General features: G+C 37.0%; 5 pseudogenes; 1 reads left to right on the top strand and 4 right to left on the bottom strand.

Moving 5' to 3' along the window:
• Positions 1–16,153: 16,153 nt before the first annotated feature.
• On the bottom strand, positions 16,154–17,085 carry LOC110576418 (annotated as a pseudogene).
• Positions 17,086–23,745: 6,660 nt separating this feature from the next.
• LOC110576419 lies at positions 23,746–24,690 on the bottom strand (annotated as a pseudogene).
• Positions 24,691–32,865: 8,175 nt separating this feature from the next.
• On the bottom strand, positions 32,866–33,790 carry LOC123326229 (annotated as a pseudogene).
• Positions 33,791–56,981: 23,191 nt separating this feature from the next.
• On the top strand, positions 56,982–57,937 carry LOC110576420 (annotated as a pseudogene).
• Positions 57,938–61,635: 3,698 nt separating this feature from the next.
• On the bottom strand, positions 61,636–62,569 carry LOC123326228 (annotated as a pseudogene).
• Positions 62,570–68,375: the final 5,806 nt, after the last annotated feature.

Raw genomic sequence — 68,375 nt, 5'->3', positions numbered from 1 at the left:
AGTATTTCATTTAAGGTTGCACTACCTCGTTTGTTCCAGGCATTGAGGCAATAAGCATTGGAGAATCTCAAGAGCCTTCTTGCCCCTGTATTCCCAAACTGCCATCCCCTGCTGCAGCCTGAGTGGTGGACAGATACAGAACTGAACTGACAAGATTACACGCACGCACTGTCCTGCATCTATCCTGGGGCCTCATGTCTCAGAGGACTGGAAGAAGACTTATGAACTGATCCTTCTTTCTCTGAGAATTAAAATGGTTTCTAATGACAAGAGGAACTATTCTGCCAGGTATTTGGGGACTGGGGACAATAAAAGTGGGAGGTAAGAGGAAAACACAGAGGGGGACTTGAGAGACAAAAGAGAGGAGGGTGGACACCCAGTGAGGAGGAGGACCAGGAGACTGTTCCAGAAGGGAAAGGTTCTCAGTTCATCACAGGACATAATTCTCACCAAAATACTTCCATTGTTCATGCTCATTCTTTTTTTTTTTTTATTATGTAATCACCATACATTACATCATTAGTTTTTGATGTAGTGTTCCATGATTTATTGTTTGCGTATAACACTCAGTGCTCCATTCAATATGTGCCCTCTTTAATACCTTTCACCAGGCTATCCCATCCCCCTACCCCCGCCAGAACCCTCAGTTTGTTTCTCAGAGTCCATGGTCTCTCATGGTTCGTCTACCCCTCCAATTCCCCCCCATTCATTTTTCCCTTCCTACTATCTTCTTCTTTTTTTTTTTTTTTAACATATAATGTATTATTTGTTTCAGAGGTACAGGTCTGTGATTCAACAGTCTTACACAATTCACAGTGCTCACCATAGCACATACCCTCCCCAATGTCTATCACCCAGCCACCCTATCCCTCCCACCCCCCACCACTCCAGCAACCCTCAGTTTGTTTCCTGAGATTAAGAATTCCTCATATCAGTGAGATCATATGATACATATCTTTCTCTGATTGACTTCTTTCGCTTAGCATAATACCCTCTAGTTCCATCCATGTCATTGCAAATGGCAAGATTTCGTGTTTGTTTTTTTTTTGATGGCTGCATAATATTCCATTGTATATATACATATATACTACATCTTCTCATTCTACAGTATTCAAGCCAGACTCGGTCAGACTTTTCAGATTGGACTTGCCCAAGATACCTTAGACCTTTATGGTATGTGATATCTGTGTCCATGGGCAAGATATGGTACTTACACGGGGTGATAATTTACTTTTCTGACATGACAGAATGGAGATTCCAGAGTGTGATTGAGATTGTATCAGATAACCTTCAAAGTCCCTTAGAATCCCAAGTATCAGTGCTTTTTGATATGACATTAATTGCAACTCAGAAGTCTAAACCCCAGATTATAACTTCTTCTGATTTTTGAGTTTTTAAACTAACTCTTCAAACTCCATCCTCCTCTTTTGAGGAATGGTAGAAGACATCACAAGGCCATGTGAATGAATTTGAAATTAGAGGATCAGAAGCAATAGGAATTAGGCAGTCAAAATGAACCCATGTCACAATAGAAGGAGTTGTGGAATAATAGGCAGAGCACATCCTAGTGAATATGTGGAGTATTGGTGAATATATGTTGTGGCAACTTCAGAATACTAACATGACTGCTCAGATTCCAGGCTCATGGTAGTCCCAAATCTCATTCCTTTTCTTGGAGAAATGTCCCATTTTATCCTGGGATGTATCTTTTTTTTTTTTTCCTTCCCAAACTGGCAATGAATAGAATGAAAAGTGTATAAGTAAAGCCATCAAAATTACCAGAAGAATTTGGGGGGTAGAGAAAAAAACATGAAGCCATTTATACCTATGGCTATACTGAATTTTCACTGGATGAAACAGAGATGAATCTGATATCCTTCCCTTCCTACCACTCAGCCAACCTAGATCACTTTTGTGAGATGCCCACTCAGGGTGTTTCCTCTCTGGAAGGATATTCCAGCTTCTCCTCATATCTTCCTACCTCCCATTACACTTCAAAGAAATATTGTTATTGTCATTGCTGACTATCATCATTATCACTATTTTTTTATGGTCCTTATATGTAAGGCTCTATGCTAAGTATTTTACCCACAGGATCTCCTTTAATCTGAAGCACAATCCTGTCAAATTGTTTTTATCTACAGTTCACAGATGAGGCTACTTTGCTAGAGAGGAAAATAAGACATTTGTCCAATATAAAAAGTGAGGAAGTGTTGGAACCAGAATATTCCCGACGTGGATAGTCTTGTGGAAGCAGAGGCAGAGTCTGAATGAGGAGGATGGTGGATAGTTGTCTCCTAAAACATCAATAGAAAGTCATGGAGAAGATCTGCTTCAGACTGCCCTCCAGCTCAGGTATCCTCTATCTTCCAGTTTTCAATTAAACTTCAAGTTCACCCCTTCTTTGCAGAGGGAGAGAGCCACTATAAAATCAGAGAAATGGTCTGAACTGACTAAACAGTGTGGTAAAAGGAAGGCATTTGGATTAGGGATGAGATATTGGAAAATAATCAACAAAAAGAAGTAATAATATTGGAAAATCTTGGCATTAAAGGTAATGAGTACAAATATAGAAAGGTAGAAGGGAAGGTAAGGGAGAGAAGCCCAAGGCAAGAGAAGCAGGAATTGTTGTTGGTAATAAGCCAGGCAAATTGAAGAAAATGACAGGACAATAGGCACCAGGTCACACAATATGTGAGCAGTATTCAATTGTAATACGAGTAGTCAGAGAGACTGAATTTATCTCTGGCATTTACTTATTTGATTTCTTGATTATGGGTCTTCCATTTCCTAGAAAATTGTGATTATTAATCATTCCAGTCAAAATTGCTAAATTCAGTTTTATCTGTGTGGAGCTAGAGAAGATTGAAGGGGATTTGAAGTTCCCAAAGGACCAAAGTAGACATTACATGATAGGAATAGACCAGTTTATTCTTTTACAATGGGAAGTAATCTGTCTCCTGGATCGTAAATTCTCAAAACAGCATTTTGGTGAGCAGGGATTCTTGGCAAGTGTTGGGCAAGTGGGATGTTGAGAGGTGGCTCATCTTTCTTACTTCAGAGATGTTTTTCTGGACCACAGAAGAAATACTGGAATCTAGTGGGGGGAAATATATTTTCTCATTTCATATGATAATATGCCCTACTTATTGTGAAGGGTTGCGATAATCTGAAAAAGTGTTCAATTAACACTTTTAATTGAAGGGGTAATAGACATCTTGCAATGCAGTCTAGTTTTCCATCTAAGTGATGGTGTGACAGCCCCACATGAATAATGTACCCTTTGCAAATTTTTTTGCAATTTTTTGCAATGAAATCAGGGATCCTAACATAGCTAGTGATGTTGAATATGTTTTCATGTTAGCCATTTGTATGTCTTCTTTGTACTACAGAGTAGTACACTACTCTGCTTGACTTATTTCACTTAGCACGGTTTGGCTTTGCTAACAACCATACAGAAAATATCAGCATATTTGGATAGAAGACATATTACATATCAGCACAGGGGTGGTCAGTATAGCAGTAATGATAAAATAATAACTGGAAATACATATTAATGTTGCAATGTGCTAACCATTTTCCAAACTTATGCTAACCACTTTACATGGATTATCCAATTTAACAGTAACAACTACTATAGTTATGATAAGAAGTAACTATTATTAGTATCCCAATTTTACACAAAAGGCAACTCAGGTACTCAAGGACTTTCCTAAGATCACATTACTAAGAGGTATGTGAAGCCTGTTTTGAAATCAAGGATCCTAATTACAACACCCACAGTTTTAACCATGAAGCTATTCTAACTTACCTTTTAGATGCATGGTTTTTCTAAACCATTGGGAACATAAAAAGGCAGATCTTGAATATCCTCTTAGCATCTCCCACAGTGATATTCTTAGGTGTTAGGTAAAAGTGTCATGTCTAGCTTATAGGGATTCAGAGAATGTGTGTGTGTGTACATATTTACACACACACACACACACACCTGTATTATAATAGATATTTACAACAGCAACTCAAGGAATAACCTCTGGGCCAAGAAGTCTTTTGGGTATTTCACATGCTGAGTGATTGTTTTTGCACCTGACACCCACAGTCAGTATATGGATTAGCTGATTATACCTATCTTTCATACCTGTGAAACTATATTTTCCAATTTTGAATTGCATTTGATAATTTTCCATCTCAAACTAAGTCTCTGAGCAACATTTCTGCATTTTTCTGCCAGTTCAGTGTGTAGCCCTTAAAGAATACCAAAAAAAATAAGGTTTCCTGAGTGACTCTACTGGAACATGGATGTCTTTTATGACAAAGCCCAACTATTGAGGCTATTTTAATACATGTCCCTGCATGACAGCATGTCCTTCAGTGAGATATTTTGAGGTTTTTTTGAAGAAAAAAGCATGACAGTATATTTAAAGAACTCCTATTTCTAAAATGAAGCTTTATAAATTAACATATATTGATTTATAGAGCAGTTTGAGGTTTACAAAAAAAATTAATCAGAAAATACAGAGTCCACATATGATGCCTTCTCACCCACCCAGTCTCCCCTATCATCAACACCTCATATTGCTGTAATACATTTGTCACAGTTCATAAACCAGCATTGACGCATTTTTATTAGCTAAAGTCAATAGTTTACATCAGACTTCTTCCTTTAGGTTGTCCATTGTATGGATTTTGACATGTGTGCAACATTAATGTATCATACATAATAGTTTCACTGCCCTACAAATCCCTGTGTTCCACCTATTTATCCTTTCCTCCCTCTAAGCCCACCTCACAACCACTGATCTTCTGTCTCCGTAGTTTTATTTATTTATTTATTTATTTATTTTTTTAAAAGATTTTATTTATTTATTTGAGAGAGAGAGAATGAGAGAGAACACATGAGAGGGGATAGGGTCGGAGGGCAAAGCAGACTCCCCGCCGAGCAGGGAGCCCGATGTGGGACTTGATCCAGGGACTCCAGGATCATGACCCGAGCTGAAGGCAGTCGCCCAACCAACCGAGCCACCCAGGCGCCCTCCATAGTTTTATTTTTTCCACAATGTCCTACAGTTGGAAACATGCCATAATCGTGCCCTTTTGGATTAGCTTCCTTTCTTCTTTTCTTTTCTCTTCTCTTTTTCTTTCTTTTCTTTTCTTTTCATCATTATAAGTGTACACTTTAATCCCCATAAACTATTTCACACTTCCTCCCACCCACTTCACCACTGGTTCTCCATAATTAAGAGTCCGTTTCTTGGTTTATCTCTTTCTTTTTTTCCCCCCTTTGATCACTTGTTTTCTTTCTTAAATTCCACATATGAGTGAGCTCATAGGGTATTGTGTTTCTCTAACTGAGTTATTTCCCTTAGCATTATACTCTCTAGTTCCATCCATGTCATAGCAAATGGTAAGTTTCATTCTTTTTTATGGCTGAATGAGAATCTTCTTTATGCATTCATCTATTGATGGACACTTGGGCTGCTTCCATAGTTCAGCTACTGTAAATCATGCTGCGATAAACATAAGGGTGCATGCATCTCTTTGAATTAGCATTTTTGTATTTGGGGGGTAAATACCCACTAGTGCAATTCCTGGATCTTAAGGTAGTTCTATTTTTAATTTTTTGAGGAACTTCCACACTGTTTTCCACAGTGGCTCTACCAGTTTGCATTCCCACCAAAGTGCAAGAGGTTTCCTCTTTCTCCACAACCTTGCCAACACTTGATGTTTCTTGTGGTTTTGATTTTAGTCATTATGACAGCTGTGAGGTGATATCTCATTGTAGTTGTGATGTGCATTTCCCTGAAGCATCTTTTCATGTGTCTGTTGGCCATCTGGATGTCTTCTTTGGAGAAATGTTTGTTCATGTGTTCTTCACATTTTTTTTTTTTTGCAATGTTTACTTCTTTCTTTTTTTTTTATGTTAGTCACCATACAGTACTTCATTAGTTTTTGATGTAGTGTTCCACGATTCATTGTTTGCATATAACACCCAGTGCTCATTGCAATACATGCCCTCCTTAATACCCCTCACCAGGCTAACCTATCCCCTCACTCTTCCCTCTGAAACCCTCAGTTTGTTTTCTGGAGTCCATAGTCTCTCATGGTTCATCTCCTCCTCTGATTCCCCCCCATTCATTTTTCCCTTCTTTTTCCTAATGTTCTCTGTGCTATTCCTTATGTTCCACATATAAGTGAAACCATATGATAATTGTCTTTCTCTGCTTGACTTATTTCACTTAGCATAATACCATCCAGTTCCATTCATGCCAATGCAAATGGTGGGTAGTCATCCTTTCTGATGGCTGAGTAATATTCCATTGTATATATGGACCACATCTTCTTTATCCATTTCTCTGTTGAAGGGCATCTCGGCTCCTTCCACAGTTTGGCTATTGTGGACATTGCTGCTATGAACATTGGGGTGCATGTGCCCCTTCTTTTAACTACATCTGTATCTTTGGGGTAAATACCTTGTAGTGCAATTGCTAGGTGGTAAAGTAGCTCTATTTTTAACGTCTTGAGGAACCTTCATACTGTCTTCCAGAGTGGCTGTACCAACTTGCATTCCCACCAACGGTGTAAGAGGGTTCCCCTTTCTCCACATCCTCCCCAAGACTTGTTGTTTCCTATCTTGTTAATTTTTGCCATTCTAACTGGTGTAAGGTGGTATCTCATTGTGGTTTTGATTTGTATTTCCCTGATAGCTAGTGATGTTGAATACGTTTTCATGTTAGCCATTTGTATGTCTTCTTTGGAGAAGTATTTGTTCATGTCTTCTGCCCATTTCTTGACTGGATTATTTGTTTTTTGGGTGTTGAGTTTGAGAAGTTCTTTATAGGTCTTGGTATCAATCCTTTACCTTAAATGTCATTTGCAAACATCTTCTCCCATTCTGTGGATTGCCTCTTAGTTTTGTTGACTATTTCCTTTGCTGTGAAAAAGCTTTTTATCTTGATGAAGTCCCAAAAGTTCATTTTTGTTTTTGTTTCCCTTGCCTTTAGAGACATGTCTTGAAAGAAGTTGTTGTGGCCAACTTTGGAAGGAGCTGAGATGCCCTTCAACAGAGAAATGGCTAAAGAAGATGTGGTCCATATATACAATGCTTATGTTCTCCTCTAGGATTTTGATGGATTCCAGTTTCACAATGAGGTCTTTCATCCATTTTGAGTTTATCTTTGTGTATGGTGTAAGAGAATGGTCTAGTTTCATTCTGCTGCATGTGGTTGTCCAGTTGTCCCGGCACCATTTGTTGAATAGACTGCCCTTTTTCCATTGGATATTCTTTCCTGCTTTGTTGAAGATTAGTTGACTATAAAGTTGAGGGTTCATTTCTGTGGTCTCTATTCTGTTCCATTGATCTGTGCGTCTGTTTGTGTGCCAATACCATACTGTCTTGATGACTACGGCTTTGTAATATAGCTTGAAGTCAGGCATTATTCTGCCCCTAGCTTTGGTTTTCTTTTTCAATTAAAACTCTTCAAAATACAGGGATAGAAGGAACATACCTCAACATCATAAGGGCCATCTATGAAAAGCCCACAGTGATATAATTCTCAGTGGGGAAAAACTGAGAACTTTCCCCCTAAGGTCAGAAATACTACAAGGATGCCCACTCTCACCATTATTGTTCAACACAGTACTAGAAGTCGTAGCCTCAGCAATCAGACAACAAAAAGAAATAAAAGGCATCCAAATTGGTAAAGAAGAAGTCAAACTCTCTCTTTTTGCAGATGACATGATACTTTATGTGGAAAACCCAAAAGACTCCACCCCCAAATTAGTAGAACTCACACAGCAATTCAGCAATGTGGCAGGATACATAAAAAAGGACAGAAATCAGTGGCATTTCTATACGGTAACAATGTAACTGAAGAAAGAGAAATTAAGGAATCAGTTCCATTTACAACAGCTCCAAAAACCATAAGATATCTAGGAATAAACCTAACCAAAGAAGTAAATGATCTATACTCTAGAAACTACAGAACACTTATGAAAGAAATTGAGGAAGACACAAAGAGATGGAAAAACATTCCATGCTCATGGATTGGAAGAATAAACATCATTAAAATGTCTATGTTGCCCAGAGCAATTTACACTTTCAATGCAATCCCTATCAAAACACCATTGACATTTTTCACAGAGCTGGAACAAACAATCCTAAAATTTGTATGGAACCAGAAAAGACCCTGAATTGCCAGGGGAATGTTGAAAAAGAAAACCACTCTTACTTTTCTAATGAAATATCAAGCTTTTAGAAGGAAAATGGCTTTCTTTAGAAATAGCTATTAAGCAACAAGACAGAGTTGAATTCAGTGGAGGCAAGAAAGTGCACAGTCCATGAATTTTGTCATACTAGTGCTGATTTCCTGAATGAACCATATTAGTACAAACAAAGAAAAACATGCGTTCTGCTTGGGTTCAGTAGCTGTATGCTCTTGGGAAATAATTTAACCTCTTTGAGCTTAGGTTTTGTAACTCTACATTATGGATAGTAACAGTAATAATATCTATACCGTAAGAGTTCTGTGAGAAGTGAATGAGATGATTTGTATTGAGGATTTATAACCCAGCCTGGTACATAGAATCTTCTTAGAAATATTGGTTATTAAGAATATTTTTCAGGGACACCTGGGTGGCACAGTGGGTTAAGGGTCTGCCTTCGGCTCAGGTCATGATCTCAGGGTCCTGGGATCGCGTCCCCCATCGAGCTCCTTGTTCAGCGGGGAGGCTGCTTCTTCCTCTGCATGCCACTCCCCCTGCTTGTGCTCTCTCTCTCTCTCTCTGACAAATAAATAAAATCTTTAAAAAAAGACTATTTCTCAGGAGAATGCCACATGCTTCTTTACTATATTAAAGAAAACAAATAGGTCGCCTAAATCTGTATTGCTGGCTACAGAAACAATTAGGTGGGGGTCACACATTTCATAAATAAGATCCCATGAATTCTTCCTATAATGATAGCATGGCATTCCCTACCTACTTCCTTGCATCTAACATCTCCATTGCTCATTTTGTAAATCTGGTGAGTCAGAGAAAATTTGCATTTTTAGAAAGAGTACAGTGAACCAAGACCTCCAAAGAAAGCAGTGTTCCACCGGCCTTGGTCTCATTATACAATCAGGCTTGAACAATAAAAACTTATGATGTACTATATGTTGGCTAACTAAGCATAATGAAAAATAAAAAAAAAAAAAAAAAAAAAAAAAAAAAGAAGAGGAAATAAAATCTGTGGATATGAATGACCTCTTAAAACCTCTCCTTTCCTGGGATTTCAGTTGGGAACAAGAGAAGTACCTGGTTGTCCACCAAAAATAGTAAGTCAGTACTTTGGGATCATAAGCATAAAAGAAATACTCCTAAAATTATGTCTAGGAGCAGGCAGTTATTTCACTGTGTGTGTGTGTGTGTGTGTGTGTACGTATGTTTACCAGCCTGTATCTGAATTCTTTTGAGGTTCCCCCATGAAAATCATGTCTACTTCCCATGAGAACCATGAATGGCTCCCAAAGTCCATAAACTTTACATGGTTATTTTCCTCTGCCACTTTATAAGACATAAATAAGTCTTTCTTTGTACTATTATCTGCAGTATTTTTCTGTCCTAAGTAGGATTTTAATGCATATCACTTAGGAGAAATGTTATGCAATTAACATTAAATTCTGTGGGTAGTACCAAATGAACTATACGGACTAGTTTTTAATTGCACTATTTTACTAATTATAGAATACATGAGCAAGATCTTTTGCTTGTTTTTTTTTTTCACTTGTGAACCTGTTTTTTTTCACTGCATTTGTGTTTATGGTTGAGGAAACAGTTGTTTACCTGACTGCATGGGCACACACATATGACAGAAATAGACGAAGAAAAATGAAAAGAAAGAAAAGGAAAAAAGCCACAGAGAAACATTAGTAATGCTGGGCAAGGTTGATGCTGACCTGACCATATTATATTAACTGAGAAAGACTGCAATACTTCAAATATTTAAATACTGTGGAGATGGGCTGAAAATACTTTCACTTTAAATATAAATAGGAATTGATATAGTTTATAATGGTGACAGTGTTGATGATGATAATCATAGTGACAACATTGATGATATTCAATCAGAAAAAGAAACCCTCTGTAAGAGTTTAAGTGTGCTCCTTTCTGAGTCTATATGATAACACAAGGCAGGAATATGGGTGTTCTTGCAGATGAAGCGAGTTAACTATTGACCCTCAAGAAAGGAGAGAGGAAACATAGGGAATGGATAGTAAATGTTGCACTGATTGATTGGATATGAACTTGTTTGAGTAGAAAAGGTCTAAGAAGACAATTGCCTAAAAGTGGTACCCTTCAAAATGATCCATCCTTACATAAATATGTAATCAGAATGGACATCAGTACACACCTTATGAAAATACATAATATATACAGATGGTCAACAGACCCATGAAAAGATGTTCAACATCACTAATCATTAAGAAAATGCACTGGGTGTTATACACAACTAATGAATCATTGAACACTACATCAAAAAATAATGATGTACTATATGTTGGCTAATTGAATTTAAATAAAAAATTTAAAAATAAGAAAATGCAAATTAAAACCACAATGAGCTATCCCCTTATACCTGTTAGAATACCTGAAATCAAAAGGACAAGAAGCAGTGTTGGCAAGGATGTGGAGAAAAGGAAGCCTCATAACACTGTTGGTAGGAATGTAAATTGGTACAGCCCCTGGGAAATAGTGTGTAGGTTCCTCAAAAAAAAAAAAAAAAAAAATAAACCAATAATTCTACTATCAAGTATTTATCCAAATAAATCAAAAGCACTAATTTTAAAGATATATGCACCCCTATGTTTATTGCAGGATTATTTACAATAGTCAAGATACTGAAGTGACCTAAGTGTCTACTGATAGACAAGTGAATACAGAAGGGATAATATGTGTATACAATGGAATATTACTTTGGCTTAAAAAAGAGTGAAATCGTGCCATTTGAGACAACATGGATGGACCTAGAGGGTATTATGCTAAGTCAAATAAGTCAGACTGAGGAAGATAAATACTATATGATTTCACTCATATATGGAGTCTTTTTTTAAAGATTTATTTATTTGAGAGAGAGAGAGAGAAAGCACAAGCAGAGAGAGCAGCAAGCAGAGGGAGAAGGGGAGAAGCAGGCTCCCCAACGAGCAGGGAGCCCGATGCAGGGCTCAATCCCAGGACTCTGGGATCATGACCTGAGCTGAAGGCAGACACCAAATGGACCACGCCATGCAGGAACCCCTCATATATGGAATCTTAAACAAAACAAAACAGAACAAAAAAACCAAATGGATAAACAAACAAAAAGCAGAATCAGACTATAAATATAGAAAACAAACTAATGGTTGTCAGAGGAGAAGGGCGTAGTGGGACGGGAAAAATGGGGAGCTAGGCAATGAATAAGTCACAGGAATAAAGGGCACAGCATGAGCATAGTCAATACTGTGATAGCATTGTTTGGTGACAGATGGTAGCCAAGCTTGTGGTGAGCACAGCATAATGTACAAACTTGTCCAGTTGCTGTGCTGTACAAGTGGAACTAATGTAACACTCTGTGCCAACTATAAAATTAGAATGTTCGCATAGTTTCAAAGTACCTTGAGGAAAAAAATGGTTAAATTTTCATTGTGAAAGTGATATTGGTACAGTGTAAGGAATATTCTACGCAGACAATGGTTACCCCCTGGAAATACTGAGTGTATATCCTCACACCTTCAAGTGTCTGGAGAAGTGGTTTCCTTTTTAAAATGGATCATATCCTGTTCTGCGTATGGGACTCTGACCACATGACTAGAAGAAATCTCTTTCCCTGACTGATAATTCAGCCTGCTCTCTGTCTCCATAGATACAAGAGCAGCCTCTGGGTTTTCCCTGGGAGGGAGTCAGTGGCTGAAGGCAATGTTCCTTCCTTAGAGAGAGCATATCTCTTGAGAAGTGGAAATACTTTTCCAGATAAGAAACTGCTGCTCCGAATTGTTCATTACTGATTCAGTATTCAGTTCCAATTTCTGTGCCAAATGCTTGTGTGGAAAGATTCTGTGTCATGGGAAATCTGTAGACTGCTGAATACAGCAGATTATGTATGAAGGCAATATTAAATAAAGTTTGAACTTAAAAAAAAAAAGAAATGAAAAGAAAACAAGGAAGATCAACACTTAAGCATCCATCTAGAATAAAAGGTCCTAAGAATTGTGGAGAAGGTAAAGAGAGACAGAGCCAGATTAGAGGCAGTTAGCAAGTCCAGGAAGAGGCACATAGGAACATTTGCCTGTTGGATACCATCTTGATGATCGTGTTGCCTACCACTGAACAGAAGGGAATGGTGATCCCATTGTGCACAGCCTTCAGTTCAAGGATGCCCGTTATCAGAAAGGTAGAAAGTATGGAGTTTGTACTTCTGAGAACAAACATGACTTCAGGGCTCCCTGACTTGCTTGGAGTGACATGCAATGTCTGGAGCAGTTATTTCATTTAATATAGGATTTTATAATCTAGAAGTAAATATCTGGATTGTAAATGACCACTAGTGTTGCTAATACTTTTCCCTTCAACTAGCCCTGCCTGTGTGGATCATAGAAGGTAAATCATTGCCTAGATTATACTTATTTAAAACTAGACTAAAGGAATGTGTGTTTATATTGTTTTCCCCAAAATAACATGGCTCCAGTTATTTGTAAACCTCCATTTTATTAACTTTATTTTAAAATTGGTATTTTAAATATTTTAATAGAATATTTTCAAATAGTTTTAGATTTAGAGAACAATTGAGAATATAGATAATTTTCATATATCCCTCACACACAGTGAAATTTGTTACAATTAATCAACCAGTATTAAAATATTAACTAAAATTTAAAATTACTCATATTTATTTACTTTTTACACAATGTACTTTTTCTCTCACAGGATCTCATCCAGACAACACGTTGTGTTTACTTGCCATGTCTCCTTAGTCTCTTGGCTGTCAGACTTAACCTTGTTTTTGTGGATTTTAGTAATTTTAAAGATTAGTGGTTAAGGATATTGTGAAATGGCTCTCTATTGCAACTTGTCTGATTCTGTCCTCATGATGAGAGTGGGGTTATGGATTATTTTGGAGGAAAGTTATAGATATAAGGTGTCACATTCATCACATCATATAAAGGATATATATCATCGTCATGTTTTCTGACTGTTGATCTTAATCTTGAGCACCTCATTCATGAGTTTTGACAGGTTTCTCCATTGCCACCACTTCACAAACACTGTTCATGGTAAGTTTTCCATTGTTCCTATAAATTTAATGACTACTTTTCAGTACTCAATGTAAGACATTTTCCCCACACAATTCTGATACACTTGTTTCCCTCTTTAAAACATTTTTCCATTTGGATTCATTGACATACTTCCCTAATACTTTTTTTGTGTGTGTGTATATTTTTGTATTGTTTATTTATTTTTTTATTATGTTATGTTAATCACCATACATTACATCATTAGTTTTTGATGTCATGTTCCATGATTCATTGTTTGAGTATAACACCCAGTGCTCCATGCAGAATGTGCCCTCTTTAATACCTATCACCAGGCTAACACATCCCCCTCCCCCTCCCCTACAGAACCCTCAGTTTGTTTTTCAGAGTCCATTGTCTCTCATGGTTCGTCTACCCCTCCGATTTCACACCCCCCTTCATTCTTCCCCTCCTGCTATCTTCTTCTTCTTCTTTTTTTTTTAACATATATTGTATTATTTGTTTCAGAGGTACAGGTCTGTGATTCAACAGTCTTACACAATTCACAGCATTCCCTAGTATTTTTATTGCTTCCTTTACAGGCTATTTTTGGGGCTTCAACTGTACCCTATTTTAATGTTCAGGGTTTTTTAGCATACTTACTTTATTTTCTTTACTTAGTTAAATCATCCACCCTCATGATCTCAAACACCATGTTTATGACCATGATTTGCAAATTCATTATCTAACCCTAATCTTCTTCTTAGCTACCGGATACATATATCAAACCCCAGGCTGGATATCTCTCCTTAAATGTACTTTGGGAAGGGGCACCTGGGTGGCTTCGTCGGTTAAGTCATTTTGGTTCAGGTCATGATCTTGGGGTCATGAGATTAAGCCCTGAGTCAGGCTCTGCACTCAACATGGAGCCTGCTTGAGATTCTCTCTCTCTCTCTCTCCCTCAGCCCCTCCCCCCTCCCCACTAAAAAAAGGTACTTTAGGCAGATCACATAAATAAAAAAGAATATTTCTAAAACAAATCCCATTCACCCACAGCTTCCTTATAATAGGACATGGCTATAGGGCCTCGATAGTTTGTCATTTCAAAAACCTAAACATGATTGGCACCTCCATTTCTCTTATCCCTCACAGTCAATCAATAATCAACATTATGATCCCACCTATTAAATATATCTGCTATGCACTCACTTTTTGCAACTCCCTGAGCAGACCCATGTTCAATCACTACTGTATCCTTTTATTAGGACTCTTTTATCTAGTCTTCTGCTGTCAACTCTTGTCCTCATCTATTTGGTAGCAAGACTGATGTTCTTAGCATAAATATTTTATCATTCTACCATTCTAATTGCAATAAATTAATACTTGCATATTGCCCTAAGGATTAAAACTAAATTAAAATCTCATCTTTTCTAACCATGTGCCTGCCTACTATTCAATTTTTGTACCTGAATTTCATAGTTACTTATTCACCTGTTTTCATACATTATGGTGTATTTGCAGTTTTGTTTTTCTCCTTGTTTTGTCTGAAAATTCTTTTTCTTATATTCCTCAGTTCATTTGTCCTCAGTCTTTAAGCCTCAACTACATATAACTTTCTCAGGGGAGTCATTACTCAAATCCTTTGTGCTAGATTACAGTGCCCTGGCAGGCTGTCAGCACATTCTTTATTTCTGAATGACATTCATCAGAATAGTTAATATAGATGTATGCTTAATAATTTTCGTCTGTGTCACCTGTTATACTGAAGGTAAAGTACACTTTTTCCTCTCCTTGTTTTCTGTACCTTAGTAGTGCCTAGCACTGTGTCTGAAACACTAGGGATACTTACTCAACTCAATAATTTCAATATTCCAGAGATATCTCAAACTCAATGTGTTCAACATAGGTTCTGCTATCTTGTCACATAAACAGTACTCCTTCTTTGTCACTATCTCATTGAACAACATACCATCAACTCAATTTCACAAACCAGAAATTTGAACATCAACTATGAAACCATTCTGGGCACCAAACCATAAGCAATTATTTAGTGTGCTCATAGAGCTTAAATATTATCATATCCTTTATCTTATTTTGGTTCTTACCATCATTGCTCTAAGAGAAGCACCATCAGTCCTCAATTGTGCTTTTGTGGTAGTTTCTAAACTAAACTGTCTTCTTACAGACTTTATAAAGAATTTAAAATACCATGAAGAAATCCTAATGATAGAATGATACAAAATAATGTAAAATGAAAAATTTATACACAATAAGGTCATATCTTCATCACATGGAGAGTCTCTAAGAAATAAATCTTTGGAATACAGGGATTATACATCTTTTTATTCCAAAATTCTTTAATGGACTTACATTAGTCACTAATGGGGAAAAAGAAATACAGGTGGGAGAAGACTCAGCACCATAGTTTCAGATGTTCCTCACCTCACCTGTAGGAATGAAGAAAGTCTAATTTCATTGCATCATGTATTTTGATACAATAATCAATTATTGGATAATCTAAATGATAGGGAGCTTTGCAAAATTTTATGTAGAAGTGTGTCTAAATGGAATGAACATATTGATGAACTGAGGATCACAATTTTAATATGACAATCGTGCTTCAAGAACCATATTAACAAAATTCAGAGACACTTATTGTTGTGTCTATAAGGTCATAATTATTCTATTACAAACTTTCAGAAACCTCCCCTGGAATGCGTATTAGCAAAACTTACTTCTATTTTGTTTCTTGAATTAGAAAGCCTCTTAAGTTCTTTAATACTCAAGTCATCATAAAAGGCCATAAAGTTATAGAAATAATTATTCAAATTTTTCATTGTTGCACATATGGGAAGCAGCATTACTCTTTTGACCTTAAAACATTCCAACGAGAAAATCCAAGGTTTCTACTACATTTTCAGGGAAATCCACTTCTTCATCCTGCTTTGGATCTGCTGGGTCTTTACACTGTAGATGATAGGATTCATCAGGGGTGGGAAGAGAATATAGATATTGCCCATAAGGACATGAACAGAAGGTGAGAGATGCTTTCCAAAGCAGTGCACCATGGTGAGTCCAATGATGGGGATGTAAAAGACCAGGACAGCACAGATGTGGGACACACAGGTCTGAAAGGACTTGAGCCTCTCCTCCCGGGATGCAATTGCCAGCACTGTATGCAAGATGAAAACATAGGAGATGAGAATGAGCACAGAAACCAACAACAAGGTACAAATGACCAGAGCCAGGGCATAGAAGCTGTTGAAGTGGACGTCAGAGCAGGCGAGTCAGAGTAGGTCCTAGTGCAGGCAGAAAGAGTGGGAGAGGATGTGGGGGCGGCAGTAATGGAAGAACTTTAGGCGAATGATGACAGGGAGAATGGACAAAGCAGCCCTCATCAAAATGGTCACCATGACATGAATGACTCTACTGTTAGTCAGGATGGATGTACTGTTAGTGCAGAGGATTGCAGATTGCAGTGAAGTGATCAAAGGCCATCGCCAGAAGAACTCCAGACACTATGAAGGACAAACCATGGATGAAGTAAGTTTGGGCAATGCAGTTCTTGGCTGAGCCCCCACAGGACCCCCAGCACCGTGTTCACTGTGGACAGCTCCATGAACAGGTCAGTGAGGGCCAGCATGGCCAGGAAGTAGAACATGGGCTGGTGCAGGCTCGGCTCTGTCTGGATCACATGCGGCACCAGGCAATTTCCCAGGAACATGATAGCATAGATGGAGGAGAAAGGAGTTGAAAACCAGGGATAGTACTGGTCTAGGCCAGGGAACCCCGTGAGAATGAATATTGAGGTATTGATAATGGAAGCCAAAGAAGCAGACATGATTATGTGAAGGTAATTTTCCAGAGAAGATCGATATTTACCGACCAGGTTTGTCCCATCTTCTACTGTGTGTGAGAGCAGTGGAGTATAACACAGCCACTCACATTGTAGCCCAGGTAAAGAACATCATAGAATCCCAGGGAGGCTCCACTCTGCAGAAGCTACAGCACAAGATGATTTCCCAGGGTAGCTCCTTGGTAGTAGGTCTCAGGTTGTAGAAGCAAATCAATGTCCTGACCATTCTGGGCAAATTAGATCATTAACTTCATTCTCTTTTAGTCCCTCTGAGCCACCTGCAGGACACACAGCAGGTGACAGTAGCTAAAGCTCTTGAGAGCACAGGGCTACTCCTGCTCTGCTGCTCCTGAGGAAGCCCCAGAACACTGTCTTGTCGCCAGGGCTCGTGGCACGCGGAGTCAGAACGCTCAGATTTATGAGGAAGGAATGAAGAGGATTGTGTGGGCCAGGTGGACCCGGGCTCCTGGGAGGCCACTATTCCCACTTGGTGGCTGACGCAAGTGAGAGATCCCACCTGGTCCCTGAAGACTAGTAGTTTGGGTCCCTGGGACTGAGAGGAATGGGTAAATGGCAGCATTTTCTGGGGTCCACAGATCTTTTCAGGGAGGGAGACTCACTGCATTGACTGAAATTTCAATACCTAATCAGAAGGAGAAGACAATAAGTAAACACCCAATGGGAAAAGATATATTAGTATTCCAAATAAGTTTTATTCTCCATATCTGTCTCAATCAACAGCAATGTTTATCTAACTAAGTCTTATATATTTTTATACCTTATTTCATTTTTACTTTTCACTGAATTCTTCAGTAAACATTTATCCTTTTCTGAACTCCTGAGTAAGGGTAGCCATTGTGAAATATCCCTAGAGGCCGCTCCATAACACAGACCAATCGTTTTGAGGAAAAAGACTGCCACAACCTTATCCCAGTTGAGGGAAGTGAATTCCTCTTCTGTCCAGCGTCCTCAGACTGTCTCATCTAAGGGGGAAAGGGATCACAATTCAATAGCCTGGGAATGCTGCAGTGAGGGAAGAAAGCAAGAAGCCTGGTGGTGGCAGAGGGGGAGGAAGACCATTGTAGAAATCCCTGTGAAGGTCACAGCTCTGAGAAACAGTCCCAGTAATATCAGGTGCACTAAGATTTCATTAGAAGAATATTGAGATGCCCTTCAACAGACGAATGGATAAAGAAGATGTGGTCCATATATGCAATGGAATATTACTCAGCCATCAGAAAGGATGAATACCAACCATGTGCATCGACATGGTTGGAACTGGAGGGTATTATGCTAAGTGAAATAAGTCAAGCAGAGAAAGGCAATTATATGGTTTCACTTATATGTGAAACATAAGGAATAGCATGGAGGACATGAGGAATAGGAAGGGAAAAATGAAGGGGGGAAATCGGAGGTAGAGATGAACCATGAGAGACTATGGACTCTGGGAAACTGAGAGTTTTAGAGGGGAGGGGGCTGGGGGGATGGGTTAGCCTGGTGATGGGTATTAAAGAGGGCACGTATTGAATGGAGCACTGGGTGTTATATGCAAACAATGAATCATGGAACACTACATCAAAAACTAATGATGTACTGTATGGTGACTAACATAACATAATAAAATAAAAAGAAGAAGATTATTGTATGCTTTCCTCCTCCACCCATGTCATGAGCACGCTATGAAGGTGCACGCAGGAGTTGTGTCTTTCCACAATGTCAGCTTTATTCAATCATAAAGCAAAGTTAAATCACAATGATAAAGCAGGTTCAGCATTCCAAACTCAATGACAATTCACCATGTGATTAAACTTGGCTTTTTACACAGCACACAGAGCAGGACAGAAGACAAGCCACAAAACAAACAAGATAACAGAAGGGTGTAGGAAGTTAAGGAACCAAACATGAAGTCAGTCTGTGGGCACGCAGTTGAGATAAGGCCTCTGTCTGGTCTGGTTCAGCTCTTGGCCGTCACTGCTTCTGATGATCAAGCAGTGAAGGATCTTGGTTCTGTTCGGAGATGGATCAGGCAGAGCCTTCCACGGCACAAGCAGCCTTTTTTAAGTGGTCAGACATAAGGGGGTAAGGTCTGAAGAGGCTGACAGTTTGCTGCCAAAATCCTTCCCTTTTTTTAAAAATTAATTATTTATTTTTGGGAGACAGAGAGATTGAGAGAGAAGAGAGAGAAGGGAGAGAGAAGAGAGTGAGCGTACAAGGGTGGGGAGGGGCAGAGGGAGAGGGAGAAGCAGGCTTCCTGCTGAGCAGGGAGCCAGATGTGGGGCTAGATCCCAGGACCCCGGCTGGGATCATGACCTGAACTGAAGGCAGATGCATGACCAACTGAGCCCCCCAGGTGCCCAAAATCCTTCCCTTTTTAAGGGGATTTCATCAGTTTTGGGTCTCTACAGACCTCCCCTCGTTCGCAATACCTTAACTGCTTGCATCATTGCTTGACACAGGCCCCTGCGTGACGTGAGAGACTCCATTTCGCTCTCTACAACCCACCATCCCTTACCAACAACCTAACAGGGGTCCAGTAAAATAACAATCGATCACAGCTAAAAGGTCTGTAAAATATAGATTTTCTCTAAGGAGGAATACATTGAAAAGCTAAAGTCAAAAGGGGAGTAAAGAAGAATAAAGAACAAATAAAAAACAATAGTTTCTCATATCTATAGCTACAATAAAAACAGCTCAACTTCCAGCTGCCACAAACCTTCAGTTTGTAAAAAACTCATTATCTGCAAAGTGCAATAAAGTGAAGCACAATAAAGGGAGGCATGCCTGTATATTGGTCTGTAATATCCTTTTTTTGGAATGTCTTTGTGGCTTTGGTAGCAGGGTAATGCTGGCTTCACAGAATGAGTAAGGAAGCGTTCCCCCTTCTTCAGTTTTTGGGAAGAGTTTGAAAGGATTGGCAATATAATTTTTAAAAGTATCAGATTCAGATTCAAATTGACCTATTACAAATCCCAGTCGTGCCACTTTCTAACTATGTGATCAATTACTAAATATCCTTAAGCTTCGGTTTCTCACCTAAAAATAAAAAATTATTAGATTTCCATCATTTGAAAAATACAGAGATATTTATAAATTACTTAGTATTTTTTGCCATTTCTTTAATTGCTCAATAATTGGTGATTGACTCTCTGAGTTTTGTCACGTAATTCATGTGACATGCAGTTCAGAACTATACCAGTCATTATTTAATTTAACTCCATAACAGATCATTTGTTCATAATTTTTAAATTCCAGGCACAGGGAACAGAGCAGTGGCCGTATTCTCAATAGATCTTCTCTAGCTGTTCTCTTCCATCCAAATAACTAAAATTAAAAAAAAAATGTTTTTGTTGAATGCTTTCTCTATTTAAGCACAATTTGAATATTAACCAACTTTAAAGTAATTGCTTTTTAAAGTAATTTTTAAAAACATTTCCAAAAAACAGGTATGTCTTCAATCACCTTATATGCTTTCTTTTCCCAGAGTCTAGTTATTACACTCAGTCTTCTAATGTTTTATGACTAAGAATGCCTAATTGGATCTTAAAATATGAAATTTCAGACTTGTCCTGTGCCTATGTGAAGGTGGAGAAAAGGAGAGAAAAAAAGTTTTTCAAAGCAAATATTATACTTATTGGGAAAATAGCTAGTTTGCTTGTCTCAGGCTATAGAGCGATAAATATTACCTTCTTGTCTAATACTCCTGCACAGCTCTTTCTGCTTTCATTCTCTATCTGCTTTCTTACAATGAGTGTCTTATGGTACAGCTTCTGGAAGGACAACTCAAAAAAATCTCAGCTATTTCCTTCCTTGTTAGCTTGGGCAGCTCTTGCCAATGTGTCTTGGCTTCTCTTTGCTAGTTTTGTAATGTATTCAGAAACAAAGAGAATATATGCTAATTCTTAATCCACTTGGAGGCAATTATCTGAAAACCTTTTGTAATGTATGTCTGAGGGAAATCTAAATATCTACACCATATATCCTCTGTTCTGGCTATATAGACATAGATCTATAGATCCAAGTCATTTTGTTCACCACTTGAATCTCACTTCTCTGCCTCCCAGTTTCAGTTTCAGTAATGACTAATCACCCCAAATCACACAGTCCATGCACTTTACTATTAGATAATTTGTGGTTATATTTAGAGATTTGAACAATGAAAATTTTTCCTTTAGTCTCCCTGTTGTCCAGCTATTTGGTTGTAGAAATTTAGTTTCTGAGAATCTTTTTTTCTGCGCAGCTATTGAACCAGTAATGAGGCCCTAAAGGCACCCAGGGAAAATTCTATGGACAGGATTCTACAGTTCAGGGTAGAGTGCTAATAGGAACATTTACCCCCATTCCATAGCTACTACTACTTTTGTATTTGAAATAGTTGAAAAGAGCTTATCTTCTTTAAACTGTCTGGTATGAGCCTTCTGAAGGAACAATCTCTCTACTCCTTTATCCTCCCCTGAGTCCATTTAAAACTAAATACTTTCTCATTCTCTCTTAATCTTGATTTCCCTACGGTTTTATTCTCTGACCACTGCTCATTCTTTCTTACCTTTAAATCCTTGGACAGTAATATCTCTGTCGCTGTTTTAACTATCACCTATATACTAATTATTAACATATCTGTGTAAAAAGCTCTGATCTTTTTCCTCAGTTTCAGAATTATATAGGTATTTGTTGTACATAGTTGTTTAATTACCTACAGAAAACTCACACTAAACATATACAGAATTGAATTCTTCATTTTCTTAACCATCTTTATTTATAGTGCCAGTAAAATGTGCCATCATCTACCCAGTTATTAAAATCAGAAAAAAAAAAGCCTAAATTGAGATAGATTGTGGAAACAGGCATATTCAGCAACTACATGTAGTGATTAGTGATTCTGCATTGATTTAGCACTATTAATTATGGCTATTACAGACAGATGGATAAGTAGATATCCTTAAGTAACAGAAATTTTTTGTTTATACTAAACATGTAATATGGATGTTTTCCTAGAACATGTCACTCAAAGAAATACCTTCTGTTTTGGGCTTCTCATTCAGATTTTGTTTCATCATTATGAATTCCAATTATAGTATATATAGTAGTGTGTCAAGAAATAAGTAAATAGTATGAGACTACTTAATCCTTGGTCTGCTAATCTTTTACTTATATTAGATTTTTTTTTAAAGATTTTATTTATTTATTTGAGAGAGAGAATGAGAGAGAGCACATGAGAGGGGGGAGGGTCAGAGGGAGAAGCAGACTCCCTGCCGAGCAGGGAGCCCGATGCGGGACTCGATCCGGGGACTCCAGGATCATGACCTGAGCCGAAAGCAGTCGCTTAACCAACTGAGCCACCCAGGCGCCCACTTATATTAGATTTTTCAAAATTATAATTTTTTCCCTCTATTTTGTGTCACAATATCCATCTACTTGCTACTTCCGTCCCCCACTGTATCTCTAAGTTTCCCTCTTAATCTGATATAAGTGAAGATGCTACAAGGGAAGGTTTTATGAAGTATATACAAAGAAATAGCCACGGCATTCAGTGCAAGGGCTATCGCAATAAAATTCACCTGTTTTATTTCCAAAGCATCTTTCATTTATAGTTGTGCTCAGGACTGATGAGATTTTTAGAAAAAAAATACAGCTAAGAGAATACTGCTTGAAATTTTTTTTCATTCTTATTATTAAAAATATGTGTTGGTAACTCTAGCCAGAGATATTTGCAGTTTAAGAGCTAGATAACCTTACCATTTTTGAAATTTACATTGAAAAGATGAGAAAAACAGCAAAAATCCTGGAATACTCTAAAGGAGAAATTAAGAAGTCTTCATAGGCTTGGTTCTCACATATCTGGAATTACATTCATTGCCCATGAACATTTCATCCTTGCAAGTTATGCCAGCTGGCTGGTTTCCATGACCCAGAGAGGGGTCTCACGGTATCAGCCAAAAGGGGTCCTTCACTTCATGCAGGATAGAAATCAAACAGGAGCTGAGAGGAAGTGAGAGCAGACTTTATTGAAGACTCATAGAGAGTGCAGATACAGACAGAGCTTCTGGAAGACACTTTTATTCTTTTATTCTGCAAAAACTAACAAAATACCTAATGTATGGAAAGGGCTACATTTAGGAAAGGGGATGCAGTGGTTTACAAGAGAGAAGGAATGACTTTCCTCATGAGGATTATTTTTAGTGGGGATTTTCCGAAATGCTTCTAATATCACTGAATTCCAAATATAGCTATCACCCCAGTTGCCAAAAATTCTTTCTCTTAAACTCTGAGGCAAAGTACTATGTGCATTTTTATACATTTGTGAGGTCTTTAAGTTATCCTTTCGAGTTCCTTTTCCATTTAGATTGGCAGTCCCCTTCATGAGTCTTAAATATTATGAGCCTTTCTTCTAAAATGGAGGCTATATCTTAGTTCTATTTCTACTTATAGAGTCAATAGTAGTATATTTAACAGAGTAAGTATTCAGTGAAACTTTGCATAATGAGAAATGAATAAATGAGAATGTGGTTATTTCTTCCCACGAGTGAGAACTTCTATGAAGATGATGTCTCCTTGTTACATTCTTCTCACTATGGGACTTTATGTGAAATGGCTCGTTAAACATCTATGACCAAAGTCTCTCATGCCCTTTCTCTCTCTACCAAAGACCTACTGAGCCTGAGTGGTTCTGATGCCAGCCCCACCCAACCCGAAGAAGCGTAGCATCCTCAGCCGGATCTGCTTGGTCTTAATGGTATAAACCACTGGAATGAGCACTGGTGGTATGAGAAAGTGAAGACAGGAGAACAGCATAGGGTTGGAATGGGAAGCCTGCCTCCCAAATCTGTGGCTCATGGACAGGCCAATCACAGGTGTGTAGAAGAGCAGCACAGCACAGATGTGGGAGACACATGTGTTGAGGGCTTTGAGGCGCTCAGCTTTGGAGGCAATGGATAGCACTGTTTGGAGGATCAGCACATAGGAGAGAACAATGAGCACCGAGTCCACCCCAGTGTGGAGAGCACTACAAAGAGACCATAGGCACTGCTGATGTGGGCGTCTGCCCATGCCAGTTTCATGACATCTGGGTGCAGGCAGTAGGAGTGGGAAAGGAGGTGATTCCGGCAGTAAGACAACTTCTTCAGCATGATGGGGGCTGGGGTGTGGAGCCTGCTGCTGAGCACCATGCTGGCCAGGCCCAAGCTGGCAACACAGGGGCTCGTGAGGATGGTACCATAGTGCAGGGGGTTGCTGATGGCCACAAAACGGTCCAAGGCCATGGTGAACAGCACTGAGGACTCCATGATGGAGAAGGTGTGGATGAAGAAGAGCTGGGCCAGGCACACATCCACCAACACCTGCCTGAGACCCAGCATGTAGATGGGGAGCATGGTGGGCAGCGGGGAGGCAGACAGGCCCAGGTCAGTCATGCCAGCAGTACATGGGCTGGTGCAGGGAGGGCTCTGACCTCACCACCCCCAGGATCAGGCTGTTCCCTGCCAGAGAGGCCACATACATGGCACACAGAGGGATGGAGAGCCATCTGTGCACAGTCTCAAGGCCTGGGAGGCCTGCTAGGAAGAAGAAGGTACTGGTGTGGTTGGAATCTGACATGGTGGGCAGAACTCCAGGCAGAAGTGCAACCACAGGCCCTGGAATCAAAGGAGTTGCTGGGTCAGAACCTGCTCTAGGAACCAAGATCTTTCACTGACTCCTCAAAGTATTTCCCTGACAACCATGGCTTGTGATTTGTGGAGGCATTTCCCCGGGATCACAGATAAGGAGCCCTTAAACAAAGGTTAGTTTGAATTACTAAAGGAAATGTTGCATGCATAGGGAGACTGGCTGGGGAGCCGTACAAAAAAAATTATCACAAAATCAGAATTTGAAATGTGAATCTGGAAAGGGACCAAGACAGTGTTGATCCTAACTCTTCACTGTACCTCTTGAGACATGAACTCTAAGTCTCTATGTAGTGAGTGTGCCTAATCTGGGAGCAGAGGCCAGGGTTCCTCACTTCCTGTCAAGTTCCCCTTCACACTGCCTTTCAGTAGGTACTTCAGTGTGGTGAATATCCAAAGTTTGCAGACTAACATCTTCTTTTATAATTAAGACAATACAAAATAATTCCCTTTAATATGTCAGCCCACCTGTGTGAGCACACAAATACAACCTTATTACCCATATGGTTTAAAATGTCAAGCTGTGGAAAAATTTTAGATATTTTTCCAAATACAATTTATTCTCCAATTGAACTGTGCGTATGGAACATTAAATAGAATGATTCAATTCATAGAAGATTAAACAGTTACCTTGTAGCTTACCTGTAATTATTCAGCATTATTCAGCATTATACTGATGAACATACAGAAATCAGAAAAAGATACTTATGTGTGAAGGAATCAGAATTTAGATCCACTTATAAAGAGATTTCTGAAAAAAAAATACAATAATCTGAGACTATATCTTGTGTCTTTCTTGTGTTCTCTCCCTTGAACTTCGGCTCCTGTTTCACTTCCTGCCATCTCAGTTTTCTCCCCATAGTTATACATCATGAGTTCCATTTTCTGAGAACCCAGTCAAAGCACTGTCAGAAAACATTTTGCCTTCCCTCATAATCATAAATAAAGAAAGGAGATTTTTGGAGTTTCCCAGGAGTACAAAACTGAAGAATAATAACCAACAAAGACAACTTAATTTTTAGGAATCTTTCTTACCTGTCTCTTCAGAGTTTTGTTTTGTTTTGTCTTTTTCCAATGATACTGATTTTCTCTCATTTTATCACCTTTTCTCTCATATGTCTTGGAAAATAATCCAGCATTCCTCTTTCTTTGAAAAGTAGCTCCACATAATAATGAATTCTGTCACTTTTTCTTCTGCATGTAAAAATACAAGTGTAATTTATTCCTTTCATATTTCATTTACAGTATTTTTCAAAATGTTTCAAAAACACATTCAGATATTTGATTTTAAAGCATCTGGACCCTTGGAAGTTAGCAGATCAGTTTTTCCAGATTAAGAAACTTAATCCTTAAGAATTCAATTATATATCTTTACTAAAGTCACATCAATCCTAAAGGAGGATCTGGGACTGGAAATAATTCTGCCTAAGTATCTTTTACTCTGGATATCGTCGCTTGAAGGTGAAAACAAAAGCCAGCTATTAACAAACAGATCAAGACATTCACAATCCTGGGGCGCCTGGGTGGCTCAGTTGGTTAAAGCAACTGCCTTCGGCTCAGGTCATGATCCTGGAGTCCCGGGATCGAGTCCCACATCGGGCTCCCTGCTCAGCGAGGAGCCTGCTTCTCCCTCTGACCTTCCCCCCTCTCATGTACTCTCTCTCATTCTCGCTCTCTCAAATAAATAAATAAATCTTTAAAAAAAAAAAAGACATTCACAATCCTTATCCTTACATCTAAAGTAAATAAAAGTTTAAGTTTAAAAATTTCCGGTATTATGGCCATTTCTGGTTTTCCTCTTGTAATCTACTTTGTTTCCTCCAAATTAAATGTCCTCATTTTCACTCAGTAATTAAACCATCTAAGTCACTGTTCTAGACACAAGATATAAATAAGATCCCAATAATAAGGGAAACGCGAATTGATATTTCAAATATGTGAATATAATAAAACAATATGCAAACAGAAGGGCATATGATTCTCAATTCAGAGTTTAGGTGAAATCTCTCTGAGGAGGGGAGAATTGGAGACAGGGCAAAACAGAAAGAAGGAGCAAGACACTTGGAGATCCGTGAGTGTGTGGGTGAGTGAGTTCTGATTGGTAGGAAAAGTATGGAAGTACGTCACGAAAAAGTTGTTAGTGCACAAATTAGCTAAGAGATACCTATCTGTTCAAGCTGGTATTGTGACAGAAGTAAGAGAAGTAAGATAAAAGATAAAAACTTTCCGGAACCAACACAATTACTTAAGAGAACTGCATTTCACTTGACCCAGGTATTGTCTTCTGTGCTAAATATATATTCAGTGGCTTTGACAGTGTGGCTTGGTGGCATCAGCTGCACACGACAACTTGTAATAAATACAGATTATTAGGTTTCAGCCCCAGCGTACTGAATCAGGATTTACTGAGTTGAAGCCCAGTGTTCCGTGATTTAACAAACCCTCCAGGTGATTCTGATGCAAACCAAAGCCTGAGAATCACTGAGGTACGTCTTTAGGTATAGTATTGTTTTGTAAACAGATGAGTGCAATGCTGTGGGAAAAGCAAGAAGTGGGAGAGAAGCCAAGGTTATGAGTTAATAGAAAAGGGACACCCTTAGACTAAGAAAGAAACCTTGCTGCTGGGTGCTAAACTCCGAGATGGGGCTCACAAGGATACTGGGTCACAAACACAGATTCTTTGATAGGATCTTACTATAAATCATTTAAGACCAAAAAAGCATGTGGCAATTATAACAAATAAAGATACTATGTTTTGCCTTATAATTTATTTGAAAAGTACCAAATTGTTAATAAGAAAATCTGTAGTCTGTTAACTCCTGCTGCTATAGGAAGCTGGACAGGCTGTTGTATTTCCCCCTCTAAGCACAGATTCATGAATTTCTAGTCAGTTAGTGGTAGATGGCACAATTGTGAAATTAGATGGAGAAATGTTTGAGGACACTGGGGAGAATTGTGTATTCAGATGAAGTGTTTGAGTGCCATCTATGAACTCTTCATCCTATATTCACACTACATGGTTTTTTTTTTTTTTTTAATTAGAGAAAAATCTTTAACATTTCTTTAGCAAACTGAAAGTTCCGTCCTTTCACCCATAGATTTCAAACGTGGAGACAGAAACATAATGAATGGGCGTAATGTGAACATATTTGGAATATCTGACATTATTTCATTTAGCATTTGAGAAAATGGACTTATGAGAAAGAGCACTCAGGTGCTCAAATATATTGAGCATATTGTTTTTGTATATTGCATTAAGCTGACTGCAGAAGAGGAAGAGTTTTGTGAGTTTGTGCGCGTGCGTGCAATGGTTTTTCTTAATTTTTAGGGAAGACCTGTGAAGTGAAGGGATTTTGTGAAAAGAAACAGAAGGACATAGGTGAAAAGGCAGGGTACATGTTTCTGGTGCCGGCTTCAGCACAAAACACTGGAAAACAAACAAATAAATACAAACAAACAAACAAATAACTTGGGCAAGCTTGGACTTAAGCAAGAGCTATTTATCCAAAAGGGTTAAGGATGCACTGTGACCTTTTGTTACAGGAACTCTTCTTTTTGACTTGCCAACAGATTTTCGGTCAAATGTAAACCTGTGGCCTCGGAGTAAAGTGGGAAACCTGGGAAATGCTGGGTTTCCTAGCACCAATGTCTGTTTTCTTCTGTGGGATTCAGATTAACAGCATTAAGAGCCAGTGTTCTGGTTCTGCCATGACAGTAATAAGAAATAATAAGAGAATAGATTTCATGTTCACAAAGGAGTCTCTTCTCACGATATATATGGCACACTTATATGTATGTACAACGTTGGTTTCCCTTTTCTCGTTGCCTAAAGAATGGCAATGGGTGAGTTGTACTAAATCTCATACCAATCTTTGATGATAAACTAAGACAGTGGGTGGAAGAGTTCCCAATATTCTGTAAAGCACTTAGAAAACAAATAATTATTGTTAATATTTGTGTTCTTTAATTTTTCCTAAAAATTAGGAAATGCTCAAAATGCAAGGAGCCTTTTCAAAGATGATTCTTCAAAAATTTAAAAGTAATTGCAATTAACCTTGATCACTCTGAATTTATCAGTTCCCATCATCATTCTATTACCTTCCATCATGCAAATAGGAACAGATTGGTTTTTCAAACTGTCTTCCCAAACCAGCAATTTCCCATTCCATTCTGTTACTCAAACTTTTCCTCATCTCAGCATGTCTCCCTTATGGGGCCTAGAATCCATATGCCTAAAGATTTAGGTACACATATATCAGACTGTATTTAAGGCATGGAAGATTTAGGATGGTAAGCTACTACTAGCCCATCTCCTAACTTCCCATTTATTTGATTTTATCTATTATGACAGTACATTTCAGGAACTCTTCAGAAAACTTATCCAGTAGTTCCCAGATGGTACCTGAAGATGAAGAGCACTTTTTCTTCTTCTAAATCTTCAATATTGTTCTTTTTCAGGGCATTAAAACATATTAACTCTATTCTTAGATGAACACTAATAAGGAACCTTGGCAAATGGCTTCACCCTTTTCCTCTCCAAGCCACATATTATTGACTCACCCACAAGGAGATGAGAGCTGAAGACATTTCTTACCCTCCTCCAGGGTACATTCCTGGATATCATCCCTTGATGAAGATAATAGGCAGCATGGGCTTTGGGGCAGCAAATAGCTTTAACCATGTCACCGCCAAAGAAGTTTTGCAATGGGCTGTAAAGAAACTCCATCCTGATTAGAATCCTTTGGTCCCCATGGAGCACTGGGTGTTATGCACAAACAATGAATCATGGAACACTTCATCTAAAACTAATGATGTAATGTATGGGGATTAACATAAGAATAAAAAAAAATTAAAAAAAAATAGAAAAAAAAAAAAAGAATCCTTTGGTCCTGTCCAAGTCTGTCTCAGTTACTGAGTCTTCTTATATTACAATTAGAATGTAATTAGCTGTTAAGAGTACAAGCTTCAACATCAAGAAGACCTGAGTTGAACCTCTTAGTTTCCTCACCTGTGAAATTGGAATAGTGAAAGAAACTAATGCACAATGTTGCTGTGAGGATTAAGTCAAGTATTCCATTAAAAAATTCATGACCATGTTTGTCAATACTCAAATAATTACCTATTATTTTATTATTATTTCATAATAACATTGTATCTAATATAATAATATATGCAAATCACTTACTATCATTCCTTAAAAAAGCACACATTAAGCACTTAATAAATTTGAGGATGATGATGTTGATGTACATACAAATGCAACAAAGAAACTTTCTATTGTTACAACAGAAATAATAAAAGTTCAATAAGATGAAGGACTTTACGACTTAGAGGAAAATAGAAATAGAAAATAAATGGAAATAAACAGCATAGAAATCACAAATTTAGCCACAGCATTGAAAACCCAGGCAGACAATTCATACTTCCCCAAAAGAATGTTTTGTAAATTTCTTTGTTTCACTACACAGGTGCAAAACAAACAAACAAACAAAAAAACTCAGCTCTTGTAAGCACACACATTTGTCAAAACTTTGAGTATGAATACAAGAAAATAGTGAGGCCCTAAAACTTTCAACCTCAATGTTATATGTCATAAAGAAGAAATGGATGTTGAACATATTCCAACAGATAAACAACTCTAACTCTGGGCAAGATATATATAAAATATATCAGATATTGAAAAACAGTACAGAAATATGATTCCTTGTGATAAAGGAAACAAGACGTGAACTCCATATCCATTCAGGCTTTCTGCCAGACTGCATGTTATAAACTCAGATAAGGAAGTTGAATGCAAATTGAGGGCAGCTCTCTCCTTAATGGAGGGGGAGAAGACAAGTGATTTTAGAGGCTGTGAGGGATCAAAATTTGGGGTACATACTGGATATGAAGGAGTCTTAGAAATCTGCTTAGGTGTCTACTTGAGGTTTTCACCAAGTACTAAGCTTCAGATTCATAGGTCAAGATTCCAAAAAGCTTGGCAGAAAACATCTCTGAGGCAAAGGGTGGGCTGTAAGTTGTCTGGAGATTCTGGAGTTCATTCAGTACTAAGACACATTGGAGTCCCAACAAGGGAGAGTGGACAGAACTCTTTGAATACCTTGGACATTGACCTGAAACCCTAGAAGGGCCACGCCATAAAAAGAAGGAGTATGTGGTGTGGTTTCTGATTTCATGAAACTGATTCAATATCATGTGATGCTTTGACATCTGAAACTGGGAGGGCATCAAAAAGCCTAACCATGAGCTGCCCTGCTTTTCCCAGATATGCCCTACATCCAGTGGACAAGGGTTCCCTAGCAATCAAACCAGCTGCACTCCAACTAATGGCTTTCACTTCCCTCTAAGCTGATGACATTATTCAAACAAGCTACTCAAATCCTCCTATGGGAATGAGAGGGGTGACCCCACCTTGCCTTTACTACAAAGCCTGCCTCCCATGGCCCCTTGTTTGCTCACTCTCTCCCCAAGTGCCACCCCTGTGTGCCCCTTGCCTGGCACGCAGTTTCCTCTTTCCCCAGTCTGTGAGTATTTATGATTAATAAACTGCTATCAATCTTATCTTTCCAGTGTCAAGTGCCATGCTTTCACCCATTTCTATAACCCTACAGTAGAAATCTCTTTCTCACCAACAGGGTGAATAAGAGGCAAGAATACTGTAACCAAAGAAAGAGGTCTAATAACCATTGACCCTAATAAAGCCTAAAACTAAGATGCAAAAACATTAACATGATCCTCCAATAAATTAACTGCCTGCCATGTCAAATCAGATTCTCTTTATATAAGATAATATGACCCAGATTCCCAATAACATAGCATTTGCAGTGTCCATGGGCACATAAAAAAAAAGACAAAAAGCAAAAAGATAATCAGAATAAAGTAAAACAGCCAATAAAAAGAAATTCAAGATGAACAGAGTTTCTGGAATTAGAGGAAAAGAGCTTTGAAACAGTTATGACAAATATGTTTGCACATGTAAAGAAAAACATAGACATAAGCAGTCATATATGTGTGTGTGTGTTATATGTGTGTGTATACATAATCCAGCCCCATGATGGTACATTCTAGCTTTCTCTCACTTGCTTATTTGAACATGACTATACGCTTTGTCAAAACTGAGAACTGTAAACCACAAAGTGTGAACTTTGTTTCATGTAAATTTAAAAAAGAAAAAAAATGTTGGGGGAATCCCATAATAGATGGTTGACTGTGAAAAAATATTGTACCTGTATTACAAATATATGACACTATCTCACTGAAGGACATGAAGGGAAAAGGAGCTGATCTCAGTAACTTCAGAAAATGGTATTTTGACTGGATACTGTAAGTTTAATGATACAGTATAGCACACAAACTTTGCACTTGAGGTGGTAAATTTGTTCCCAACAGGAGCATGGATTTATAATTTTGAAACAGCATTTATTTATACAAGGGATGAAATGATGAAAAAATAAATTTAACTTCATTCACAGGGCTGGTGAAGATTGGAGGCTGTGTCCACCCTTCATGTATCATGGAGTTTAAAAAAAGTACTGAACTGCCTAATAGTCACATTGGAACACATTTTATTTTACCAATTAAGATCTTTATTTCTTTAAATGTATTTAAAAGTTTTGAAGTATTTCATTTGGTTTATATTTTCCAGTGTAACTCATATCTATAGTTATTATGCAAATCACAAGAAAAACATTTTGATCTTACATATTAGCCAAATTTTTAGAAAGTATACCAAATGAGGTCCTCTTGAGCTTAATTTTATAAATACAACTCTAGTTTTTAGTTGGAGGATGTCTTAGATGCCCTTGAATTCCACTCTTCTAATCTGCTTGCTTTTACATGTTAATGATATTCTCTCAATATCTTATTTCCTCTATAATAATCTGAGTCTTTTATAGGCTGATAATTTTTGTGAATGAGCAACATGTTTTTTCTCATTAAACAGGCATTGTTTTAAATGACATATGTTTAAACACATTTTAATACATTTCAATCAGTGTTTTTGAATAATTAATTGATTGATACCTCAAATGGAAGCCATATACTCTGCCCCCTCTCTGAGATGTCTTTAGTCAGCAGGCTATCACAACCAATATTTCATCTCTGTGACTCAGAGTTTTCTTGGGTGGAGCATCTTCAGAATGCGTACCTGAATCTCTTTGGTTTTAACACTGTAGACAATTGGGTTGAGCACTGGGGGAACAAGAAAGTGCACATAGGAGAGAAACATGTATACCTGAGCTGGTGGGTCATTGACAGGCTGACCAGTGGGGTATAAAATAGTAATACAGCACAGATGTGGGAAATGCAGGTGTTAAAGGCTTTGAGCAGCTCAGCATCAGAAGCAATGCTCAATACTGTCCTCAAGATTAGCACATAGGAGAGGAGAATGAGTTCAGCATCCAACCCCAGTGTGGAGAGCATGACAAAGAGCCCAAAGCCACTGTTCACAAGAGTGCTAGAACTGGCTAGCCTTAAGACATCAGGATGAACACAGTATGAATGAGACAGAACATTCGCAGGCTGCAATTGCAGTCTTCCAAGGAGCACAGGCAGGGGCAGATGGAGAGCAGCACTAAGGGTCACAATGGCCAGCCCAATGGCCCAATGCGCTTGATTGTGAGAATGGTGGCATAGCGTAAGGGCTCTCAAATAGCCACACAGTGGTCAAAGGCCATGGCCAAGAGCACAGCTGATTCAATGGTTGAGAAAGTATGGATGAAGAAAAGTTGCCTAAAGCAGGTTGTAGCTCCCATCTTTCTTTGGCCTAGGAGAAAGACAGCGGCCATTGAAGACACTGTAGAAGCTGAGAGGCCCAGGTCAGCCACTGAAAGCATAGACAGGAAGAGGTACATGGGTGTGTGGAGGCTGGGCACAGACTTGACAATGTACATTATGGTAATGTTGCCCAGCAAAGGGAGAACATAGACAGAGCAGATAGGAATAGCTGTCCAGCAATGAGCAGCCTCCAGTCCTGGGAGATCCATCAGGATGAAGATGAAGCCACTGGCATTACTGTTTTTAAGAACTGCCATAACTTTGGGAAGAGCTTGCCCTGGAAAAATTACAAAGAAGGCAAAAAATTATTCTTTCACAGCATTTTCCTAGCTTCTCATCCCACAGCACCCACGTCTGCTGAGTAATATCACTCTCCTCTTCTTCTTACAGCACTGAGTCCCATTCCTTTAAGAGTTCCACTAGAGTACAAATGCTGTCTCTCTTCTTGGAGGTTTGCCCTAGTTTTCAGGGGGCTGTTTGTACCCTTCACACAGAGAAAATTCCTTCCTCATTTGAAGATGTTTCAAGGTTTGAAAAATGGAAAGGGAAACTCTGTGGTGAGAGCACAGGATATAGATGCATAAGCTAGATTAGTTTTAATGCCAGAAAATGAGTTCTAAAGAAAACTAGATAAGGATAACTGTATTTAATGGCTGCTTGGGAGTTAGAAAATCAAGTATAATAAAGTTAATACTGACTCTGAACTCTGATGTTACCAGATATTATCTTTTGCTCTGAAAGGGATTTAAAAGTAGTACCTGATGGGTATTAAGGAGGGCACGTATTGCATGGAGCACTGGGTGTCATATGAAAACAACGAATCATGGAACACTACATCAAAAACTAATGATGTACTGTATGGTGACTAACGTAACATAATAAAATTAAATTAAATTAAAAAAAAAGTAGTACTGTGACAAGAAGACACCAGGAAGGTTTGGGCTTGATGTGTATATCTAAAGGATTAAATCCCTTCTCAATCTCTGTTATCACTCTCTGAAAAAATGCTGGATAGCTGGGACAGATGTGTGAGAGGAAGAAGGTGGAGAGTAGATAATATTTGCAGTTGGAAATACATATATTCTCAATGGCATCACACATTTGCTGAGCTCCTACTGTGTACTCAATTTAAGTAATATAATACAGACAATATGTAACTTACGCCTTTGAAGTTCTAGTCATCCACTGGTCAACACAGAACACATCCATGAGGGCACTCATGGATGACCATGGGACAGATAAAAGATCCCAACTGGGAATCTACATTCTGCTCCCCACAACTCATTTTTTTAAATTAAAGATTTTACTTATTTATTCCAGAGAGAGAGAGAGCGAGAACAAGCAGGGGGAGGAGCAGAGGGAGAGGAACAAGAAGACTCCAAGTTGAGCGCAGAGCTGGACACAGGCTCGATCCCAGGATCCTGAGATCATGACCCCAGCTGAAATGAAGAGTCAGACGCTTAACTGACTGAACCCCCACAACTCACTTTTCTAAAGAATGATCTTGGGTACCTTCAAAGGCAATTATTAAAAAAAAGGAATACAGTGTGAAATCTGATTACATAGAGTTCAAAAGAAATGGGCGCGTACATGAAGTTCACATTGAATGATGATTTTCTTTGCTAACGTCTTAGGAAAATTCTCGTAACAGCAGAGATTTCAACACGTTTTACCTTTTGAACACTAATTATAATACTGCCCTCTAAAGTCATGAAGAATACCTACAATCCCCTTTCAACATGCAAACCATCCATCTAAGGAAAACCCAGAGAAGAAATTCTGTAAAGAGTGAACAACATGTCAGAATCAAAGCAACATGGTAATTGAACAGTAAATCAATATTGGCAATTATTATAGGACAGGTTGTGGAGGAAGAAAAAGAGTAATAACCACCTAACCAGAAAGGCAAAAAGCAGAGGCAGTCCTGTCAGAGTTGAGAAAGGATCTGCAATAGAAAGGGGAGGACTGGGATTTTGTGTGTTTACACCTATGGAGAGGTGAGGGTGGGTGAGTACCAGACATCATCTTTTTTGTTCTAATAAAAACCCCTCTGAACTTTGGTTACAGAGGGTGAAGTGTGCTATGCATAGACTTTGTATCCATCAACTTGCCTCAGCAAGTTTTACTTATAAGCTGTTAACCACAGTGTATTTTCAAAAGAAAGGAAAAGCACCGCCCCCTAATAATACACTAAAATTCTCATAAATGCAGAGAAATTATCATTATTAATCAAAATAAAAATCTGAGATTCAGCATTAGTATTCCTGGGAGAATATTTAACATACTGGTATGAATAAAATAGTAAATCCATAGCTAAAACATGACCAGAGTGGGGAAGAAGAAAATTTTATATTTGGAAGACATGATATGATATGCGATAAGCTGGTGATTAATTCACAGACAGGAAAAGTCTCCAGGGATCCTTGGAAGATTTTACCTTTTCTCTACCTTCTAAGGATGTCAGAAATGAAAGGCTGCTACAATCAGACTCTAAGGCATAGGGGATGGATTCAATCTATGTGTCTAATTCTGTCCAGGGATAGGTATTGAGCTGTGTAGGGACCAGTCACCTCAGGAATGCAAACTTCCATCTTCCAAGGATAGTGGATCCTCATAAAACATAAGCCTGGGTAGGAAGAATCAGGGACACTCAGGATTTGGGGAATTGCCTGAGACAGGAAAACAGGGAATGAAGACAGTAACAGACACTGCATTTTGTGAATAGTATGAACTATTTTTTTCAATATAATTCAACACCTGTTATGTATCAGGCACATTACTGGACTTTGCAGAGAGATATTGGTGTATATAAAGTCAAATTCTAATAGAGAATAATTATCCAAAGAGCATCATTTCATTTGAGATAGCTGTAGTAATCAGTATGAGAAGAGAGAGAAGTGTTCTAGCAGGCCCAGTCATGGTGCTAAGTGTTTAATCCAGCAGAGGTTAGAAGCATGCATTTCTCTGCCTATTTTTCCTCATGTCTTCCACTGCTGAGTGTGAGCAGATGGGGGAATTATCCCTCCTACATGAACATTTGACAGAATGTTTATGGTCACAAAGTGAGTAGCAAAATGCTAACTTCTTTATTTGAGCTTTGCCAGAAAAAAAAAAGACAAAGAAAATTTTAAGATTTTTTAGGTGATCTTGTCCAATTCCCACTAAATTGAGTCTGCAGCACCCCTAAAATGAATGTGAAACTCCCTATCTCAGAAAGTAAGCTATTCTATTGTGATATTTACATAATTAAGGAAATGTACCTTTCTGCACTGCTTTTTGTGCAAATTGGAGAGTGTTCTAAGCCCTTACATAGTAATTCACAGTCCAGATAGTACCTGTGTTCAAGCATTCTAGCCTGCATTCTCATCTGATAAAATGAGCCACCTGGATATTTCCTTTCCTCCCATAGTCCTAAAGGATTTTTGTATGTTTAATATTTAGTAAGGAGTAGCTATATAATGTGGGCATTCATCTACCCATGGAGAAGGGGTGCACATTACAAACTGTCTGGATTTGATCATAAAGAATTGCTAAAATGACAGGCATTAACAAGGAGTAGAAGGCAAGATACCTTTGGATAAAGGCCAGGGCTTACAGTGCAAGCCAATGTTCTGCTTTTTCCTCTCTCTTTTTAAAATTTAAGTTCAATTAGCCAACATAGCCATCACTAGTTTTTGATGTAATGTTCAGTGATCATTAGTTGCATGTAACACAATTCCCTCCACAGTTTCTTCCCTAAGTGTCTCATCATTATAAACTGAGTGGAGATAACATTTTGTTGAATAGTGCCTAATATCTGTAGAAGATAGCGGAAGTTTGAATTCCAGAAACCTTTTTAAAAATACACAACTTTCTAAGAAACATTGCTATGCTCTTTGGCAGAGCAATGCCGGGGGCTCTTCGGCTATACGGATCTTTAAACTTGTAAATGCTGCTTCAAGCAACAACGTCACAAAAATGGAGTCCTGGAGCTGTTTGCACTGCCCTGAGAAACACTACATGAACTAAATCATGTCAGTTTTTCAGAAAGGCAAAGCAAGAAACAGACTCTTAACTAGAAAGAACAAACTGATGGTCACTAGAGGGGGTGGGTGGGGGGATGGATTAAATAGGTGATGGGGATAAAGGAGGGCACTTGTGATGAGCACCAGGTACTGTGTAGAAGTGTTGTATCAGCGTATTGCCCACCTGAAACTAATATTACACTGTATGTTAACCAACTGGAATTTTAGTAAAAACTTTAAAAAAAGAGTGTGAATGCAGAGCTATCATGCTTTCTAAAAATCCTGTAGCTTAGGTTCAATATTATCAGCCCTTTAAACTATCTCATTTAAGACAAGAACGCCACATAGTTCTTCATCCTGGGAGATTTATTAGTAAATATTCGGGGTTGCCTCTATTACAATGTTGTGTGAAAATTATAAATCATAGTTCAGATTTCCAGTTTCCCTCCCTTCCTTCTTTCTTCCCTTCCTTCCTCCTTTCCTTTCTTCTTCCCTCTTGTCTTTCTTACATCAGTTATTTATGGATTACCCAATATATGTCTTCATAAATGATGTTTGACCAGATAGTTGATCTTAAACTCTAAGGGAAATAATTGAGTGATTGTTGGGTAAGGAAAAAGGGGCCAGGGATTTTTCCTGAAAACTATAAAATATATCATATAAGAGGATTAGAGGTGCTGTATACCTCCAGGAAATGTCCTTCCCGTCTCAAAGATCCTAATACAAAGTTTGCAACTGTATCTAAGATAGCCCATGACTTCTCTTGACTTCCATACTTGAAACCCAAGTAAGCATACAACATGATTTGAGCTAACCTTGTTTGAGGTGCTTCTATAACTCACCAGACCCCAGGGCAGGGACACAAGATTGTCATGCAGCTGGAGCTTCATGAGGCTCCCTGCCTTGAGTATAGTGCCAAGTGAGCAGATTTATAAAGCAGGTTCTGGAGGCTCACAACCAATCCTGGTGAGACTCACACCTAATCCTTGTGGAGACGGTCTCAGAGAAGCATCAAATGTGCATGTGCCAGACAAAGAAGTCTGTTGCTAATCTTTGTGTTGTTTGCCAGGTCTCCAGATGATGTACAATATTAGCTTAGAACACACAGCCAGTCCTACTTCAAGCTTCCTTTCTTCTGTTTCCAGTCTAAGACTTTTTAGCCCCTTAGAGACTAAGTCATCACATGGACCCTAGTATTTTGGTCCCAGAAACATCTTGTATCATATTCAGATATCCAGGACATACAATCCTTATTATATCCTTCTTACACCACCTCCCAGTTCAGCAGGTTTTTTTTTTTCTTCTTTAAATTGTATATATCTCGGGTGGTGAGAGTGAAATATCTACAGCACTATTTTCATGAATGATAATATTAATAGATTTCTTCCAAGACAAATTCATTTTGCACTGATTGGTCTTTGTTACAATAACATAAAACTAACTTTTCTCTTGTGCTGTCCCTTTCCATCCTCCCTACCTCCTCAAAGTGAGATTTCAAATTTACTGAGGAATGGGTGAAGGAGATTAAAAAGGATTCACCAGGACATCTTAAAAGGTCCTGGATTTTGTTTTGAGGGTGGAAGGAGAGTGATACAAGATACAAACTGTGGTCAGAGTAGGCATGGAGCTGGCCAGGAATGGCCTAAGAAATTGAGGTAGAGACCAAATTGGGTATGAGGTAGAGGAATCAATTAGGGGTACCACAACCACTCACTAGTTCAGTGGTTCACTGAGGCATTTATACAACTCAACACAAATTTATACTCATGGCTAAAATTTAATGTAGCAAAGGACACTGTGCAGGAACAGTAGGAAATAGGTGTACATAGTGAAGGCAAGAGAGGCCACATACAGGTTTCCAAATGTCTCCTCTCTTTCTGCAAGGGGCACTCTAGCCACAAACTTCAGGGACACATGAAAGATGTCTCTCTCCAGGGAAGCCTGCTTGAGTTATAGAGTCCAGAGTTCTTAAAGCAAGCTAGCTACATGGGGACACATCTGTCACATGACTGGTGTATGTAGACTCCAAATCAGGAAACAGGTACACATAATAAATTCTATGTTTATCTAACATATGTTATCAACCTGGTTCATATTGAACTACTGCTTGGGCATACATAATAACATTATTACTGAGTAAATATGTGAACATTCCAGGGAATTAGTCTTAGAGCTTGGTCAAGGGCCATCCATCAACATGGCTACAGAGATAAGCAAAAATTGAGTGAAACAGATCTGCTGCATTAACCTTTTCTTGTAGGGATCATCTGTGCATTTTCAGGAGTATGCCATGACCTTGAACCCACTGAACATGTGTTGGAAATTCATATGTGTGAAATATGAGTAACTTTTAATGTGACCTAAACATAATTCTAATCCTAGATGGCAAAATACAAAGAACACCAGAAATAATTCAAAACTAGATGGACTGTATTATGGATATTTAACTAATAAGAATAATATTTAAGGAAGAGAATATAGCTGGAACAATTGTAATAATTTGCTAGAGAAAGAGCAGGTGGTTAAAAAGAAGTTCACTTATTTCAGGGAATGGAACATAATAAAAAACAAACATTTTGAGCTCGAAAATTATCAAAGAATAATAGTGGTAGTTGTGAGCAATGACTAAACTGAAAGTGAAGAGGAGTAATGGAAAAGCTTAAACAAGTGTTGCAACATAATCTTTATATTTTGAAAACTATTTTCAGTTCTATCTGGAGTCATTTGAGAATGAAGGCAGGGAAGCCAACCAGCAGAATGGTTAAATGGTCTACTTAATTATTAAGGTCTAAATTGAGGCAGGAGGAGTGGAAATTAAAAGTAGTAAACAAATATCAAGAAAGTAAAAATCTACAATATTGATAAGGGATTAGAAATTACAAGTGAGGGAAAGTGAGGCCCACATGTAGCATTAAGTTTATATTTTTGACTGAAGTGAGGAAGTGAATGGAGATGTCATCTACATAAATGGAGAACACAAAAGTGGAAGCAGGAAGAAGTTGAAGTTGAGGGTGGAGAAGGATAAGTAAGTTCTATTTTGGCCTTGTTGAGTTTAAGGTTTCCATGTAGCATAGAAAGGGAATTATCCAGGAATGGTGTGTGAACCTATCTGGAATTCAGGAGAGAGGCTGATTTGAGATTGATATGGTAATGTTCATATTCAGGGGGTTAGCAAAAAGAAGTGAAGCCAGAAAATGCAATGAGTCATATTATTCAAAGAGATCAGAGAATAACCAGAATTAGAGATCAGAGAATAACCAGAATTGAGAAGTGTTAGAGGAGCCAAAAAGTACAGATATTGAAAAACAAGTGAGTGGTCAACAGTGCCAAATATTGACGAAAGGTCCAGTGATGAGATGGAATTTGATATAGGTTATTTGATTTGGTTTAAAGATTCATTGGTGACCTTTTGGCCAAGCAATTTCAAAGGAATAGTAGAGGCAAAATTGGATTATAATGGAGTTGAAGAGGAAATGATTTTTACGTCAGTTAAATTATAGGCAAAATGCATACTTAAATAGTCACAATATAAAAAAAAAACAATGAAATACGTTGTATTAAAGTTAGCTACTGGTTTAATGCGGTGACAGTGTTGAGGTTATGTTCAGGAAAGGCTGCAGAGAAAATTTGGCTGTTGATAATTATTATTTCTTTACTTAGGTGGTATTTACATGGATGTTCATTTTATAAAAATCTGCTAAATTACACATTAATTTCCATGCAGGTTTATATTCCACCATAATACATATATTTTTAAATTGACAAGAGGGAGAAAATTAAGACAATTAATGCATATTTTTTCAAGTAGCTTATTTATGAGCCAAAGGGGGAAAATAGATTAAGTACCTAGGGATGGCCATATGTTAGGTAAGAGTTTATTTTATGAAGAAAGAGTCTTAAATAATTTTTTAAACTGTTACAAAGCAGCTAGTGGAAAAGGAGTTATTAGATAAAATTATTTCTCAGACTTCTAAATTAAGGAAGCATAGTAAATTCATGCTTGGTAAGGCAAGAGTATTAATTTCCTATTGCTGCTATAACAAATTACCACAAACCCAATGGTATAAAACAATACAGTATTGTTGTTTTATAGTTCTGGAGATTAAACCTATAAAATGATTTTGCAGGGCTAAAATCAATGTATCTGCAGGTCAAATTCTTTCTGGAGGCTATGAAAAACAATCCGTGTCTTGCCTTTTCTAGTTTCTAGTTACTAGGTGGTATCTGCATTCCTTGGCTCATGGACTCCGTCCTCTATCTTTAAAACCATCAATATACTGTCTTCTCTCTTCTCCGACTTCCTGCCTCCCTCTTATGGGAACCTGGTTACTACATCGGACTCATGCAGAAAATTCAGGATAATCTTCCCATTTTAAAGATCCTTAAGTTAAACATATCTGCAACGTTCCTTTCGCCATGTAAGGTAACATATTCATTCACAAGTAAAATGTCGAGATATTTGGTGGGCCAAAATTCAGCCAATATTCAGGAGGAAAAAAAGATATAAAAGTGAGGTTAAAAATGTGGTTGAGGGACACCTGGGTGGCCCAGTATAGGCTTAAAATCCCAGGTTACAGGAAAAGTTACTATTATTAATTGTGTAAATGTTCTTTATTATATATTATCTGTGTATCTATTTTACTATGTATTTTGCTTATTACATTACATAAGATGTCTGTAACAGTTCAGGTTTTTGCTAGATTATGGATATCATTATTTACATGACACCCACACACAACCTACTTTGGGCAATAAATTAAGTGATCTCACTCTTTGCCAGGTAGTCCCTCTAATGGTCCTGCCTGGACACCAGCAGGGGCGGAAGCCCATTGAATTTTCCTCTCTTCAAGGATGCATAAAGCAGGTTTGCTTTACAATTGGGTAAATATAAGTGAGGCCAAGCCCTTCAGAGTCTTGACACAGCTGAAGAGATAAGAACCTTCTATAACACTAATCCAAAAAACTGGGTGTTCAGGGGTTCTCAACATGTCAGCATGGGTGGCCACTTTTTCACCACAAACCCAGTATAGGCTTAAAATCCCAGGTTACAGGAATGGTTACTATTTTTAATTTTGTAAATGTTCTCTTTATTAAGTATTATTTGTGCATCTATTCTTACTATGTATTTTGCTTATTACATTACATGTCTATAAATCATACTCCCCAAATGACTGAAATACTGAAAAATGATTATGCATACTTTAGAACCATGATAACAAGTTCTATTACATGGTACATCTGTTTAACTGTAGTCATGTTTGTATCTGAGAAGTTTCTATCAGGATTTGTATTTTTGATTGCACTATGGCCTAAATGATCTCTACCAAGGAAATTTATCTGTTTTAATACTTTTTCTACATTTCAGACATGTAAGACAACTAAGGTAAAAACCAAACATAATAAGATGTTAAGCCCTGAGTAAAAGATGTAAACCAAGCAGAAAAGTGCAAATAGGAAGTAAATCTCTCTTTAATGTTACTAAAATAAAGAGCTAAAGTTTTGAGGATAAATACTTGAAGTGTAACACGTATTTTAAACTGTCCCCTGAAAATTACAGAATAGGCCAAGATGATCTATTTCAGCCGCCTCCTTTTCAAGATAAAGAAACTTGCAGGGCCTTTCTAGGAAATGCAGGACAAAAGAATACACACTGATAGGCTCCTGCTGTTCTCCAAGGCATTTGGATGGCTTCAGCATGGCCATCAGAATCACTCTCAACCTCTGATATGCAGGGTTTAAAAAATATATACCCAGACACTGAAAAACCAAATGAATTGAAGATCATTAATTTGTAGTCATTACAATATCAAAAATCTCATGTTATTCTCAGGGAGAACTCAAAAGCACAGGTGTAAAAGTAGAAAATATAAGATATTTAAGTTGATTCCAAAGTTAAGTTTACAATTGCAAAGTATAAAAAACAAGAAAGAATGAATGCTGATGGAGCTTTTCCTGGAGTATTGGAGTATGTGTGATCCATGGTGAATATGAAAGATGATGATAAAACAATGGCTGTCGTGGAATTAGCGAAGGTGAGAGTTTGAGGGATTTGGGACTAAAGACCTCAAGCCTAAAGTCCAGATGCTGTGAAGTCAAGGAGTGAAGATGCTTGAAAGACAGAATATGATACGACAGATTGACATACTGGAATTAAACATTGTACTTTTTCCAAATGATGATGATTTTTAGAGTCTGGCGAGAGAAATGTTGGTACCTCCAATTTAGGTAGAGATTGTTGGTATTGTAAATTTCATGGTTTTATAGTGTTTTTTTCAATAGGAATATTAGATATCCACTTGTTTGTTTCTTTCCTGTTACTCCTTACTTCAACAATAATATCATCAAGAAAACAAAGCACTATGAAGGCAAGAACTTTGTTTAATTTAATAATATATCTCCAGTTTCTCAGAAAGTCAAGGACAGAGTTGGTATTCACTAAAAAGTTATCACCACATCAAGGGTGATACATATACAGATGATAACAAGAAGTACTTCATTCACTCTGTCCATGATGAACTATCAGACTACAAACTTCTCTGACTAAAACATGTGAACCATTTGGACTAAGAAATAATGAGAACAGTCCATTATTTCAGATTTTCAATTTCCTGAAAAATTTTTATTGTTCAATGTACATTTGTTCAAATCAGAGAATAGAAATAGTTTTACAGGATAGCCAACCCAATATTCCATGTAATTCAGAAGAGTCAGTCAAACAGAATCTTTGTGGGCATTTGGAGTTATCAGCAAGCTCTTTGTTTCACGAAGCATTCTTTCTCTGTAAGGATGGGGCTCATTCATGTTATAAATGTGACTTGGGATTCTGATCCTTTTTTTGGTGAAGAGCTTCAGAATTTTATCTTGTATCTGTTTGGTTTTCACCACATACACAATGGGGTTCATCACAATGGGGTTCATCACAGAGGAATGAGGAAATGCATGTTAGCCATGGTCACATAGATATGTGAGGTAAGTTTTGGGTCAAAGCAGTGCAGTATGGACAGGCAGATCATGGGTGTGAAGAAGAGAATCACAGCACAGATATGGGAAATGCAGGTGTTGAGAGCCTTGAGGCGGCCACCATAGGATGCAATGCTCAGTACAGTTTTCAGTATCAGGACATATGAAAAGAGAATGAGAAGAAAATCAAGTCCCATAGTGGATAATACCACAAACAGTCCAAAGATGCTATTGATCCTGGTGCTGGAGCAAGAGAGCTTTATAATGTCAGGATGCAGGCAGTAGGAATGAGATAGTATACTGGAATGACAGAAACACAGCCTTCTCAAGAGGGTAGGGAGAGGTACTTGTACAGTCAAGGTTCGCACTACAATGGCCAAAACTATCCTAGAAATTACACTGTTGGTGAGAATGCAAGAATAGTGCAATGGATGAGAAACGGCAGTCAAAGGCCATTGCCAGTATGATAGCTGACTCAAAATCCTGGAAAGTGTGAATAAAAAACATTTGGGTGAAGCAAGCAGAGAAGGTGAGCTCTTGAGCATCCAGCCAGAAGATCCCCAGCATTGTGGGGAAAGTGAAGAGGGAGAGACCCAGATCAGAGTCAGCTAGCATGGCCAGGAAGAGGTACATAGGCACATGGAGGGTCTGTTCCCTGCGGATAACTGTCATGATGGTCACATTGCCCACCAAGGTAATGAAGAACATGGTGCAGAAGGGTATGGAGATTCAGATGTGCACAGTCTCCAGCCCAGGTATGCCTGTCACCAGGAAGGTGGAGAATATGGCTTTGGTGCTATTGGTGGGGAACATGATGCCAGCACTGCATGCCTTCCCTAGAATGAAATTTATTGTCTCACACACAGATGTTAAAATTTGACTTGAGCATTTGACAACTCATAATACCTTTTATTTTAAACTGACTGACCCTGATTTGTATCTATTATGAGTTTAAATGCTGTTTCCCAATACAGAGCATCTGAGCCTCTAGATTAAAAAACATGACCTATTTTTTTATCAAATTCTCCAGATATTGTGGCTTTTTAAAGGAAAAATGAAGGAAAAAATGTACACTTGATATTTAGTTTATCTAAGTCCTTTAATTCATATGATGATTTTTTAAAATAAAAAATCCAAAATACATAATGTACTTCAAATAAATTTCTTTTAAAAATCCAAAATCCATGCATATTCATACCTGTTATTGTAATTACAGTGGTACATCATGCCAGGCTATCTTACTGCTTTGGTCTACCTTGATCCATACTAGACTAGTGCTACTTAAATTGTAGTTCATGGACACATTTTTTCCATGGACACATTTTAATATCCAATTTTTTTCTGCAATGAAATGAGTGCAGAAATTGAAAATAAACATTTAGAAACTTTTGCATTAATTGACATAATATATCTGTGCTTCTTTAATTTAATAATATTAATTATTATTAGTGTACAATAATAAGGTTATTATTGGATTTTGCATGTATTTTCCATTTCATTTTTCTTAAACATAATATTAGTTATATTTATGAAGATGTTTTGTGATTGATTGAAGAATTTTAAGTATACCTTCACTCTGTAAGTTATGAAGTGCTATTTCATGTTAACTCATTGTTGAATGTAGATGTCATTTTTTTTCAATTGAACATGAAGAAAAACAAAAATAATTAGTTCTATATATTTAAAAATACTAAAATCTTAGATTGTTTAATTTTTGTTAAATCATGTTCATGGGTTATCTTTTTTATTATAGGGTTAAATATTTTGAGTTTTAATTAATAAGATCTAGGAATTTTGCATAGTTACTATATGTTTGTGTAAGCAAATAGTTTGTTTTTAATAACAATAACAAACAAAATGTTATAAAATGTCTATTTTATTGATTTAATTCCATAGGGCTGTGGTTATTTATTCATACAAATATTCAATAAATATTAATTATTTTTCTTGATATGCTTGGCTCTAAACGTTAAGATTATAGCAAAGATCTAAGAAAGTATAATTAGCAATTTCTTTGAAAGAGTGATGTTTGTTTAATATTCAACTATAATGTACAATATGTCAGAGATGAGACCATTTTCATGGTCTCTGTTACCAAAACTTATTTATCCAGATAAAACCAGCTGTGGATACACTGAATCTCCTTCTCATAGATAGCAAAGTACATATTTCTTTTCTGAGTCTATCCCTCATCAGATTCTGTTTTTATGAAACTAAATAGACATTGCATATATACTTTTATATTCTTCATATAGCAGTCATCTCACAAACAATAAGCTTTATAAATATTTGCATGTACTCCTTGTTCCAACCCCTTAGCTACCCTCACTCACTAATGTCATCATTGGTATTGTTTGTGAGCCTTTGTAGAGATGTGCACTGCCAAATTTTCATTCCCTGCATGGAGTTTATGTGTCCTAGCTGTGGTGGCCTGAAAATTTCCCAGCTGTTCCTATTTGAATTCTCCCTTAAGTCTAATCTTTAGTCAGACTAAGAGTCTCAGAGAAAATAATAATTTTTAAGTGTTTCTATAAAGTCTGACTACCTAACATGATATTGTGGATTCGAAGCTTGAAGATCCTACCCACTTGTCCCTGCTCCCATATGGCAGGCTAGTCAATTTTTCAAAATCTCAATCCAAGTCAACTTGGATGAGACTTCTAGAAATACTAACAGGGGATTAACTAAATTTCTTTGCATTATTTTAAAAATTTTAAGAAAATTGGGATTAGCTTCAGAAGTGTTATTGCAATTTTTTACCATTTTTTAAATTTTATTGTAAAGGATAGAGAAGGTGGGGATAACGTGGCTAGGAAACTCACTCTTTGTTGGATAAAGCTCATTCTGCTTGGTCCAATCATTGTATCTTCCAATGTTAAGGGTCTGGTGCCATGTTTATTCTCAATGCTTTTTCTTCTGCATATATTTTTGTTTTGTTTTATTTTTTTTTAAAGATTTTTCAGAATCTATACTCATTGGTTATCTCTGAACCTCATGGTCAGTGTAAACTCAGGCATGGATATTTCTACACTCCTCTAGTTCAGGAATACATTAAACCCACTGACTTGTTTGGCTCAATACCACTGTCCAACTGTTTAGGTCCTTGAGGGAAACAAATTAGGGATATTTTCACAGAAAGAAACACCTCTACATTCCTATAATTCCTTGTATTACAGGCTAGAGTTTCTCTACTCACTAGTTTATCCAGTCTCTTTGTTTTTAGTTCTTTTCCAAATGCAGGTAACTTCTCTTACCTGGCATCTCAAGGCAGAGTGTTTGCTGACATCCTTCAGAGGCAGCTTTCTCTTCCATGTCCGAAAGCAGGAGTCCCTGTGACCTGGTTTGAGGTTCTTTATTATTCATGCAGTTATCTCCTGAGGATGCAATCTCCTGGGAAGTCCCATTTTCTTCTTGATTTAAAGTTCATCCCTCATTGCTTTCTAGGAAAGCTTCACAAATAGCCCAAGTACTAGGTACTTTTTTTGCATCAGGTGACTTGAAAATCACTCATTAAGTCTTGGTGTCATTTCCACCTGACGTTAATTTTTTATATGTAATATCTACATTTTGGGATTGTTCATATCTTCTACAATATATTTTGAGAATTCTCAAAAGTTAATTGCATCACAGGCATCTGTTTGAACCTACTGTTGTTCAATTTGTACTGTATGTTTCAGATGTGAAAACCTATTAGATGTATGTAGAAATTACCTTAGAATTCTGAAATGATAAACTAGATAACCTTTCCCATCATCATCCCACACTGCCCCATGCACCTTACACAAACATATATATGTAAGTGTATGTCAAGGGCCTTTTTTATCACGTAGTTTCAAATAAAAATACAGCCTTTCAGCCTAGCAGAACCCACAGATTCAATGACATTCACAGGAGTGGTCAAATATCCACAAATTCAGCTAGGAAATATTGTGGGAATAGCAGTAGACCCTCCTTACAATGAGTCATGCCTGTGAACTTGAAAACACTTTTATGTGTATTTTATTGTTTACTTTTTTTCATATAAAGTCACATATTCTTACTTCAATTAGCAAATCATGTTATCTTTGAAGAAACTCAAATTCAAATAAATTAATTTATTGGCCCCCATGTCAGACAACTAATACATAGGCAATCTAGGATTCAAAGGTCATTCATGGTCCCAAGCATGTTCTCCCTTTATCAAAATATACCTCAAGATAACATTAAAGTTATAATTTGTATAAGTGTGACTTTTATTGGTAAAATATCTTCTCTCTGATGCAAAGTATTTATTTTCCCTTCTATGGAGAAGAAGCAATTACAATGGAAATCAGTTGATCGGCTGTCTCCACTGATCTTTCTCATCCTGAAGCTTTCTATATCCATAATAAGGCTGTGAATTGAAACCATTAAATTATATAAAATAAAATACCACTGAGAAAAATATATTATCCAAAGAAGCTTGCCATTTTCCTGGGTATTTTTATTATTTTTTGTTCTTTTAATTAAAGATAGCCACGTTGAAATTTACATTGTAATTAATAACCCCTTAACCCATTAATTTTCTGTGTGACTTAGATTAAAATAGAATAGGCAATTTCCCTTCTACTCAAAGTTGTGAAGACCCATGATGTTTGTGAAAAGTAGTTAAATGAAGAATGGGAGCCAGAGGAAGATGTCCTGTATAAGTGATTCCTAAAATGTGAGGACAGATTCTTAGATGAGGTGTTCAAATTTATAAAGTTCAGTTACCTCCAGGAAAAGGAATATTTCTTATTTTTGATTCTTCTGTTGATTTATCAGATATATCCAGACCCAACACAGAGAGGACATTAAATACATGTTACATCTCTATTAATAAATCCAGCAATATACTATTTATTAAAAATATGTATTGAACAACTTTGTGTATTTTTTATTATTATTATTTTTAGAGGGGGAAGGGCAGAAGGAGAGAGAGAATCTTAAGCAGGCTCCACACTCAGCACAGAGCCTGACATGGGGCTCGATCTCATGACCCTGAAATCATGACCTGAGCCAAAATCAAGAGTCTGAAGTTTAACCAACTGAGCCACCCAGGTGCCCCAACTTTGTGTATTAATGTATTAATGACTGTATCTGTATTCTTGAGATATAGCTGTGAACAATGACTATATGAAATGGCATTATGGAATTTATCAATACATTTAACCTCTTAGGAGCCTTTGAGAACTAAAATATGTAGAATCTCAGAAAACTAGATAACATACACCATCTAATTCCAGCTTTACTAAATGTAAAATTTCTTATTGTTCCCATCAGTGAAATGGAAAACAGAACTAGAACACTTGGATCCATGTAGATAAAACAAATAACTTCATACTTGGTTTTATTAAATTCCTGAAAATAAATTTATTCAAACAATCTATATACTCCTCTGGGCAAATGGAAATTATTTGAGGGAAATAGATTGCTCACATAGAAAATCAGCTTAGGTCACTTATCAAATGACAGTTTATTTATCAAGACTGCTTTCACTTCCCATACCACATTATCTCCACCCTAAAGTATTAGCTATAAAATTTATACATTGCCATTCATTTCCCATCTTCAAAAAGATTTCTCAGATCTTGGGTCCAGATCCCAAAACCCTATAAAGATCCCAACCTGACCACCTTTTTCTAAAATACTATTAGGGGATGCCTGGGTGGCTCAGTTGGCTAAGCGTCTGCCCTTGGCTCAGGTCATGATCCCAAAATCCTGGGATCAAGCCCAGCATTGGGCTCTCTGCTTCTCCCTCTCTCTCTCCCTGCCATCCTCTCTGCTTGCACTCTCTTTCTCTCTCTCTCAAATAAATAAATAAAATATTTTTTAAAATAAAATAAAATACTATTAGGACTATATCAAATAGTGTTCTCTCTTAGTTTAATTAATAAATTATGGATCTAATTTATACTTGCATTCCTACCATGGCTCAAGACCCATAATTCATGATTCTCCTGCTTGGAGGTCTCTCAGATGCAACATGAGGTAAATCTCATATTGGACTTGGTCTCCAATTTCTTTACATTGAGTTTCAAAATACTGAAATTATGTTTTATCATGAATAAGGAACACCTGTTTTTATGCAATTCTTTCATATTTGATATGATTAGAAAGACTTCCATTGGTGCAAATTTGCCTTATTAATAGAAAAAGTTTTGTCTTTAAAATCTTTTGACAAATCTTTACACTTCCGTGCATGTATGTTTATTTAGCATTTTTGAAAAGAAGTTAAACAGGAATTAAATATGCAAAGTAGTTATACTTTGGTCCAGCAATTTCACTTGAGCATGTCTCCTATAAAAATACACACATGAATGCACAAAATGATATGTACTAAGATGGTATAATTATTCATATTTGTGAAACATAATCTGAAAAATCAGGAAGGTAGTTAAAACATTATATTATATTCTTATTGTGCAATATTAACTATCTTTTAAAACTCAGAGGGACATTTTTTGTACTGTCATGGAAATATGCCTTTGATAAATCCTTGGGAGAAAAACACAAGGTATAGAAAGATACAGTCTGATGTCATGTACTATATTACTTTAATGTATTTTCTTTTTTTTTTAAAGATTTTATTTATTTATTTGACAGAGAGAGAGAGAGAAAGCACACAAGCAGGGGGAGCAGCAGAAGGAGAGGGAGAAACAGGCTCCCTACGGAGCAGGGAGCCCGATGCAGGACTTGATCCCAGGATCCTGGGATCACGACCTGAGCCAAAGGCAGACGCTTAATGGACTGAGCCACCCAGGTGCCCCTATATATTTTATTTTCTTGCAGAAAGATAAATTTAAGCATGGTTTTGCTTTGTTACCTCTGGGGAAAATAATTGTTGTCTTTGCAACAATTAAATGAAACAATTATGCATATTTTAAGCTTTGACAGCATGCAGGTACTTATTTGTATTAAATATTTTTAAGTAGTTATTATTTTATTTGCTAAGAAGCTTAACATTTCCTAAACAGTTGATGTTATCTAAACATAGATCTGATTTACATGTCCTCACTCCAGCTTGCTTTGCATACAATAAGAAAGAAATTGCTCAGACCCACTGTGTTCCAAAAAAAAAAAGAAAGAAAGAAAGAAAGAAAAAAAGCAAGCAAGCAAGCAAGCAAGCAAGCAAGCAAGCTTTTGGTTTCTCCAATACAAAAAGATGCTCTATGATGCTCCCTTCTTTCTCAGATTCCTTGGGGTGAAAATAAATTTAAGCTTCTTGGCTGTGAGCTGGGAACCCACAGGGCTTTTTAAATCTCAGCAGAGCTTTCCAGGCATCTGGGAGACCTCCTCTTGCTGGTTTGTGTAAACCACCATTAAACCACCAAGCCCTTGAAGTAAAACTGTTTCTGCACACTGAGCTGTGGAGTTCTGTGTCTTCTCTGGAGGGACAATCCTGCCAACAGACACATCTGAAAGTGAAAAAGTCATTCACTGTGTAGTAAGTGAAGTCTTTCAGAGATAAGTAATATCAACTACCATTGTAAATGTCCTTTCAAGTAAACGGGTATAACAAGAACCAGTTTTCCAGGGTAAAGAGACCAACAGGAATGTTTAGTGTTGTTGAGTTAGGGTATGTGAGATTTGAGGATTAAATTGGAGAATTCTGTGTTTGATAAATAGTACATTTTAAAGTTAAATGATTGGTTTGACTTCCTCTGTGTTTTCTTCTAAGTAATAATTGTTGTAGTGATGATCAATTTAAAGAGTATTTGTTAATGCTGTATATGCATATTGTGATTACACAGCTAGTAGTAGATTCCCAGATATCATGGACTGTGTTTCTTGATTTGATAGCTTTCCCAGGAATCCTGAAACTGATGTCTCATGAATATATTTTGCAAACATGCATCAGATTTGACTAAGTTGTCATGCTCTGTCTTTAGGTGCTGAACCATGGAGAACATCAAATGCTTTTGCAAATTTTGAAGCTTCCCTCCCCACCTTATTAAGCAAAAGAGCTTTTCCCAATCTAAATGTTAAGTTTATGCCCACTGGTGATAATTGTCATCTTCTTTACAAGTTTCAAAATATTCAAATGAGGATTTGTATTTTGGGAAAATGACCATTCAAAACCAAACTTGTGTGTTTAGATAAAAAAAATATAAATTTGACCTGGGTGAAGAACTGTTCTGCTAGTATTTGGGACTTGTTGATCTGCAGTTTCAACCCTGTATTAGTAATACCAGATTCCATAATATCCTAATCTAAGTTCTCTGTAAAGTCACAGTAATTTTGCAGAATTACACGAGGAATGTTGTTCCTTTACACAGGAAGCATATTTGCTTTCCCCAAACTGATGTTTCTTTAGAATTCTCCTTAAATTCCAACTCATCATTGAAGCCTTCCCCAATATTTCCAAGTTAAAAATTTATGAAGTGATTTAGATATGGATGTGAATTTGGTTTATACCTCCGAATCAGACCTCAACACATTAGTCCACAGTAACTTTTGTTAAGTTTTTTTTTCAATTCTGTCAGCATTATAATAAGCTCTTTTTTCATTATAATAAGCTCTGTTTTCTGTTTAATCTTTCTAAAATGATTACCTATATCTTGACAATAAAGAATATTAAATCTCACAAGGATTAAATGACCCGCTAGGTTACGTAAGGGTGAAATGGCAAAGCCAATTTTTAAACCATCATAATTTAGTTTCTTTCATAGTGCTGTTTTACTTGAATCTCCAACTTAATGGTACCTGACACAAACAAGGCTCTCATTAAACAGTACATAATTGATATAAGGTAGTATAACAGAACATAACACAATATAATATAACATAATGTAACTTCAAAAGGGAAAGCGGTAAAATAAACTTTCAACAGCTGATATAAGAATGGATTTAGAGCGAGGTCTTTTCCTTGACCAAAAAAAAATTATTATATTTGGGCGCCTGGGTGGCTCAGTTGGTTGGGCGACTGCCTTCGGCTCAGGTCATGATCCTGGAGTCCCGGGATCGAGTCCCGCATCGGGCTCCCTGCTCGGCGGGGAGTCTGCTTCTCCCTCTCCCGCTCCCCATTTGTGTTCCCTCTCTCGCTGTGTCTTTCTCTGTCAAAAAAATAAATAAAATCTTTAAAAAAAATTATTATATTTATATATAATATATTATAATATGTCACTTATAATTTTATATTATAAATATATTGTATTTATATATATTTAAATAATGGTATGTGTTATATATATTTATATATAAAAATAATATATAATAATAATAAAAGCAGGGCTAATGAGCTGGAATCAAATGCATTATATTCAATTTGTTGTTTGAAGCTGGAGTTATGGTAAAGCAAGAAGCTTTTATGCTAATAACTAAGATGCATGCATACCAGATACACATACGTGAATGAATGTGTGGTTTTTATTTTTTGAATTGTAACATTTTATTCCTTTACAAAAATGCTATCTGAAAAAATATGGCAAAATGTTAATTCTGTTAAAGGTAGGTGGTGCATATATGGTTATCTTTTAAATTGGCTTACTTTTCTGAGTTTCTGAAATCTTTATGTAGGTGCTTATGTGTAAGAGCAGGATATTTTTATAACTAGGTGTGTTACATGTTTTTAACCTACTGCTACTAGGGGCACTTCTCATTTATACATGTTTAAGATAGAGCCTTTAAAAATCAAAGTGAAACCTTTTTAAAAATTTGTGTATGAACATAGCTTCTGGTTGGACTTTGAGGGAAAAATACATACACATATACACACATATATAATGCACTCAATATTCATATATTATTTATATGTACATTATTTTATATAAAATATTTATATTGATTATTTAGTTTGTTTTCTTATAGAAATTCAAGTACTGGGACCAGGAAATATGTATTGACTTCCCCACTAGTATAATGCAAAAGGGCCAGGTATCAGCTATTCTTTAATTAATTTTTTCTAAAATTTTCTTTCTTTCCTTTCTTCTTCCCTCCTTATCTTTCCCTCCCTCTTTTCTTTTCTTATTTTCATCCCTTCTTTCCCTCTGTACCCCTGTCTTTTTCTGCCTCTCTATCTCTCTTTCTGCTGCCTCTTTTCTTTATACAACATATATTCAAGCTTCTTTTATTGACCTGGAATATTGGTTTGATCAACTATGACCTTACTGCTTTTTCACAATTCTTTCAAAAATATAAATAACACATGGAAGAGATTTGATAGCTATAGATAAATAGACTGACATATATGTATATATAATTTAGTTTATATATATATATCACTTCTCTCATATACTATAATGTTTAATGAAATGGATACATGGTTTTAATATGAAGTCTTAGACTATAAAATAATGTGAGATTTTATTATTTTGCAGAAATATTTTAATATTTCATATTGATCACTGTGTGTTCTAGTGAAGTTAGGGATTTTTCTAATGTCTACAATTCGCTTACACATACATTTGTATTGTGTTAGGTATTATGAAAGCCAAGAAACAAATGCTTATTGGTAAGTTTTAGTCAGTGAGTGTGTGGTATGCTTTTGTTGTACCTCATACAATTAATCCTCACAGCACCATTTAATATAGTAAGATTATTACAAATTTACTGAAAAAAACCCTGAGATTTAGTGAAATCAAGCAACTTACTTCAATCATTCTTAAAGAAGTCAATCATTTACTTATATAAATTGTTTATCATAATACATAAGATTTTTCAGGAAAAAAAAATCTCATTTTGAGAAATAAAGAAGCTTGTAATCTCAAGTACTTGCAGACTAGTCCACAGAGCAGAAAAATAATTACAAATTCAAAACTTTGTGGGTGTAATGATAGAAGCATTAAAAGGTACCAAAGAAGAAAGTTTGTTTAATTCTTTATGAGGGGATTAAGGAATACTTTCTAGATGAGATAAATTTAAGATTAATTTTTAAGACTGAAGAGAAATTCACGAGGCATGTAATAGAGAGGGATATTTCTGAAGAAAGCACAAGAAAAAGTTGTAAGCATCAACAGGGGTTATATTAGCCCTTATGCTTAGGGTATATACTTGAATTTCCTCTGAAACATCTGAGTAGAGATATCTATGGGTCAGCTGAATATATATTCAGAAAACATATCTGTGTTGAGTATGAAAATTTGGGAATTAAGTGAAACCTTCAGAGTACTCAATTTGCCCAGAAATTTTATATGATTCAGAAGAGAAGAGGAGCAGATAAGTAAACCAGTTTGAAATAGAGAAGCTATGCTTTTTGTCCAAAGGCAGCTTTAGATTTCTAAGGGGTAGAATGCGTGTAGGGTGCTACAGCTCTTTGAAGACACTGTTGACAAAAATGTTAAAGAGGACATAGAGCTTTTTATTTTTTTTTCGGTATGGGATGTGGACCATTTAAATCAGAGTCAGATAGGTGAATGTGTAAAAAACATAGCCTGGCACTCATCTCAGATATAATAAATTTCTGGTGATGTGGTCAAGTTATTTCACAAATGACAGTGACATTTCCTTTATGAATGAGTTGAAAGAGAGGATTTGGAGAAGATATCTGAAGAGATACTTTTTGATGTACTACAGATTTAGAATAATTAAAAAGTTATCCTTCATACAAAAATCATATTTTTGGTGAACTTTATTGAGGTGGAACTTACCTACAATAAAATTGTCACTTTTAATAGTAGAATTTGAAGAATTTTTTAAAAGCATATAAAGTCATGTAATCAGTCATGGTATGGGACATTTTTATCTTTTGCAGCCAATCTCTTCACACTCCCGGCTCATCTCTGAAACCTCTGACCAACTATTACTACAATGTTGTCTTTTCTAGAATTTCATATAAATGAGGTCGTACAACATTTGATCTTTTATGTTTGTTTCTTTCACATGGTGTAAGTGATCCATTCATGCCATTGCATCTATTAGTAATTTCTTCCTTTTCAATTTAAATTATATGGATTGGCCACAGTTTTTTGTCCAATCAGTAGTGGTTATATATTTGGTTTCTTTTTTTTTTTGCTATTATGAATAAAGCTGTTACGAATAAATGTGTACAAGTCTTTGTGTGAATATGAATTTTTATTTCTTTTGGAAAAACTCTTAGAAGTGAAGTTACTGGATGATGGTAACCGTATGAGAAGTGCATGTGTAATTTTATAAGAAACTGCCAAAATGTGTTCCAAAGAGGCCACACCATTTATGTTCCATATATGAAAGTTCCTGTTGTTCACATCCTCACCAACATATAGCATTTTCAGTTTAATTCTAGCCATTCTACTAATAGTATCTTATTGAATTTCTCATTTACATTTACTTAATCAACAATGACGATGAGCATCTTTTCATGTTTGCTTAATTGCCATCAACGTATCAAAAGAAATAATTATGAAGATAAAAATATAAATTCAATTTTGAGTTCTCCATATCTTAATTTGATAATTCTGTGCATTAATAATCTATTTACTTTAAATTTGGCTTTCAAATTTCCTGACACATGGTCTCTCCTTTATAGGTTTGCAAGCATCTTGGACTACTGTCCTACATACATCCTACCATGTTGGCTTTTAATAGCACTGCCTCTAATTGGCCTACTTTCTCCTTCATTGGTATTCCTGGTCTGGAGGCTGCACATATATGGATCTCCATCCCCTTCTGTGTCCTGTACCTCATAGCCCTGGTGGGTAATGCTCTTCTGCTTATCCTAGTTACAGCAGAGCAGAATCTTCATGAACCTCAGTTCTATTTTTTGGCCGTGTTTGCCCTTACTGACCTAGGCCTTTCGTTGTCTACAATGCCTAGTGTCTTGGCTGTCTTCTGGTTTGATGCTCGCCATGTTGGCCTGGATGCCTGCCTAACCCAAATGTTCTTCATCCACACGCTGTCCTCAGTAGAATCAGGTGTCTGGTGGCCATGGCTTTTGACCGTTTGGTAGCTATCTGTGCTCCACTAAATTACAACAAGATCCTTACCCACTCTACTGTTGCCTGCCTTAGTGGAGCTGCCCTCGTACGAGGTGCCACTCTGCTGGCTCCTCTGCCTTTTTTCCTTAGGACCTTTCCTTTCTGTGGGGCCAATATCCTCTCACACTCTTATTGCTACTACCCAGATGTGCTGAACCTGGCTTGTGGGGATGTCTCTTTCAGCAGTGCCTATGGATTTGTTTTTGTACTCTGCACATTTGCAGTGGATGTGGTCTTCATCTTAGCTTCGTACGTGAAGATCTTGGGCACTATTATGAAGCTGGAGACTCAAGACAGAAACTGGAGATCATTGCACACCTGTGCCTGTCACCTATGCACGGTGCTTGTGTTTTACCTGCCCCTCATCAGCTTGGCAATGCTGCATCGCTATACGCAGGACACTTCTCCAATTCTATACACCACCATGAGTAATGCCTACCTCCTCATGACACCACTGCTCAATGCTGTCATCTATAGTCTCAAATCCCGGCCAATCCAGGCTGCCCTGCACAAGTGATTTTGGGTGCAACGTGTTATTGCTGGGGAATGATGGTTTTTTTTTTTCTCTATATCAAAAGGAATGACCAATGAAAAAATGCTATTCAGGATCTAATATGTGCCAAGTAGTATGCTAAGCACCATGAATTCAAAAATAAAAAATACTTTAGTCTTCCCCTCAAGAAATACCTAATCTAACTAAGAAGGGAGAGAGAGGCAGAATGCTTGAATAAATGATCATAACTGTGGTCATGAATGACGACTGTTTGGTAGTGGTAAGGAGAAATGGCAACAGGAACCCAAGCTCAATGTGTTTGGTGTGTGAGTCAGATGAAAATCACATTGCTCCATGTGCTAAATTGAGGAGTCTAACTCTGGATTGTAAAAGGTCAATGAGGGGCTAGTTTTATAGAGAAAACAGGATGTTGCCTGATTCTCGACTGCCAATGTTGTTTAAGTTGAAGCATGAAAATTCAAAATTGATGATAAATTTATGACTATATGTTTATTTCCTGTCTACTACTTGTAGTCGGATACTGTCTAATATCTGAACATTCTGACTTTTAACAAAATATAGAGAAGCTGTCTGAAAAGAATAATATATAAGAATCTGAGAAATGGTTATTGTTACTCATCTTGCTTACTCATTCAGAATTCATACTTTATTTAGATTTTGTTTTATTTCCCATTTCATACTGAGAGTAGATAGGGTTATATTCTGACGGCTGAAGGAAGGATACATCTCCTTTTTCTAACTTTCCAAGAGGAAAAATGAATTAGTTTATTCTTTTCTCAGGTCAACTCTTGAAATTAGAGTCATAAGCAAATGAAGAATTGTCTTGCATAGAGATAAGCATAGGAGGCAAATTACAGAGAGACACTTAATTGTCCATGGCAATGAATAAGCATGTGGTAAAATTAGCAAGACTTTCAAGCTACTTTAAGAAAGTTTTGAATGAATTTCTAAATGATAGCCCAAGTAATCAATCAGAAAATATTTTCAATGTCTGTTTGACATATTCAGTAGACATCAGAATCACATAGAAGACATAAAAGTAATATTCATACCAATGGAAACCAGGAAACAGCAGCAAACCATGTTGCAGAAGGTAGTCATTGAGTTTGAGTCTTGGTTTAAATTGTTAATATGAATTCAGAGGAAAGTAAGCTAGTGAGGACTGGGTTCATCAGGAACTTCTGTCTGCAAGGCAGACAAGATCAAGAGAAGAAAGATTAGAGAAGCTTGAAATCTATCTCAATTCCAAAAGCATTGAGTAAACTATAATCTGTTAGGTATTAATGGGATAAAAGCAGTTATTTTTAAAAAGTATGGTCTTTGCCTTTATGGAGATATTACTTGAGAAGTGTACTCTACACCCTGAAAAAATAAAATGAAATTCTGATTCTTAAACTGCTTCTTCATCTTTTAAGGCCTGGTTTAATCTTTTTATTTATTGTGAGTCTTTCTAGTCAAAAACCTCTTAACTCTGACTTCACTAAGTATGCATGTAGAGAACTGGGGATCATTTCACAGCAACTATTTCATTTTTTGAAAACAGTGCACAGTTTTCCTCTGAGGAACTCCTTACTTGTCTGTAGAGTTTGGGTGAGACCAATACTATAAAAATTCTAATAAATCCCTCCCCTAATCTTTCAGCTGCAGATACTAAAAACTGAAGAAATTCTCCTTCATGTTTTATGCTAGAGTTAGTGTGAAAGAGTCCCCTTTCTGTTTGTAACACTGGAAAGAGACCATATCACATGTGGTCATCATCTTCCATAGCTTTGTGGAAGCAATGCTACATTGGGAGAGCATGAGTAGAATAGAAGCAGACATGAGAGGTTGTTCCAGGAAAAAAAAAAGTGATATGACAGTTTTGAGTCCTTACACTCAGGTCCTGAGATCCTTCCTTTGAATCTGTGACCTATTCTGATATTTTGGTTCACATTCCTTTACTTATAAATAAAATAGTGAGGTAACTTAATGGCATGTCCTGTTTATTATGAGGTGAGTTGAATAGTTTATTTGATTCTGTCTTAAAATATGGTCAATTTATTCCTGTTTTGTCTCACTCACTCAGTAGTACTTCTCTAAATGGTGGCATTTTTGTCTGATTCATCTGTCCCATAAAGTGTGGCATATCGTGAATGCCAGGAATAGTTGTGTAAAGATGTAAAATAAGGAGGAATGAAGGACAAAAGCTGAAAAATAAAAGCAGAATTAAATATGATTACTGAATCAATAAATTAATGAACCATTAATTAATGTTCATTATGTTATGAATTAACATAACTTGATTAAAAGTGGATGAAATAATAATGTCCAGCTGTGCTCTGTTGAAGTTAATTTGGAGGCATCACTAGTATATATAGAGAATTTGAAGCCTGTCCTTGATCTGCAATGACAATATTGAGCATATAAATATGATAACACAAATATGAAATATGTAAACCTAGTCTGAAGCTTTTTACACATTTGCAAATAAAAACATTTTATAAAATATATATAAAAAGAGACCTTTAAATATGTCTTTGAACTGGAGAACAACTATATTATTCTCTGGTCACCTTTGATATCATCATCTGAATTACAGAAGGCTTTATTCTTTTGTATTTTTGTTTAAATCCTGGCTTGGCCTTTGTCCTCTACCATATTTTTGGTCTAGAATGAAGTGGTTAATATTTATTGAACATTTGCAATATGCCAGACATTGTTATAAACACATTACATTAATTATCACATTTCTTCTTATACTGTCCTTAAAAGTAGATATCACTATTAACTTCTTTTCGCTAATGAGGACACTGAGGCACAGAAATCTGTGTCACTATGATCCCTGGATACATAACAGATAAGTTATAGAGTCCTGATTTTAATTTTTTTTTAAGATTTTATTTATTTATTTGACAGAGAGAGATAGCGAGAGAGGGAACACAGCAGGGGGAGTGGGAGAGAGAGAAGCAGGCTTCCCGCTGAGCAGGGAGCCAGATGCGGGGCTCGATCCCAGGACCTTGGGATCATGACCTGAGCAGAAGGCAGATGCTTAACAACTGAGCCACCCAGGTGCCCCACAAAGTTCTGATTTTAGCTTAAGCACTATATACTTATATCTTCAACTAAATATGAAATCTAAATTAATACAACCTGAGAAAATCAAGTATACATTACATAAATGGTAGATTTTAAGGTATCTGCTTTGTTACATTTTTGCCCTAATCTTTCACTGAATTTTTGTGTTATATGGGGTTTATACTGGTATGGTTTCAGAAAAAGAATCTTAAAATATGAAACAAATTTAAATAAAAATTATGAAAATAAACCTTCCTTTCTCTCATTTGGAATATTTCCCTCTATAATATCTCAAACTGCCCAAAGATAATAAATGTCTGTATAACAATATAAATATTTTATTTTAAATCAGATTTCAGCCATATAGCTATATAGGAGGGAGTCTCAGAGAGAGATATCTATAGGATTGTTTAGATTGAAATGGGCTCATAGGTAAGTGGTGTAAACACCAAGAATGACATAATGAGTGAAAGTGAAATGAGCTTTAGGAATCTTTCTTGATCTAATATTTAAAACTAGAGGGGAATATTATGTTTCTAGAAATACTTTGGTAAACCATATAGAGATGTACCAAATAAAGTGCCTCAGAACACATGAAAATAATGTCTGTTGGTCCTTTTTTTTTTCAATATCCCTGGTACCTTTCAATCAGTCCCTCAAAGGGATCCCACTCTGTTCCATCATCTTATCTTGAGTACAAACAGTCTACATAATGCCCTTCTAATCTGTTTTGTTTTCACACTATAATCCAGAAGGTTGAGGACAGGTATGAGGAAAAGGAAAATGTTGGACACAGTGACATGGGGGAGAGGGGAGTGGTATTTGCCTATCCTGTGGATTAGAGCTAAGGCAATAAATGGGACATAGAAAATGAGGACAGTTACAATATGGGAGATGCATGTGTTGAGTGCCTTAAGCCATCCTTCCCTGGAAGCAATGCCCAGAACTGTCTTCAAGATCAAAGTATAAGACAGAACAATAAAGAGAGTCAACACCAAAGGAGCAGAGAACTAATGCCAGCCCATTCACATGAGTGGACCCACAAGCTAGCTTCATCATGTCAGGGTGGAAACAGAATAAGTGGGATAGATTGATGTTCTTACAGAAGGGAAGCCATTTGAGCAGGATGGGCAAGGGGGCCATCAAGGCCACTCCTCAAGCCACAGCAGCCAATCCCATCTGAGTAATGTGGGAATGCATCAGGACAGCAGTGTAGCGCAGTGGGTTGCATATGGCAACAGAGTGGTCAAAACCCATGGCCAGTAGGATGGCTGACTCCATGGAAGAGAAGGTGTGAATGAAGAACATTTGAGCCAGGCAACCATGGAACTCAATTCTTCTGTGGTTGAGGAGAAAGGCATTAAGTACAGTAGGCAGTGTAGATGCTGACATGCCTATATCAGTGGTTGCCAACAGGGACAAGAACACATATTGAGGCTCGTGAAGGCTGAGATTCTTGTGTATTATGTGAATAATGATGCTGTTCCCCAGGATGGCAATTACATACATGATGCCCAGTGGGATGGAGATCCAGATGTGAGACTCCTCTAGCCCTGGGATTCCTGAAAGAAGGAAGAAGGGTGGCTGGTAGTAAGTGCCATTGAATGTAGACATGAGGCTAAACCTAAAAAAGAGAGCAGGTGTGGGAAAATCAAGTGGTAAATTAATTCAAGTTCGTTCAATGGTTCAAGAGAGAGTCTAGAGGCAGAAACAAACTAAGTATCTGTTGCATGCAGAGCAAATTGAATAGCGTAGAATTCAGTTTAATTCAAAAAGCCTATATCAGTAATTTTAGGTGATTTATAACTGCTATCTTGTGGGCAATTTTGTTGATGCAATGATAGTCTCCAAATACACTACCAGACAAACTAAGCAAGTTTTGAACAGAAATGCTCACAGAACAAATTAAGAGTCGCAAGTCATGTGGTTAACTTAGTTAATTTAAAATACACAGTGAGAAGCAGAAGAACAGAGAGGGGTTTGATTAACACACTTAGAATAGTCTGCAAGTGGAGAGGAAGGCTCCACAGTATCTGAATGCTGGATTATGCAATACTCCTCTGTTCTGTCTCTCTGCTGATGGCATTAGGAAGACCAGAGTTGAGGTTTGAGCATGGGGACCCCACAGATGAAAGGTACCTAGGGCCAACTCACACTTTATCAGGCACACAGCATCATGTATGCTTGGCCACAGCTCTAACGCATCAGTAAGAATGCTAAACATCTATGGATTTTACCTGTATTTCTTGTTCTAAGAACAAGTGTGACCAGAATGAAACCACAAGGGATGTCATTAAAAGGTGATGATTTAGGTACTACCCAGCCACCATTCTAGACATGGGTGATGTCATGTCTTATGACTTTTTCTTTCTTATCTATAAATAACATTTTTGTTTACTCTATCACATATTCCATATAATTGATCTTTAATATGTTCTTTTTTAAATTTTATTTTATTATGTTTTTAGTCACCATACAATACATCATTAGTTTTTGATGTAGTGATCCATGATTCATTGTTTTCATATAATTTTTTAAAAGTTTTTTTATTATGTTCAGTTAGCCAACATATAGTACATCATTAGTTTTTAATGTAGTCAACGATTCATTAGTTGCATATAACATCCATGCTCATCACAACATGTGCCCTCCTTAATATGTTCTTTAACATCTACTACAACTTATCTGTATTTATCATAATTGATGAATGATGCCTATAAGCTACTTATCAATTTATTCCCTATCTATGTTTACTGCATCACATGAGTTTCATCTATTCCATTTGTCTTCTTGGGGGGTTTTTTTTGTACTCAAATTAAATATTCTCAAATAATACAATAAATATACATTACTATATTTGGGGATACAAAGTTTATTAAGATATGATTTCTACTCACCTATAAGCCAACGTTTGGTGAGTGTGATAAATAAGAACAAATAAGAAAATACATATGCAATGCAATAATAGTGATATAAAAGTATATCTATAAATAAATAAATAAATAAATAAATAAGAACTAAATAAATGGATTACACTTGCATAGGGCAGGCCATAATCAACAGAAGACACAGTAAGGAGGCTTAAATAAACCACAAAAACTTGGCACCCAGAACACCAAGCTTCCTTAACACATTTCCAGTGTAAGCATAGCCATGAGAATGCTTTCACAGCACTTTGGAAAAAAGTGTGTCAGTGTAAAACCAACAGTTGCTGTTCGTGAAGTTGTTTCATAGGATTGCCTAACATAAATCTATATTCTTTTTTTTTTAAAGATTTATTTATTTGACAGAGAGAGAGAGAGAGAGCACGAGAGAACACAAGCAGGGGGAACAGCAGAGGGAGAGGGAGAGGGAGAGGGAGAGGGAGAGGGAGAAGCAGGCTTCCCGCTGAGCAGGGAGCCCGATGCGGGACTCAATCCCAGGACCCTGAAATCATGACCTGAGCTGAAAGACAGAAGCTTAACTGACTGAGCCACCCAGGCGCCCCATAAATCTATAGTCTTAATGGCTATGGCTACCGGCTATTTGTAATTCCCAAACAAGCATTTATCTCCAGGACCTTAGAAGATCAACAGAACAGAGTTCCCTGTCATTTTAAGAAGTGACAGAGGCACAAGAAGTAGAAGTGACTTATGTAAGAATCAATTGATAGTGGTTGAGAACCATTTTCAACCCATTTCCTATATCAATATATATTTTACTACATCATGCTCTCTGTTTAAAAAAATAGAAATAAAACATTTAAACAAAAGAAACAATAATAGGAAATTCATGTAATTAACAAAAAGAGTAAAAAAATAAAAGGAAATTTATAAAGAAGAACTAAAGAAGCAACTGTTGTGATCTGGACTCTTTGTACAATGACAGGCAGAACAATAGAAAGCCGAGATATTATTGAACACATGATATTTTTTTCCAGACTATTGTCTTACAACATTAATCAGTGAGTGAATTAACATCTTTATAAGCAAAACTGCCGTATGTTTTGAAACAACAGAAATACAACACAATAAATTCTAGTTGATCTTTGAAAAACACAGGGGTTGAGGGCATTGACCCCCCACATAGTCAAAAATCCATGTATAACTTTTGACTCCCCCAAAACTTAACTATTAAGAGCCTACTGTGGAATGGAAGCCTTACCGATAATTAAAAGAGATGATGAACACGTTTTGTGTGTTTATATGCATTATATACTGTATTCTAACAATAAAGAAATCTAGAGAAAAAGGAAAGTTATTAAAATCATAATGAAGAGAAAATACATTCACAGTACTGTACTGCAGAAAAAATTTGCATATAAGAGGACCCATGTAGTTTAAATCTGTTTTGTTCAAAGGTCAACTGTATGTGGCTTGCTAAGTGACTCTAAATAATTAATTTTTATGCCCAAAGGATCCTGAACATATTTAGTCATTCTGTAGTTATTTAAGAATTTAAATAAGAATATTTTAAAGTTTTACATTCTTACAATACATATAATGGCATTAAAAGTTAACAAATTTACGTTTTTTTCATTGATATACTTTTAAAAATAACATACAAACTTTTCTATTTCAAGTGATGCTTTGACCTACTTATTTTGTATCCACATTTATAATGTACTCTTTATTGTTTCTAGGCATTGATATACTTTAATAAAAATAATACATTTACTATTTTCCCCTATTAATATCTTTATTTCTTTGAGGCTATTTGTTTTAAAAGATTACCCACTTCTTTGTTGTCAAATTCTGGGTTAAACCTTCTGTTGGCAATGCACAAAATTATACATTTTGGAATATAAGTTAGTTAAAGGTCTATGGAGATTTGTTGCACCAGCCACTTCAAGAAATGAAAAACTAAAGTAAGATCTTATAATTGGCATTATTGTGGGTAAATTAGCAGTGAAAATTCAATAGAACATTCTAGTATTTTAAATCAAGAGAATATGCTGAATTATTCTTAGATTAAACTACTGAATATTCTAACCATGACAGCGTTGAGATTATTTGGACACAGTCTTGCTCCTACCTCCCATGTTCACACCTTATTACTGACCTCCTTGCTGACTGCTTTCTCCCTCACTCTGCTTCAAAGACACTGGCCTCTGCTGTTCCATGAAAATGCATAATCAAGACTCCATGACATTATCAGCTTTTCTCTCTACCTATAGCACTTTTCCCCAGAAACATCAGATCTGTGCCCAAACGAACACATAATATGTACCACAAATTGTACCCGGATCTGCAGGTGATACAGATGATATGCAACTTATGATCCCTGTTCTAAAGTTCCTGATGGAGTATGGTATATTTGGTGGAAAGCACGTCAGCTCAAAACTATGAACAAGGAAAGACATTACACAATGAATTCTCACAATTCATAGAACTTTACTAAGTATTTTTTCCTGAAACATTATTTCATTTGATTATAATTTCACCCCAGCAAGGAGGAAGCCAGTTTATTATATCAAAACCAAGTCCAAAATAAACAAAAATGAACAAAAAAATAAAGCAAAGCAAAACAAAAACCAAAAGCACACTAAGCTGTTAAGGCTTGGAGGGTAAAAAAGTTCCCAAGGTCACATGACTTTGAGTCAGTCCAAAGTAAAACCTAATTTTTCCATTCTTCCACTGTGCTCTTTCAACAACACTCCTTTCTTAAATCATATAAATAAATATGCAAATAGTAGGCATACAGTGAAAGGGTAGTAAATAGGGACTTGAACAGCCATAGAAAGATTCAAGGAGAGAAAGAAATGTAATTAGGTGATAAAAAACTTCAACTGGAAGAGGCAAAATCAGATAGTTGAAGCCTGATTGAGTCAAAGAACAAAGGTATGGAAATCGGAATAAGGCTTATTAGGGAAGAGTACTAAGAATATCCTTCTGGATAGAATGAAGAGTTGAAAAGGGAGGGAAAGTTAAATAAGACAGAACAGGTAGAATGGAGTCTTGTTGAAAACTATAAGGTCAGGGATAAAGAGGCTGAAGTATAATGAGGCTTCTACCAAGTATCAAAATGCAAGACACTTTAGTATGTAAGGCTGTGTGGGTTCAGGACAAACTCCTTGGCAACTCTTATAGTCATTAAGATGTCAAGTGGTAAGAACCTAAACAAGATTATTTGAAATGGAGGCAAGGGTATTTTTAAAGGGAGAAAAACAACCAACCAAACAGGATTTAATGAACTAGACATGGGGCAGGAAGTCCCATACCTCTCATTTTATGCTAAGATTTTGAGTCTAAGTTCTTGGCTTAGAGAATGATGTAAAAGGATATTTCAGATAGTTCATAGCTATAATTTGGAATAGATGATGTCTGTAATGAGAAGGATGGTCAAGGGGCTTAGGGCTAATGATGCTTAGTAAATGTCCATACCCAGGAACTTGGAGGAGGGAAACAAGCAGAGAGGCACAGGATACATAAAAGTAGATTAAGAAAGAAAGAGAACTGAATAGAGTACTGTCTTTGGAATAAAAAATGAGGATTTCAATAAATAGGTAGTCAAAGGAAGTAAACGTTCTGTAACTGAAGCTGGAGAACTGAGAAACTCCTTATGTTGTTCTTGGTGATTAGAGAGGTGGTTTTAGGAGAGTAGAACACCAGAAAGCAAGAATGAGAGGAGGAATCTAAGAGTGAATGAGAAACTGGTCATGGAAAAATAGAAACTGTAAATTTATATTTAGAAAATATCATATAATAGGGACACCTGGGTAGCTCAGTCAGTTAAGCGTCTGCCTTCAGCTCAGGTCATGATCCCAGGGTCCTGGGATCGACTCCCGCATTGGACTCCCTGCTCAGTGGGGAGCCTGCTCCTCCCTCTGCCTGCCACTCCCCCTGCTTGTGCTCTCTCTCTCTCTGACAGATAAATGAATGAAATCTTAAAAAAAGAAAATATCATATAATACAAAAATATGTTACAGCAAGAGCAGTATAAGATTTCCACAAGATAACAGAGATAAGAAAGACAATTTAAAATGGGGTTTAAGAGGGGCGTCTGGGTGGCACAGTTGGCTGAGTGGTTGACCCTGAGTTTCAGCTCAGGTCATGATCTCAAGGTCATGGGATGGAGCCCCAGTCAGGCTCTGTGCTCAGCATGGAGTCTGCTTGAGATTCTCTCCTCTCCATCTGCCCCTCCCCCTGCTTGCACTTGTGCTCACTCTCTCTCTCTCTAAAATAAATAAATCTTTAAAAAATAAAACGGGGCTTAAGTGCTTAAGCTCTAAAGTCAGAGAGACTCAAATCTGAATCCTGCTACCATCTTCCCTCCAATTTATTGGATTTGTGATCTTGGGCCAGTTGCTCAACCCTTCTGTTCCTCAGTATTCTGTTTTGTAAAATGGATCAACTGGAATTTATCACACTGCCATTGGTGGAAAAACTTCAAAGTAAAAGGACAACAGAGTGTGCACTGTTGGAAGTAGGGAACTCTAAGA

Source organism: Neomonachus schauinslandi, chromosome 11 (assembly GCF_002201575.2).
Source record: "Neomonachus schauinslandi chromosome 11, ASM220157v2, whole genome shotgun sequence".
In the NCBI taxonomy this organism is placed as follows: Eukaryota; Metazoa; Chordata; class Mammalia; order Carnivora; family Phocidae; genus Neomonachus; species Neomonachus schauinslandi.
Note: the sequence above shows the minus strand (reverse complement) of the source record. Positions and strands in the feature narration are given on the sequence as shown.